General features: G+C 38.8%; 2 protein-coding genes and 1 pseudogene across 3 annotated transcripts; 1 reads left to right on the top strand and 2 right to left on the bottom strand.

Moving 5' to 3' along the window:
* The first annotated feature begins 14,083 nt into the window (after nt 1-14,083).
* On the top strand, nt 14,084-16,405 carry LOC113348467 (pentatricopeptide repeat-containing protein At4g16390, chloroplastic-like). Its single transcript, XM_026592245.1, has one exon. The coding sequence runs from the start codon at nt 14,124-14,126 to the stop codon at nt 16,248-16,250; it is 2,127 nt and encodes a 708-aa protein (XP_026448030.1). The 5' UTR covers nt 14,084-14,123; the 3' UTR covers nt 16,251-16,405.
* A 1,924-nt stretch (nt 16,406-18,329) lies between these two features.
* LOC113351642 lies at nt 18,330-22,023 on the bottom strand (annotated as a pseudogene).
* A 194-nt stretch (nt 22,024-22,217) lies between these two features.
* On the bottom strand, nt 22,218-40,673 carry LOC113348466 (lysine-specific demethylase 5A-like). 2 transcript variants are annotated; one of them, XM_026592243.1, is made up of 33 exons: nt 38,871-40,669; nt 37,815-37,872; nt 37,145-37,267; nt 36,735-36,792; nt 36,514-36,650; nt 36,029-36,187; nt 35,835-35,921; nt 34,484-34,666; nt 32,950-33,102; nt 32,649-32,840; nt 32,490-32,561; nt 32,241-32,336; nt 31,289-31,375; nt 31,070-31,186; nt 30,739-30,946; nt 30,582-30,646; nt 30,293-30,351; nt 30,062-30,193; nt 29,817-29,976; nt 29,410-29,739; nt 28,754-28,924; nt 28,604-28,665; nt 27,367-27,445; nt 26,816-26,965; nt 26,585-26,718; nt 25,553-25,673; nt 25,409-25,482; nt 25,060-25,204; nt 24,793-24,942; nt 24,161-24,256; nt 23,980-24,075; nt 23,691-23,896; nt 22,218-22,560 (listed from the first exon to the last, which is right to left on the bottom strand). In XM_026592243.1, exons 1-33 carry the CDS (start codon nt 40,253-40,255, stop codon nt 22,314-22,316), a joined length of 5,592 nt encoding a protein of 1,863 aa, XP_026448028.1. In that variant the 5' UTR covers nt 40,256-40,669; the 3' UTR covers nt 22,218-22,313. The 2 variants fall into 2 exon arrangements, with proteins under 2 accessions (XP_026448028.1, XP_026448029.1); XM_026592244.1 differs by lacking the exons at nt 22,218-22,560; nt 23,691-23,896; nt 23,980-24,075 and having other exon boundaries at nt 24,161-24,267; nt 38,871-40,673.
* Nucleotides 40,674-72,089: the final 31,416 nt, after the last annotated feature.

The raw sequence follows: 72,089 nt of genomic DNA, 5'->3' as shown, positions 1-72,089 counted from the left end.
AGGCAAAACCCTGATTTGAAAGACTATACAAAGGAGACATCTAATATTGTGCAAAAATAATCCCCACACCTTACTGTGATACTAGTTTGCATACTAGAGTCGATTCTCTTTTAATCTTTGGTTTTCTTCTTCTAAAACCAGGTTAACGACTTAAAGACTTCATTGGGATTGTGAAGCCAGACCGACACTACTTTTATCGTAGTTGTGTGATCTGATCTTGCATCTTCTATCGTACGAGTACAATCAGATTGATTGGCTTGAGATTGATATCTCCGATAGGCAAGATATAAAAAGTAATCACAAACATCTTCGTCTCATTGTTTGTGATTCCGCAACATCTTGTTTCGCTACCATACAATTAAGATTATTGTGAGATGATTGATAACTCTAGGTTGTTCTTCGGGAATATAAGACCGGATTATCAATTGGTTCCTGTTCACCTTGATTATTATCAAAAGACGGAACAAAACCTTTAGGGTTTATCTGTGGGAGACAAATTGATCCTTTGATAGACTTGTCTGTGTGAGACAGATTTGTTTATTGTCAAAGCCTGCGATTTTGGATCGTAGCAACTCTTAGTTGTGGGTGAGATCAGCTAAGGGAATCAAGTGCGCAGTATCCTGCTGGGATCAGAGGCGTAGGAGCATAACTGTACCTTGGATCAGTGGGACATTGATTGGGGTTCAACTACATTCCAGTCCGAAGTTATCTTGGAGTATGATAGTGTCTGTAGCGGCTTAATACAGTGTGTGTTGAATCTGGACTAGGTCCCGGGGTTTTTCTGCATTTGCGGTTTCCTCATTAACAAAATTTCTAGTGCTGTGTTATTTCAATTTTCGGATTATATTGTTTTATCTTTATAAATGAAATAATACATGTTGTGCGTTAGATCATCAACTAGAGTAATCCAACCTTTGGTTGTTGATTGTCACTGATTTATCCTTGGATATTGGTCTTTGGTACCATCCAAGTTATTCCTTGTGTTTGATTAAAGGCTCGCTGATTTCTATTAGATCGAGTAAATCAAAACAAGAGAGAGATATTAACTCCTCGATATACTTTAGTCTAGATTGAGTCTGACTATCTAGTTGATTCTCTAGCAAAGTATATTGGAGTTAGTTTATACAGATTGCTAAGCGAAATATTGGGTGGTGTTGTTAGACCCCCGCCTTTTCAATTGGTACCAGAGCAGGCAAACACGTTCAAGACCTCAAAAATCTGTGTTTGTAGCGATCTGACTATATGGACCATAAAGTCTCAATTGATGCTTCACCAGGTTTGAAAACCAACCGTACAAAAAAGTCTGATAAACTGGTTACTCTTCAAAAATGGTTGGATGAACAAATCCGGATCAACTCTGGTCTTGTTGCAGAAATTGAAATTCTTAAGGATTTGATATCTGGTAATAGTCCCTTGGTGAATCTGAGAAACTCCAGTTGTTCCTCTTTAAAGAATAGTCGTAAATCAGATGGTAATCAACGACAGGTTGTTGTGAAAACTGATATGACTAGGAACCACTCATACAAACTTCAAGGTTTTGGCCCGTATTGTTATTGTGATTCTTCCAATCACCTTCAACAGGTTTGTATGTCGTTTCAAAAGAGTCTGAATGTTGCAAGTAATCTTTTTAAGAAAACTAAACAACTTTTTGATACTCTGAAAGGACATACAAAACTATTAGGAAACTCTAAACAGAGAAGTACTAATAGTATGGGTGCCTTTTCTTTAAGATCTACGTCTCCCTTTCAATGGTTTCTTGATAGTGGTTGTAGTAGACATATGACAGGTGATCTCACATGGTTTGTTTCGTATATTGACTATGAAGGAGGTCCTGCAACGTTTGGAGATGGGAGTTGTTACTACATCAGCAAGAAGGGAACGATCAAGTTGCCCGGTGTTCCAGAAATCCATGATGTAGTATACGTAAAAGGTATGACTGCAAATCTTCTTTCTATTAGTCAAATTTGTGACAAGGGCCATCGATTTGTCTTAAATACAAATGGATGTGACGTTGTAGACAAAACTGGGAAAGTAATATTTCAAGGAACTCGTGGTAAAAACAAATGTTATCTACTTGATACTCAGTTTAGCAACCGTTGCAATTTTACTAAAGTGGAATCTTCACATCTTTGGCATGAGCGTTTTGGTTACATCAATTATCGTCTTCTAACTAAGATCATTAACAAAGAAATTGTTAGAGGCATTCCCAATGCAAAGATTGAAGGTGTATGTGGTGCCTGTCAAAAGGGTATGCAAACGAAAGTTCACCACAAATCATCTCGAGGTATTCTCACTAAAGCTCCACTTGATTTAATTCATATGGATATCTTCGGACCAATTCAACAACCCACTGTTGCTGGTAAGAAGTATGCTTTAGTTTTGGTAGATGATTACACCAGATTCACTTGGGTTTCATTTCTATCTCATAAGAATGAAACTCTTGGTGAATTCAAGATTATTGTTAAAAGGATCCAGAACGAACAAGGTTGCAAACTAAATAAAATTAGAAGCGATCGTGGAACTGAATTCAAAGATACCAAAGTATTTGAATTCTGTGACGAACTAGGGATCATTCAACAATACTCACCACCTACCACTCCTCAAGCTAATGGAGTTGCTGAAAGAAAGAATAGGAATATTCAGGAAATGGCCAGGGTAATGCTCCATAACAAAAACTTACCATTAAGATTTTGGGGAAAAGCTGTTTTTACAACATGTTACTTGATCAACCGTGTGTATTTACGGTCTAAAACCCTTAACACTCCTTATGAGTTGTGGTACGGAAGGAAACCCAACCTACACTATCTCAGGATGTTTGGAAGTAAGTGCTATATTCTGAAAGATCGAGAACATAAAGGGAAATTCGATACCAAAAGTGATGAAGGTATCTTTCTTGGCTATGCTTCTGATAGTCGTGGTTTTCGAGTGTTTAACCTCAGAACACAAGTCATGACGGAATCTGCTAATGTTATCATCGACGACATTAGTAACTTTCGTCATGATAATCCTCCAGCTGAATTGCCTCCAACCGAGACAATTGAGAAAGTCAAAGAAATTCCAGAATCAGTTGAAGTTGTCCCAACGGTTACTGATCCTGACATTTCTAGTGACGAGGAGAAGAGCACTAATCAAGCCATTCCTGACGAATAAGAACGTGTCCCTCCACGACATCTCTGGGTTCAAAGGAATCATGATCCCAAAAGTATTATTGGAGGAAGAGATTCTACAGCCAAAACAAGAGGACAACTTCAAAATATGTGCAATTTTGGTTGTTATCTTTCACAAGTAGAACCAAGGAATATTGATGAAGCTCTGAACGATCCATTTTGGGTGAATGCAATGCATGAAGAGTTAAATCAATTTCAAAGATAAGATGTGTGGGAACTTGTACCTTGTCCCTCCAATATCAATATTGTTGGTACCAAATGGATATTCAAGAATAAGTCTGATAAATTTGGCACGATTGTCAGAAACAAAGCTAGACTTGTCGCTCAAGGATATCCACAGATTGAAGGGATTGACTTTGACGAAACCTTTTCTCCTGTGGCATGCCTTGAGTCCATTCATGTTTTGTTAGCTCATGCTTGTTTTCTTAAGGTTAAGATGTTTCAAATGGATATAAAATCCGCGTTCCTAAATGAAATTTTAAAGGAGGAAGTCTATGTCGCTCAACCTAAGGGGTTTGAAAATCCTGATTTCCCAGATCATGTGCTGAAGCTCAAAAAGGAATTGTATAGGTTGAAACAAGCATCTAGAGCCTGGTTTGAAAAACTTACCACTTCTCTCATTAGAAAAGGTTTTTCAAGAGGCGGAGCTGATAAAACTTTGTTCACCAAATGGAGTGGGAAAGATGTGGTTATTTCTCAAATCTATGTAGATGATATTATCTATGGATCAACTTCTGAAAAATTTGCAAAGGACTTCCAAGTCTCTCTTGCTAAAGAATTTGAAATGAGCAATGTTGGTGAATTAAAATTCTTTTTAGGATTACAAATTCAATAACATAAGGATGGAATTTACTTATCTCAAGAGAAGTATGCTCGAGATCTTGTGACAAGGTTCGGTCTGGATAAGTCTTCCCCAAAATTAACACCTATGCCCACTACTGGTAAACTACATAGAGATGAGAAAGGAGAAAAAGTGGATCAAAAGTTTTATCGATCTATTATTGGTAGCCTTTTGTATCTTACAGCTACTAGACCTGACATTTCTTTCAGTTTTGGTTGGTGTGCCAGGTTTCAGGCAAATCCAAAGGAATCTCATCTTGCAGCTGCAAAAAGGATCATTCGATATATTAATCACACTGCCGGGTATAATTTATCTTACACTTTTGATACTAACACTGATCTATCTGCTTATTCAGATGCTGATTGGGCAGGATGTGTAGAAGGCAGAAAAAGTACATCAGGGGGTTTCTACTATGTAGGACTGAATCTTGTAGCTTGGCATAGCAAGAAGCAAAATTCTCAATCCATGTCTACATGTGAGGCAGAATATATTGCTGTTGGATCATGTTGTACTCAACTCCTATGGATGAAACAAATGCTAGCTGATTATGGAGTTGATACTGGAATAATGAAGATCTTTTGTGATAACTCTAGTGCGACTCGAGTCACTGAGAATCCCGTTGAGCACTCAAGAACAAAGCACATTGACATAAGGTACCATTTTATTCGTGATCTCTATGAAAATGGTATCATAAGTATGGAATTTGTTCCTTCCGAACAACAATTGGTTGATATTCTTACCAAACCATTAGACACTGCTACGTTTCAACACTTGCGGCAGTCTATTTGTGTTGTTTTTGGTTCATTAAAACGTTTCTATAACTCTTGCCCCTATGCTTATCTCTATCTTTTGGTCAATTGAGTTTGAAACTCCAGTAGGTTTACTCTAGTTCAGTTTCTGTATAGTTCTTTTTGTCTTGTTAGTGTCATTTTTATTTCAAAATCCTTTTTTTCTATCGAAATTAAGGTCACTCTTGTTGTTCTTTCGGGAATGACATCAAATAGGGGAGAGTTCTTTTGAACTTGTGCTTCATGGTAATATCTTGAGGGGAGTGTGGTTGTGGAATATTAGAGGGGTTATATTGTATCTTTAAAATCCTTGATGAATGATATTAGCTTCGACTATATGATTGCATCTAAATTAGATGGTATGTATTTTTTTTTAGTCATGAAATGTCTCTTACGGAAATTTCATTGTGATCCAGTTCTTGTACCTTTGCTAATTTTATTGACAAAAGGGGGAGAATTAATATGTAGTTCACACTACAAATACATATGGTTTTCAGATCATTGTGTAAGGGGGAGTGGTTTCCACGTGAGATGGAGTATTGACTAAGGGGGAGTGATACATATCACCGTAGTATTATTGTTGAAGTTGTGATACAATTGGACTTTGACACTGTGTAATAATACTATGGATCTTCAACAACGGTGATGCTAAACTTACAACCTTTGGTATCATTGGCGTACTTGGAAATGACGAAGATTTCGAGGAATATTGAAGATTAGACATGTGGAATAGGAGCTACTAAAGTTTCTTTATCTTTTTTGTATTCCATATGTATTGATAGTTTTGTCACTAAAATTGACAAAGGGGGAGATTGATAGAGCATTGCTCGGTCGAAATCGCATGCGTTGCTATCTCAAACATGTTTGTCAATGTTAGTGATCAAAACTATAAGTCTTAATTTCTAGTCTATTATAGCTAAGTCTCGGACAAGGATAGAAAGTGTAGTTGAGCTCAAGGACTTCATGGCGATTCATCATACAAGCAGAAGAACTACTCAAGGAACCAGTGGAACTTCTCGACAAAAAGGTATGTGAAGACTTGAACTTATGTATCACTCAAAAGTCTATCTACTCTATCTTCTACTCTTTGAGACAAGAATTCGTATGCTATATATATATATATACTTGGATTATACACACTTGGTATTTTGAGCCGAGTATACCTCGCCTATATATATCTCGAAATATGTGTGGTAAGCTTTTCGCTTCGATCAAGTTTATCTTTACCTAGTGACGGTTTCAATCACTTTGAAAATTGCTTTGATGAGAAATGGTGTAACAACTATATAACGTCCTCTAAGAATGTTTCAATGATTGAAATGAGAGTTTAGATTACATAACCAATGATGGACATAAGCATTGTTGTGGAAACACATTTATGTATAAGTCGTATTCCTTGAACCAAAATTTGCGAACTTTGTTGATCAAGAGAAAACGGAAGAATGTCTTTCCCAGGTCCACGAACTCAGTCCGCGAACTGCCGAACTTCTCATCCCGAGAAATTTTGCTGGAGTTGAAAAACTAGTTGCGTCTGCGAACCCAGTCCGTGAACCGGCGGAAGGTCTTTTGCCGAGAATTTCTGCTGGAGTTTGTAAACTCTGCCCGGTTGCTTAAGTCCGCGAACCCAGTCTGCGAACTTAAGGAGGTTATATATCTGAAGATGATTTCTGAACTTAAACTTAAAAAGACTAAGGAATGCAGTTTGCAAACCGTGGCTATAAAAGTTCATGAACCAATTCAAAGTGAATCAAATCATCTTTGCTTCAATTGTGTCTTGTGGAGTACATAAGATTTCCTTGCAATTGAACAACTCTCTAACTAGTTCATTTGAAGTCATTTGAACTAGTTATGGTGAAGAAGAACATGGTTGATATGAAATGCTCATATGGCTAACCTTTTGGTTAACTATTATTAAACCAACAAGTGCATACGTTTGGGTACGGTTAACAAAATTATAAACGTGCATTGTCAAGTGTGTGTCACAAGCTAAGTTTTTGATCTAACGGTTGAGAAACATTAGCTTGTATCTAAATCAGGTTTACATCTAACGGTGTATATTGTTTGCTTTGTGACCAAGGCAAAACTCTGATTTGAAAGACTATATAAAGGAGACATCTAGTATTGTGCAAAACTAATCCCCACACCTTACGTGTGATACTAGTTTGTATACTAGAGTCGATTCTCCTTTAACCTTTGGTTTTCTTCTTCTAAACCAGGTTAACGACTTAAAGACTTTATTGGGATTGTGAAGCCAGACTGATACTACTTTTATCGTAGTTGTGTGATCTGATCTTGCATCTTCTATCGTACGAGTACAATCAGATTGATTGGCTTGAGATTGATATCTCCAATAGGCAAGATATAAAAAGTAATCACAAACATCTTCGTCTCATTATTTGTGATTCTGCAACATCTTGTTTCGCTACCATACGATTAAGATTGTTGTGAGGTGATTGATAACTCTAGGTTGTTCTTCGAGAATATAAGACCGGATTATCAATTGGTTCCTGTTCACCTTGATTATTATCAAAAGACGGAACAAAACCTTTAGGGTTTATCTGTGGGAGACAGATTGATCCTTTGATAGACTTGTCTGTGTGAGACAGATTTGTTTATTGTCAAAGCCTGCGATTTTGGATCGTAGCAACTCTTAGTTGTGGGTGAGATCATCTAAGGGAATCAAGTGCGCAGTATCCTGCTGGGATTAGAGGTGTAGGAGCATAACTGTACCTTGGATCAGTGGGAGATTGATTGGGGTTCAACTACAGTCCAGTCCGAAGTTAGCTTGGAGTAGGCTAGTGTCTGTAGCGGCTTAATACAGTGTGTGTTCAATATGGACTAGGTCCCTGGGTTTTTCTGCATTTGCAGTTTCCTCGTTAACAAAATTTCTGGTGTCTGTGTTATTTCAATTTACGCATTATATTGTTTTATATTTATAATTGAAATAATACAGGTTGTGCGTTAGATCGTCAATTAGAGTAATCCAACCTTTGGTTGTTGATTGTCATTGATTAATCCTTGGGTATTGGTCTTTGGTACCATCCAAGTTATTCCTTGTGTTTGATTAAAGGCTCGCTGATTTCTATTAGCTCGAGTAAATCAAAACAAGAGAGAGATATTAACTCCTCGATATACTTTAATCTAGATTGAGTCTGACTGTCTAGTTGATTCTCTAGCAAAGTATATTGGAGTTAGTCCATACAGATTGCTAAGCGAAATATTGGGTGGTGTTGTTAGACCCCCGATTTTTCAGTAAGTACATCTTGAGTCATTCTCATGTCATGAGTCTTCAAAAGAAGATGGAATCAAACAAGGTATATTTAGATGCGGAAGTAAAAAGGAAATTTAGGTTTGGCGACTAAATTTGCTTCGTAGGTGGCTTAGAGTCCATGGAGACAAAGGCCACGTCTTATGCTAATATAAGGAATCTAGTAAAGTCATAATACCCTAGGAGGCATACTCAAGGCGTCACAACATGCAAAGGATCAAGGAATAAGGGAATCCTCTTACAATAAGGATTTCTGTACACTGCCATGAGAAAACGCGCTAACTTACGAAAATTCGTAAGGAATTTTGAGGTATTGTCTTGAGAAAATATGTTTACAAATATATATGATACAACATATCCAAAGGGTGCCTCAAACGGACAAGCTATCTAAGAGATGTGGTCCCAACATCGAAGTAAGCGCAATCTGAAACACTTATGAAATTCTATACGGGATTCTTGATGACAAAAGTATGTGACTGGTTGACTGACCTAAAAAACTCGGAATTGGGTCATTCTTTTTGTGTTGAATAGATAATTATTTTATCTTTTCAAATTGGGGTTGGGATATCGAATTACATCCATTCTACACAAGTCTCTGAAAACTGAAGTTTTCTGACGAACTGCCAAACGAAGAGTCCTGATACAAACAGAACGAGTATAAGAAAGGAAGAACGACCTCCATAACTAGGTCACGCCCAAAAGAGATGGAAAAGAGTTTTATTTTCAAGCCTAGTTCAAAAGGGAGGCCATCAATAAAAAGGAAAAAGGAGTTGGAGCTAAAAGAGGAAATTAGAGGAATTTAAATCAAATAAGGAAATTGAGGGGTTTCTTTCTCCTTTCAAATTTCCTCCAAGACGTGTCCAAGCCTTTCCTATGTGTGGAAGTAGTCTTTTAAGAAAATAAGACGTCACCTATTCTCTCGGAATTTTCGGAGGAATCAAAAGTTAAAGAAAATTTGGGTTTTGAGGAAAATAGCCTTAATTTGGCTCTAATAAGGAAACCAATGCCTTTTCTATTTCCAAAACTCTTCCAAGTCATGTTCAATACCTTTTTCATGCGTGAGGATGCTCTCCTAGGCCAATGGGACGTGATATATTCTCTCAGAATTATTTTCAGAGGGATCGAAAGTCGAAGAGAATTAGGGTTTTGTCGAAAAGGCCTAATTTTCAAGAATTTTGTGAAAAGGGTTTATTCTAAAAAGAGAGGGGACCGAGCCTCTCCCATTACCTTGGACGGTTCTCTAAGCCTCTCTCAATCCCTTTTAGATCATTGCTCTTCAAAAAAAACGAGCTCATAATGGATTTTGACCAAAATACCCTTATATTGCAATTTTGAGTATTTTCGAAGAAGAAAGCCTAGATACGGCTAGAGACCGACCAAGATCTCATCTACTCCTTCCAAATGCCTCATGCACGTGAATATTGAGTTCTCTAAGTTTTCAAAGAAGAATGGGGTTGAAACGAAATCCAGAAAAGCAGAATGTCAGAGAAAATAAAGGGAATTTAATTAGCTAAAACAAGGAAGTTGGAGTTCACAATTTTCAAAACCAATACCAGACATGCGCCTCTCTCCCTATATCAAGTCGTGAACATGCCTAAAGATTCTCACAACGTCTTTCATGTCAGAAAAATCATGCTCATATTAGCTTTTGATGAAAATACCCTTGGGTTTCAAAGATAGGCATTTTCTCTCAGAAAAGGGGTGTTTGATTGGTACAAGGAAGTGATCAAGTTCTCAACGTGCAAGGTGCTGAACCCGCAAGAAATATGCACGCCTACCAAGCCTCTTCGAGCATCTCCAGAGTGTCTTAAGGATTTAGACGCGAACAAAAGAGAAATTAGGGTTTAGGTGAAGCACAAGCCTGAATTCAAAATTTGCCTGAGATAGGGATTCCGAAATATCAGAAGGTAAGTGCATGTCTTTGATCATGGCTCTTCACCAACATCAAGGCCATCCAAGAAACCATTTAGAAACTCTGTCTTCCATACATACCCGCCTGTACATATTCAGAAACTCAGGGATGCACAAAGAGAGAAAATTAGGATTTTGGCCGAGTAAACCCTAATTAACGAATTCTATTCTTCCAAGACGGAAATTTTGCCCAATCAAGACTTCATTATCATTTCATTGACGTTCAACACAAAGTCCCAAGGAATTCAAAGGTCCAGAATCGATTTCAAGATCAAAATCGTAATGATCGAAGGTTAAACATCAATTCGGGGATTCTTCAAGTCTAAAAGGATGAATGAATTGTAATTGCGTACGAATGATATGTTACCATCTATATACTCATCATTGAACAATCAAGGTTCTACTCTGAGTGGGGGACTTAATATAGATGGTGAAATTTGGATAAAGGGTAAAAGTGTCATTTCAACCCTATAGACATAATTCAACTCTCACGGGAGAGATTAAGCCCTTGTCCCTCAAGGAATCTTTAGCCACGATTTCTAGTATATGTCCCCGCGAGACACTGCTGGTCATGATGTCGTGGCTCCTAGCGTACATCCTCAACGAGATACTGCTGATCACGTAGGTTCTGTAGAGCGTAAAACCTCCCCGAAAGACTTATGAACCAGAACAACCACAATTCCAACATGTTTTCGCGAGACGCAGCTGATTGTGATACCATGATTCCTAGTATACGTCCTCAACGAGATGCTGCTGGTCATGTAGGCTCTGTAGATGCGTAAATACGTCCTCGATGGACTTATGACCCAGAGCGGAGATTCGCATATCTCCTGTAAGAACGACTCACCCTATTTGAGATCACATATTGATTACTAGTACATCATCGCGAGATACACTGGTCATATCTGCTCTAGGCTCTGACTCGACTTACTGAGGTTTTCGGATAACTCCTAGGACATCCCCGCGAGATACGCTGGTTATTCTACCTCTGAGCCTTTCGACAGACTCCTATGACATCCTTTCGAGATACACTGGTCATGTTGGCTCATCATATGAACACACAGTTAATTCCTAGAACATCTCTGCAAGATACGCTGGTCAAAGGCAAGTGAGCCAAAGTCTCGCAGAGACATTAATCAGGCGTACAAAGCTTTTTATTTCTCTCCAGGCCGAGTCCCAGCTGACCGCATGGAGATACGGATCCGTTAAGAAAATATTCGAAGAGATTTTGATCCGTCCGCAAAAATCTCGAAGAGATTCAAATCTCTGTGCAAAAATCACAGAGGGATTATTGAGCCGTCCGCAAAAATCTCTGAGAGCTTCAAATCTCTCTGCAAAAATCACAGAGGGATTTTTGAGCCGTCCGCAAAAATCTCTGAGAGATTCAAATATCTCTACAAAAATCACAGAGGGATTTTTGAGTCGTCCGCAAAAATCTCTGAGAGATTCAAATCTCTCTGCAAAAATCACAGAAGGATTTTTGAGCCGTCCGCAAAAATCTCGGAGAGATTCAAATCTCTCCTCAAAATCTCGGATATATTCGCATGATAGGCACATGCCTTACCTAGTACTCAAGCCCATTTTTAAGCCTCTCAAATACACTCACGCTAGTAAATTGAGCCTGAATTATACATGGCTATCCAAAAACGTGGATAAGCTCTCTTGAGCACCGCATGCTCAACAAAGGGACCTACAAACAATAATACGGTTTGCACATGACATGTGTGACCGGCCATGGAGAGAGGGAGATCAGCCTCAGCTCCTCTCACACTAGGCACACGATTCCTAAGGAATTACATGTCTTTTCACGTGACTCATCCTAGTCATTCTCACAAATCAGAGAATATCTCTCTATCTTGGCCAACTCGGCTAAAGAAAATATTTTTCTCTCAAACACTTCATTACAAAGGCTGACTCAGCTTCACACAAATGGGGGGGGGGGGGGGGGATATCAATTAGGGTTTTGGTCTGGCGGTCTACGGCACGTGTGAGAAATATCCGACTTATTTCTCACCACAGAAGAGAATAAAGACGGTGGAATAATGAGATAAACTCAACCTAGTTTATCCTTATTCCTGAAGAGACGGGAGAATTGTTACGCACGGCATGGAAATCAATCCTTACCTTCAACGACTTGAGATTAGAGAATCCAGCTATAAATAGGTTATCTATTTTCCAAGCTACGATCATCTTTCTGATAACCTCTCAGAGCAATAACTTGTTCTCTGATCTCTCTCTTCATATGCTTCCCTCCCTAAGACCAGCCCTAATCCTTCTTCCCTGTGACTGAGCAGCTTTTGAACGGCCACTGTGCGTGGTTTAGGCGAAGACTGTTCGTTCTCAACCTCCCGTAACTCACTTTCAGAAACCCTAGAGTCTCACTTCTAACCTTTCTCAAAAACGTGGATAAGCTCTCTTGAGCACCGCATGCTCAACAAGGGGACCTACAAACAATAATACGGTTTTCACATGACATGTGTGACCAGCCATGGAGAGAGGGAGATCAGCCTCAGCTCCTCTCACACTCTGCACACGATTCCTAAGGAATTCCATTCCATTTCACGTGACTCATCCTAGTCATTCCCACAAATCAGAGAATATCTATCTATCTTGGCCAACTCGGCTAAAGAGAATATTTCTCTCTCAAACACTTCATCACAAAGGCTGACTCAGCTTCACACAAATGGGGGGATATCAATTAGGGTTTTGGTCTGGCGGTCTACGGCATGTGTGAGAAATATCTGGCTTATTTCTCACCGCAGAAGAGAATAAAGGCGGTGGAATAATGAGATAAACTCAACCTAGTTTATCCTTATTCCTGAAGAGACAGGAGAAATGTTCCGCATGGCACGGAAATCAATCCTTATCTTCACCGACTTGAGATTAAAGAATCCAGCTATAAATAGGTCATCTATTTTCCAAGCTACGATCATCTTTCTGATAACCTATCAGAGCAATAACTTGTTCTCTGATCTCTGTCTTCATCTGCTTCCCTCCCTAAGACCAGCCCTAATCCTTCTTCCCTGTGACTGAAGCAGCCTTTGAACGGCCACTGTGCGTGGTTTAGGCGAAGACTGTTCTTTCTCAACCTCCCGTAACTCACTTTCAGAAACCCTAGTATCCCACTTCTAACCTTTCTCAGATTTTAGATAACTACAACTCTAAACATTAGCAATGACAAGCCAAATGAGCTCAGAAGCATTCGTCACATAAACCCAATCATCTCTTTCCTATAAGTATTTGTCACATGAAATCAAAATTCTGAAAATCACACATCACTTATGTCATTATTACAAGAGCTGAAACTAACAAGGCAACTCCTATTTTGACTCCACCTTGACAATGCATATGTCCAATTTGCTCATATTTTTGTTGTTTCTTCAGCAATGTAGCTAAAACTCTCATAAAGCTCTTTATGGAATTCTTTAAAGACTGATCTTGTGTACAGATCAACAGCTTGTTGTTCCATTTGAACATTTAACTTCAAAACATGTCATGTTTCAAGAGATTGAAAGTCTTCCTATATTTCCTCATCCCTCTATAATCAAGCGCCTTCTAGTACTGCTTGAGGAACTCATGGAGAGGCAATGGCTCATTCAAGAATCCTTCGAAGTAAGATTTTATATTCTCGATTCATTGAATCATCGTCATTGTAAATAGTCTCCAAAGTACAAACATTATTTGGATTTTTATGCTTTAGGTGACCGAGGATATCAATAGGTTTCATACGTTTTGGGACATAGGGCTTTCGATCACCATTTCTTCGGGAGCCATACTGCATAAGGATATGTTAACAAACTATCTAGTAGTAGGTGATTATGACGAAACATACAAATTTTTTCAAAAGTCATTTTTTTTTCGATGTTTAGAAATTGGTCTACACAGGCCTTGCACTATCCCTTCTCAAGTTAAAACCCCAAAAAAAAAAATCAACATTTTTGCTTTGAGAAATCATTTTTAAATTTTATGGCAATCTAACTTCAGAAATATCCACACACCTTATTAGTGTAAACCAAGTGTAATAATAATAAAGTGAGTCTAAAAATTAACCGAGTCGTCCTAAATATCTCTTAAGCCGGGTCAAACAAGATATATGTCTCCTCAAAACACTCGCTCACTCTACTGTGATAAGGTGCTTCTTCTGAAAAATGGGGTTCAGTCTCACTTCTTCGCCTTCTCACCTCTGCAGTGACCACCAATCTCTCTGCAACTCTCTATCTCCATCTCACAATCTTCAATTCACTTCCTCTCTATCTTCATGGAGACCCAGAAACTTCAACTCTCCTCTCAAACTGATAACTACCCAGAAATCTCAACCAAGAACTTCTTCTTTATCTTCTCTACAAGTTTCTGTACAAGACCCTCAAGACTTACCCAAAGAAACATCTTCATCCATAGAGTCTCAGAAAACCCCAAATGGACAAGCAAAACATCATATTTGGGTAAACCCCAAAAGTCCAAGAGCATCACAACTTCGACAGTTATCTTATGATTCCAGGTATGCTTCACTAGTAAAAGTTGCAGTAGCTTTGAATTCATGTGATTCGACTGAGGAAGATGTTATTAAGGTTTTGAATAGTTTAGGTGAAAACCCATCTGAACAAGATGCTGTTATTGTTCTTAATAATATGGAAAGCCCTGAAACAGCTCTAATTGCTTTGAAATACTTCCAAGAGAAATCGAAACCTAAGAAAAGAGTTATTCTTTATAATGTTACTTTGAAAGTGTTTAGAAAAAGTAGGAATTTGGATGGAGCAGAATTGTTGTTTGATGAAATGCTTAACAAAGGTGTTCTACCAGATAATATTACATTTTCTACTATAATTAGTTGTGCAAGGATGTGTTCTTTGCCTAATAAAGCTGTGGAATGGTTTGAGAAAATGCCGTCTTTTGGATTGAATCCTGATGATGTTACGTATTCAGCCATGATTGATGCTTATGGAAAAGCAGGAAATGTTGATTTGGCTTTGAGTTTGTATGACCGAGCGAGAACTGAGAAGTGGCGCATTGACTTGGTTACGTTCTCGACTTTGATTAAGATTTATGGTGTATCGGGAAATTTTGATGGGGCTTTGAATGTTTATGAAGAGATGAAGGCTTTAGGTGTCAAACCAAACTTAGTTATCTATAACACGTTATTAGATGCTATGGGGAGAGCCAAGAGGCCCTGGCAGGCGAAGATTGTTTATAGAGAGTTGATTAAAAATGGGTTTTCTCCTAATTTTGGAACTTATGCTGCTCTTTTGCGGGCTTATGGTAGAGCTCGTTATGGTCAAGATGCATTGAGCGTATATAGAGAAATGAAGAAGAAGGGTTTAGAGTTGAATGTGGTTCTCTACAATACTATCTTAGCAATGTGTGCTGATATTGGTTTCACTGATGAAGCTATTGAGATTTTTGAGGACTTGAAGAAGTCTGAAACTTGTGAGCCTGATAGTTGGACTTTTTCTTCTTTGATTACCATATATTCGTGCAGTGGAAAAGTTTCAGAAGCTGAGGAAATGTTGAATCAGATGCTTGAAGCTGGTTTCGAGCCAAATATTTATGTGTTAACGTCACTTATACAGTGTTACGGAAAAGCAAATCGAACGGATGATGTCGTGAGAACGTTTGATCGACTAATAAATCTGGGCATAACTCCGGACGCTAGATTTTGTGGTTGTCTTCTAAATGTGATGACGCAAACTTCTAATGAAGAACTGGGAAAGCTGATTGGATGCATTGACAGGGCAAACCCTCAACTAGCTTCTGTTGTGAAGTTGTTGGTAGAGGGAGAAACAGTTGATGGAGCGTTCAAACAAGAAGCTACGGAGCTATTTAGTTCTATAGGTAGAGAAGTAAGGAAACCTTACTGTAATTGCTTGATTGATCTTTGTGTTAATCTTGACCTATTGGAAAAGGCTTGTGAATTATTAGAAATAGGGCTTTCGCTTGAGGTATACACAGCTATTCAGACTAAATCGCCAACACAATGGTCTTTACATTTGAAGAGCCTCTCTCTTGGAGCTGCGCTGACAGCATTGCACGTGTGGATGAATGATTTAACCATAGCAATAGAGAATGGGGAGGAATTGCCTCCGTGCCTTGGAATTAATACTGGTCATGGTAAGCACAAGTACTCTGAAAATGGATTAGCAACTGTTTTTGAATCCCACTTGAATGAATTGAATGCGCCATTTCATGAAGCCCCAGAGAAGGCTGGTTGGTTCTTGACAACTAAAGTTGCAGCACTATCATGGTTGGAATCAAGAAAAATACCTGAACCTGTTGCTTAGATTGTACATGGAATCTTATTTGATATTGTTGCATACAGTCACTGCAACTTGTCTCAATATTTTTGTTTCCCTTTCTTGGTTTTGTTGCTTCTCTTAGATATTTTTTGTAAGTTTTAGATGAGTTCTAGCTAATCCAAATTATTTCTTTGTTATTACATGGCTTCATCCTTTTTATCAGTTTATCATTTTGGTGTTGGACTCTGGTCTTATTCTAGCGTTTCACCTTGTGTCCTAGAATATTCGCAGGTCTAATGTTGTTTGAATTGCGCCTTAAAACTCCGAAATATGAAACTTCACCATGCATTAACCAGAATTACAATATGAAGATATTCCACAGGTAAAAGATCACAATTTCCAGTTCTGGTAACTTCTTATTACTACAGGCTTGAACCTGAATGACTTGATAATAAAGGAAAAGACGAGGTGAAACTACACTGACCACAGCTTCAAGGCTGTAAATCCAGTCTGACACCTACAATGTCATTATCCTTCCCCAATCAAAGTGGTCAGCGATGGGAGGAGTTGGAAGCATTAAGGGTACGAGTTCCTTTGTCTTTCGATTATAGTAGGAGATAAGACCATCATGTGATTGTATGAAAATGAAATCTGTCCCTGAAAGAGCTTCAATGTAAGAACCTGGACATACATAAGCCTAAGGTATCGAGACCTTCTTTTCCGTCCATTCAATACTGCCAACACTGCCAGTGGCTTCGTCAATTTCAGATAGAAATTCACACATCCATAAAGAAGAAGTTTTCTGATCATCTGACATACTCTTTAAGATGGCTACTTTCGCATCGACTTCCATCAGCATGGACCGTATGCGTGGTAAAGATTCCATGAACTCATCCTCGAGAGATGGTTTTAGTGGAGTGCAATTGACCTCTTCCTTTCCAACATCAAACCCAAGTATATTTCCAAATGTCGACACAGTACGATTCTGTATCTCGCCGTCCAAATATAGAGGACCGTCCACAAAGGCAAACCTGTCTCTAACAACGAGGTCGATTGGTTCCGATCTTCTCCATTTATGTTCACCCGTGGGCCATGTACGATCTCGAACCGTTAACACCTCCACAAACAGACGCTTATCATCACCGTCTTCTTTTTCAGGAGGAGCAGGCACATTACTTGAAATGCATATGACTTTATGTTTACTGCTTTTTGGATCAAATCCTAAAGCGATGGACTCCACTTGGCGCTTTCCTCCTGCACTTGTCCAATCCAAGGTGATGTATCCCCAGTGATAGGATTATACAAGAGAAATGCATCCTTAGCGGCAATACATACCACGCCATTCACTGCTTGTCTTGGTAATCCTTGAGGACGCTGTAATGCTAATCTCCTGACAACATAATTTAACCCTTGAGGTGAAGCAGCAGCAGTTGTTAATGTAACAATTCCTTCTCCTTCTCCTCCTCCTCCTCCTGACACACGGTGGTGCTGGATGGATAATAGTGATCTTCTAATGTTTGTCAACCGCTCCTCCGCCTCTTGTAGCTGTAGGAGTCTCTGCAGCGGCAACTCAACATCTGTTCTGATTAAACAGGATGGAAATAAATGTTCTGCAGCAGGCCTTCTATCTGTTCCACTGGCTGCAGAAAAAAGAGCCGACATTTTTAGCAATGCAGGCCTTCCATATTCAAGACCACGAATCATCGAAAATGCTTCTGGACTCGAAAAAATCTTTCTCACCATTGCTGTTCTCGCCATCTTTTCTCTCTCAATCAGCAGTTAACAGAAGAACCCTGAACCCCAAAATCTCTCTTTCTCTCCAAATCAGCAGCTACCACCCTAACCCTAACCCTAAAATCTCTGACAATCCTTTTTTAAAAACGGGAATTTGGTTGTGCACACGTACGTTTTGCAAATGGGCTTACATTTTGCAATGACTGTATACTGTCCGATTATTAACCGTTTGCAGCGTGTCTTTGCCTGGACAAATGAAATGGTAGCCATTTGCAGTCTCAAAATTGATCCAAGTGTTCATGTATTCCTTTTCAACTTTAATGTGATTGATACACTAACCTACAACTTATTTTTTCTATTTTCCGTATGTGTTGTACTTTCTTTACAAATCTATGGCATGCTTGGAAGATGACATGAAAATCTCAGTTTTGGATGGGAAGCAAGTGCATGTTGCAGAGCCACGTCCACTCTTGCACCTTCCTGGAACAAGGCATCATATAACAAACAAATGAACCGAGATAACTCTTCTTCATCATCCACCAACTCTTGTGCTTTATCTGGGTCGCCGTCTTCCCAGTCACTGCCTGGACTTGGGGGTTTCTGTTGCATATCATCCGCTTCTGTTTCTTCGTCTCCTATCTCAAATCTCCCATTATCTAGGGTGTTGAACTCACCTGACCGATGAATTGCTGCCAACTGTGTCTCTGGTCCGAATGCCCCGCTGCAAATTATTATTCTGTCTCTCCATGTTCCAGTCATCCAACGAACATCATCTGGTGATAAATGAATTGATGGCACTGTCCTCATATACGCCCCGATTTCCTGGTCATCCTCCATGACTTGTGTCTGTCGCCCAGTATACCTATGGACGACGCACCCAATCGGGAAATTCGGCTTGTATGCAATCAGATCAGCTACAGTCATAACTTTTGATAGGGCAGTTGTTTCTTTCCTGCTGCGACCCTTGACCAGTGACATAAAACTCAATTTAACACTTTGTAAAAACCTATCCGCCAGTTCCCCAGGTTCAGCAACCACAAACACATCATTGTGCCAACTCATTATCGAGCCAACTGCATCATTTTGAAGTGCCAAATGTATAATGCCAACTTGCGGTGAACTTTGAAGTTTTTCCTGCAATGATTGGAGAGGAGCTGAGAGCTCTCTAGGCCGCATAAGAGATTTTGGTGGTGAACCAGGTGAATTTCCAGTTTGACACCCGTCCAAGCTTGGTGGAGCAAATGGACTAGACGGGAAGCTTCCAGTAAACGAAGGTGATGCAAATGGTGTAGCAAATGTTGTCGCAGGTGCAGGCTTTGAGAACCCCAACATCCTATTTACAGATGATATCGTTATGCCAGTTCGTGCACGAAATGTCTCCAGGGACCGGGCATGATAAACTGCTCTCCCTGAATCCGGACCATGAGAAGCTTCCACAAGTAGTACCTGACGCCTCCGACCCAAAGAAGGGCTTCTCTCATCAATCACTGTGTTTGAAAGGTTTGTTTTACGACCACATGGGGAAATCAACTTGTCTAAATCGTCAGTAAGAAGCAATCTATCACATACATTCTTGAAGGCCTCGGAATTTTCCTCGATGTATTCCTGTCTGGCACTTTCCAACTTGAGCCATATAGTAGGATCTGTCTCATCCAGCTCCATGTCACATCTTTCGTCAACTGGTTCAAACCGAAAATATTGTATTTCAGGAAGTAATGGTAACAACGTATTCAATTCTTCGTCTACTCGATTTGTTGAGCATGCACTCTCAATCAAAACCTGCCCAGTATCCAGATGACGCCACCTACCTTTTCGAACCTTTGTCGGGACAGAACCACATCCAACAGAGACTAAACAGTCAATTTTTGCATCTGGCCATAGCAGTTGTGCCTCTCTTAAAAATAGTTGGATTATTAGCCACAATTGCACCATCTTGCCAGCGGTTCCCATCATCCGAGAAATCATCAAGATAATATGGAGCAGCTGATGATGCTCTAATAGCCTGCCATATATGATGCTTACAGCTTCCAAGAAAAGCACAATGCTTAGTACCAGTACCAGCACCATCTGCCGCAACAGCCTGGATGCCTGCAGGATACTGATAATTGCGGAACAAAAAAGGCTGTGCTGGTGATACACTGACGAGTGCCGATACTGCAAAAACTTTGGGAATGCTTTTCGCAGCCGACTCTATTAAAAGGTCACCTTCCTCATCAGCGCACATCTCTTTCAGCATTTGCTCAAATTGATCAGCACTGTGTTTAGACCCGTGTACAACAACTCTAAAGCTCCGAGATGAGCTTTTGCGAATTTGATCCAGCTTCGTTGACAGGTTCAGCAAACACACGTTTCCCCAGATTCTTGTATATCTCCTCGCACTCATCCAAGGTCATTTGTTTGATTCCAAGAGCAACAGCAAGCATACCACCAGTGGATGTGCCACATATGAGGTCAAACATCTCATGTATACGCTTCCCTGTTCCTTGCTCAATCTGTTTAAGCATCTGGACAGTTGCCAGACCTCTCATTCCACCACCATCCATTGCAAGTATGCGCAAACCTTGCTTTGCAATTGGCCTTGCTCTCGATGCTCGCCTCAGATTCTCATTCTCCCCGAGGATCGCCAAAGCACGAGCAGCAGCTTTATAGACGCGTAGATCGGATGTCCCCATAAGCCGTAGTAAAAGTTCACGCAAACTTTCAGAGGCAACTAGAGTGTGACGGTTCTCTAAACAGAAGGCCAAGTTACCAACAGCAAAAAGAGCTAATCTTTGCACCTCAGTGTCTCTGTGGGCACATAAAACTTCCAGAGACCTCAAAACATCTTTGGTTAATATCTTTCGAGCGACATCATCAGAAGTAAAAGCCAAGTTAACCACTACTTGCAACACCAATTTTAATTCTTCTTGCCCCATAGTAGATCTCATTAATAATGACTCAATGGGCTGCATGATGTCCGACTTCATCAACTGCATGGCAACAGAAACATCTGCTGCTAGTACTGAAAGAGCATAGCTTGCTTGTTCAATCACATGTGGGTTATCACTGCTCATCATACTTATGAGTTGCTGCACGACATTCTCATCTTTACCAACGACGACACGATCCCCATCATCTTGCATGATTTTGGCCATGGCAGATGCTAGTAAAGGATGATGACAAGAAGAAGATCGGAAAATAAGAGACAAGAAAGCACTCAATCTGTGTCTAGATGCATTGAAGTAGCTAGAACTGTTCTCCGTCTTAATTTCTACATCTACAGATTTCAAACTGCTGTCATTTCCTTTGATCCTTATATTTGCAAAAGACAAGTGGCGGAGCTTGTGTAAGGGCAATATTTCTGGCAAAAACTCGATGGGATTGCCGAATAGCTTGAGAGTACATAACTCTGACATAGCTCTGAAATCAAGAAGAGGACGGACGAGTCTGTTATGTTCCAGGGACAATTCCACTAATCCAACGCACTGCCTGAGCTCGGCAGGGACAGATGCCAGCATATTGTGATCAACCGTCAGTACTTTCAAGGTTGTCAGTTCGCCGAGCTCTGAGGGAAGCTGCGTTAACTTATTATTATCAAGATATAGATTCTCAAGAAGTGGCAAACGGGTTAACTCCACTGGAAATACCGATAAGCTGCAACCGGAGATTGTCAGACAAGCAACGGATTTCCAATGCTCGGACAAACTCATCAATCTGTGGTGATGCTTCTAAATTAGATCGAATCAAACGAGTTAAAACCCTGTTGTCCTGAACCAATAGCCTTGGACAAAGTAATCGACCGTAATGGCTCTCTTGTTCTTCTGAAAACATTCATATCAACACCAACATTGTCTTTTTCATCATCGTTGTTATCCTTTCCTGCAAGTTGAGATTGTAACTTAAGTGCAATTTGATTTTCATCGTCATCGGCAGACAAATCTAGTTCAACACGTAAACCTGGATCATCTTGGAAAGAACCGGCATCAGATACTGATGGTGATGAAACTGAAGATTCATCTACATTAATATTAGTATCATTATCACCATAAACTAATGTTAGACGGAATATTTCTGAAGATCGCTTCCATCCTAAACCCCACGACATTTTCTCTCTAAAGCGACAATTTCATCAATAATGTCCAATTTGGGAGATTGGACTCCTATTTATAGGTTATTTACCAGAGTCTGCCTCCGGACAGAAGTCCTGAGAACAAATAGGATTCCTAAAATCTAGCCAGCATGGTAGAAACATAATATTGATACCCTTTTATGCTACAGGTCGTAGCCTACAGAAATAACTAATGCAACTCGAACTTTTTCATTGAAAACGGGACAGAATAATAACTAATCGAATGAATAAATTGAACTAATAACTATCCAAATGTTCAGTTAATGTTACAAATTATAAAACGGGGAGAGGCTTTCTAACTCCGCACGTTTTTTAGATGTTCTCCTCAAAGGCTTCCTATTTCTCCACCATAATTGATCAATGCCATCAGAGTGCCTTAACATCATTCCAAGATCCGCAACCAACATCCGCTTTTGCCGCCTTCTATTAGAACTTAACTTTCTATGCCTTCTCCTCGATTCGTTGCCCTGAGGAAGAGGTGTCTGAGGACCCACATCATGAGACCCAGATAATCTGTTCAAGGAATCAAATCAGCATTAATTAACAATTCATGTGACCTTGATGTTAACAGGGAATATCAAACTTGACGAACTATATGTACATCCAAAAACTAAAGAACTGAATCTAACCAACACCCTTGTCAATAAAAAATGTAAATCCTGCGGTAAGATTCAGGTGCTTGATTTCTAAACGTGAGTGAACCACAATTAAGAAATCATCCTGATTCCAATATTTACTCAGCAGCAGACATAACCGGCAAAGTTAGGAAAAATACAACTTGAACACTATCACAATTGTCTTTGCAGTATTCTGCAAACTAAAGGAAGTGCTTGACTGATGTTTCGTATATTTCATCTCCATCCTCTTACCAGTAGAGTGATGCTTGGACGCAATGAATAATAAGCTACCATCGCAAAAATAACACATGATTTGCAATTACTGGATCAACTGCTATATACTTTCGTAACCTACTGTTAAAACATTTGGTCATTAACATTGCAGATATTCCCAAACATTTAAACCAAGCTTTTGTGGGGGCTACTGCAAATTAGTCTGATTGCCGGTGGCGCCAGATGAGCATAATACTAAAAAATATCACATGTGTATTATCCTTTAAACATTTTGTCTCACCAAGCACTTCCATGGATATCACTAAGTCAAAGAAGTGGCGTGGGCCTAAATCTAAAGTGCAAGTGAAAATGTATCCTTAAAAATCCGAAGGAGCAAGACTGCACACATGTATTTGGATATTCGGAGAGACTTAGCTTGACATCCTGATGGTGAAATTCAACATTTTCCCCTGAGTCCCTTATTGGCTATCACAAAACCTCGGAAAAACAAGCCCACTACTTTTGATTTTAATAAGACGCAGCTGCACATGCCAAGTCTACTGGATTTACTGCAGCCCTCCTAACCTAACTTTTAAATCTTTCTTGCGTCTAGACTATAACCATGCCAAAGTTCAGTTATCATATTATAATTATATCCTAATCATGAGGCTTTTTGCTAGTTACTAAATGCCAAAGTTCTCTTATAGGCACACAAGAAGTTGGAAATGATTCATGGATATAACCACAATCTAAACTATCAAGATTAGCACCAAACAGTTTATATCAGTGTTACATATCTAGCACTAGTCTTACCTCTCTCCCTTCAGTAGTGACAACAAAGGCTCTTTCTCCTCCAGGGGCTTACAAGCAGGACAGAGATAGTTGTTTGGTGCTGGTTCACATATTTTAACACAATCGAAATGATACCACTCTTCACACAAGTCACAGGCAATCATTGGTGCTTTGTTATTGTAAGGCTTCCGGCAAATGCAATAAAGTACAGTACGATCTCTTAATAACTGCAAAAGAAGCAAAAAGAGAGAACTTTTAAATATCACATATGATTTATGTCGACAATTTAAAAGAGATGAAAAGTTATTACTTTGATCTCTTTGTCCAGATGCACTGGCAAGTCTTCACCCTCGCTAATTAGTTTAAATACTTCATCCAACTCGAGATGCCCAGAATCCGAGGCAACCTGAAAAGAAGGGAGAAAAATTACATGAATTTCCTAATCGTAAAACAAGAATGCTACAAGGGATTACAGTAGAGAAATCACAGACCTTTCTAGCAAGTTCTGCCCAATGTAAACCTACACACTTCATCTTTGTAAGTTCATGGATGAAATAATCACCAGATGGCACATTCAATTGTGACCCCTGCATCATGTCTACCGGTTAATGTTCAAACACATGTTAACTATGAACAAGGAGTGTATCTTAAAAGATTATTTAAAGATCAAGCAATTCTATTACAATAGACAAACAACGCATCATCCTGAATAAGATGACAGGTGCCTATTGCATGACCAAATATAGCTGTTTCTCAAACTTATTCACCACAATGAAGTGAGAATATAATTCTAAAAATTTGATGGCAAGGATGCTTAGCATATGACCATGTGTTAACCGACAGATACATAGTCTCAAGATGTAACATTGCACTGTTATGGATGAACAAGGCTGAAACTGTAATAAATTCCAAGTTAGTCTTTCTTTTGTTTTTTCCTTTCCTCTCTTCCTCATTTTGCTCTGTCTTGATTATTATCACCTTTTTTCACCGTACTATTATTTATTTTATCAGAACATTTTAGCAGTGTAGTCATGTGATTCGTGTACTTAAAAGACTACCATGATTTCCAGAAAAAAGAAACAGAATTTTGCTTGAGCAGCTTTGGAACCCTGATTGGAAATACCTCTTTCAGCATGCGCTGAATGTTTTGGATATGCGGCTTCTCTGAATTCTCAAACAGCATCTTGACTCTGATTTTCCACGAGTGTATCACTACTGCCAACTCCAAGTTGCGAGTACCATCATGATCAAACACACCCGCAACTCCTACTGCCTGCACAGCAAATTGCAAATTACATAAAGACTACCTTAGTTTGATATTATACCAAGTCATTCTAATAAGAATATCCACAACTCCAAAGTAGACTGCAAATGAGAAGAGAATAAACACCTTCAAGGGAACCAAAAGTCCTCGAGATATTGGGACAATATCTTTATCAAGATAACCAAGGACGAAATCCACAGTTTCTGCCATTAGGGATTGGCAGGCAAGAGTTTGTTCCACGAGCTTTTCTAGAATATCTATTTCTTTAATCCTATAAATAAACAACAACATCAATTAATTATTGAGCTCATACTGGTTCATTCGGAGAGATAACCATTGTGAAGCTACAAGTTTATGTCAGATCGAGTATTTGAGCACACATTAAGATTACAATATTCAAGCATCCTTGACCTGACACGCATTTACTATAACTGCACATGTGTATGGTTCACCGGAGACTGGGAAGTGCTCTTACCGCATGCAGAAATCGTTGGCAACAGAGAGTAGTTCATTGAGCATCTTCAGTTCAGGGCGTGCTCCCCTGGATATCTACAATAAACAAGGTAGGTTGGAAAAAGAGAGCAACTTAATTATGCAAGAAAAACTCACAGATACATACCAAACTACGGCATTCATTTCGAGATACAGCTCCACTTTCCAAAAGAAGGCAATACGGGCATGTATTTTCTCTTGCAAGACTTGTTATAGGAAACATTGACCCCAGGCATGAAAGGTGGTACCTGTTCATGAGAAGCGAACGAAAACCAAGTTAAGCACATTGTCCATATCAATCCAAATAAGTTGTCCACAAAAGGTGGCATACTTATTGTTTTATTAAACACCAAAAGAAATGTTTCTAAGAGCATAAAAATAAAATGGTATTAAAAAAAGTATTTATATTTTTGCAGTAATTGAGGATTGTAGGAGCCATTACATAGAGCATGAATTTCATCATGAGGACGTGTGAAAGAGCATAATTGCCCGCGACAAAGGGCGACTAACTCCACCCATGCAGGGGCGACCAACGGCACCCATGCTAAGGAGTAGATTATAGAGTAGGGACTTGAACCTCTGACCTAGTAGTCGAAGCCAGATCCCTGGCCAAATATCTACGGATAGTTGGCTAGAGTGGACACTTTCCTGATGGAGAAAGAGATGGTGTACCAGAAGTAGTTTTTTGTTTAGCAATTTGGAAGCCATCTATATACATCTTTCCATGCTATGTTCCCACTCGTTAGACGCACGGATACTTGCTCCCACTCGTTAGACGCACGGATACTTGCTACAAATACAGTTAGTCCTCGAGGAAACAGTTTGAGCCCCTTTAAAGTGATATAATTAAACAAGTCATCAGGGCATAGCCCTAAGGGCCCTAAAGGTTGGCTTCAAGAATCGATGGCATCAAAGTTCAGAAATTCAGTGATTAACAGTTATCACCTCTTTTACTGTGTCAGCCAAATGGAAACCACAGCACAAGACGGACTTTAACTAAGGACCACTACCAGTAGCTGAAAAACGTGAAATAGAAACAAGGTTCCAGACTTCTGTTTGACGCTTCAGAAACAGTCGTTCATGGCTTCATACACCAAAACCAAGAATATCTGGTCATTACACTCGGAACAGGAACTATTCAGAGAACAAATGGTATTACCTGTCATTACACTTTAAGCAAACAAATACTTCTTGATTTCCAGAAGCACTGAAGCAGCACACATGCAAACTTCTGGCACTGCAACAGCTCGCGTCTTGATATAACTGGATGGATCTATCCATGGAATGCTTTATCTGCCATAGAATGGGTTATTTGATCGATCAGTGAAAGAAGTATACAGGGAAAGCAGAGTAGAAGGACCTGAAGAGGTATATGGTTCAGAGAACTCACTGAGACTAAAGCAGCTCCCAAGGAGTTCATGTCACTAACAGAAGGACCAATGATCTCTTTGCAAGAAAGAATCCACTTTTCAACTTTTACAATTTCAGAGTTAACTCTGTCCAACTCTGGACTATCGAAGGCATCTGAATCCCCGAAATCCTAAATAGTGCAGTAAAACATAAGAAAGCACGATAAGAATTTCAGTTGAATATATAAGTTTCCTTTCAAGATGTTATGCATGGCCCGGTTTTGATATAGATCATTTTTCACACGAAATGACAAATAACCACATACAACATTAGATAAAAAATGGCTTGCTGCACTTTCGAAAAGCTAAGAAACTGCCATTTCTCTAACCCTAACATAACAGGCCATGTGAGATATGCAAATCTTAAAATCTGTGATGGAAGATACTGAAACAGACCATATAATAGAAAACATTTTTACTATGCATTTTCATTGGAACTGATGAGAAGAACATTTATTAATATTTATGAGTTAAAACACCAAATATTTGTGATCCATAAAAACGCATTTACAAGCAGCGCAAGCTTCGTTACCTTGAGCTGTAACAACGCAGACCAGGACTTCTCTGCTGAGTTTGAACTAAAGAACACATGCACCTTCTCCAGCCAGGATCTGCATTTAGAATAATAGCATATAAAAAAAAAATCTGAATCAACAGGAAAGCACAAAGCAATTTATGATCAGCCAAGTTGCTTGCGGGTAGTACGTAATTCGGCATTCTTGCCTTGTGCTTCTTAATACTTCACCAGGTACAGCTCTAGCCGAGTGACCCGGCAAGTCAGCACCAGCCACCAGTATTTACCAATTCCGTGTCAACTCGAGAACCGATTGACACGGTTTAGGGTAAAAAGCGTTTCTTAAAGCTCACTCCAGCTCCTTGATAAAGAGAGAGAGAGAGGAACGGATCTGGAATTGTTTAAGTAGTTTGGTTGAGGAGAATTTTTCAGCGGCTACTGCTGTTCTTCTTTCACCTGCTGCTACTGCTTATTTTTCACTTCTTCTACTACGTTTTCTTATTAATTTTATTATTATAACACAAAAAGACCTCACATAAATATAAGAAAGCCAACAAGTCAATCAAACTCGCCGAGTTGGTCACTGCACCTTGATCTGAAACTGGACCTCAGCTAAACCTGAGTCCAACCCCAAGGCAGCTAGTCAAGTGTACAAGACATTAGAAAGACTTCAATCAATAGACAAGATAAAATATGAGGGATATTCATGCCTTATAACACAAAGCCATATGCAATTTTGTAAGGGTGAACCGCGCATACGTTATATTTTTGTTTGAGAATTTTATCTGATGTGACACATCAATGCTATAGAGTAGAGTCTAAAGATCCTTGGGTGCGCTTCGGTATGTTTTGTACATCATCGATGTGATTCCACATTATTAGTGTCAGGGCTGTTGCAAGACTAAGAAGATAGGAATCCTAATCTATAAAATTAAAGCAAGTCTTAAATATTAAAAATCCCCCACGATAATCAGAATACCTTAAACTAGTAAGCATATGCTTTTTGTATTGATTGGTTTTTATTAGGCATATTCTACTAATCTAGTTGCACTAAAAAGATGCATGATTGTCCTACATATACTACTTCACACAGTAGTTAAAGAATTTTATTTACTTTAACAGAACTTATAAGAAAATTTTTGGACGAAATTAAATTGGACTAATAAATATCACGAGTCAAGTCAAAGTACCAGATATTGCAAAAGAAAAATGGAAAACGTGGAAAAATGTTGCAAGGCAGAATTAGAATGCTTACTTATGTTTTTCGATACTAATAACAAGCTGGTCAACCATCAATGGAAAAGGGACTTTAATCATCTGCAGTTAGAAGGAATGGCATTAGAATTTGTCAATATCCGCAAAACAAAGGCATGTGAGAATATGTTGAAAACTTTCAACTGCTTACTTGAGCTTCATCAACAATTTCTTCAACATCACTCAACTTGCATCTTTTACGGCGCGAAGAAACTATTTCCAGTGCCTTCTTGAGCCAGATAACACCATCAATCAACGAATTTACCAAATCATCACGCTCACGTGGGACAGACTTTGCACTTTCTATTAAGCTATCAACTGCCTATAACGTCCAAATATATACATATTAGACAGATAAACCTAAGTTAACTATGTGACATGTGAATGAAAATATTCAAAAAGAGCTACAAAACAAAAAGCGCACACAGATACTCACAGAGAAGAAAAAAAAATAGATATATAAGACTATTCATAATTAAAATATGTCCTAAAACATGCCCATGAATGCTACTATCTACTAATGTGCTTCTACCGTTTATCCGGTATTTCTATGCTGGAACATCGAGTGAAGGAGTCTCAGATGACTCAAATCAAGTTAATAAAAGAATATGGCAACTTTCATGAGCATCTACTGATCATAAATAGACACTGTTATGTGCCTAAGAATAAGTGGAAACTTCAAAGCATACAACAGTTTGCAGATCTTATAACATATTGCATCCCTGTGTGACATCTTAAACTTACTAATTATTTTTTTTCAAAGAATTCACTACAGTATAATGCATGTCAGATAACAGAATTGATCACCTTAAGTGAAGGAGTTGTGAGGAGGGATGTAATAGCCCTTAAGCACCACTCTAGTTTGGAGGAAACTTTTTGAAGTTTTGGAATCTCGTCAAAGTCAACACCTAAAAGCTGTCCTTTCATCGTGACAGACTGAATCAACTGAAGTAGCTCTACGATCCTAGTGTGACACCCATTATCTACACTAACATTGTGCAGCATCAGGAAAGAATCTGCTTGTTCTAATAAAGCGCGAGCATCCTCCAGCCAGGACTCACAGTCCTTCAACGTTTCCTGAAGCATCCTTGGTTCTTCCAAGCACACCTTCAAAAGTTTTGACTGAGAAACTAGCTCCTGCATAATCAGGGACATATATTTATAAAATATTTATGAAGTTTCAGAACGTAAGTGTGTAAGTAGATGATAAAAACCTTAAGGGAATCAAATTTCACAGGAGAACTTGAAGGATCACTGGATAGAAGAGACAACGTCAGAAATGGTTGAGAATCTCTAATCCATGATCTAGAAAATGATAAAACATCTTTGAGGTCAACTAGCGAAGGTAGAACCGCAAAAATTTTGTCCGACGTCCTGAAAAATTTAAATGCAGCGATCATAAACTAGTCCTACGCATGAGGTATAAAAATGAAGGCCCTAAACATAATCATCAGTAAACCTCATAAGATCCTCAAGGTCTGACATCTGAGCCAAATTTCTGAGAGCTTGTTTTGCTCGTTCTTCCCAAGACTGTGCGTCAGCAAGTACTCCAGAGATGTTTTTGAACCATTTCTCATCCTCAATTTGAAGTCTGTAAGAGGAACTGTTAAGAAACTCACAGCAACAAAAATATATTTGCATTTGCACTCACACCAATTTATGCAAAGGTTCGATAAGAAGGAATACGTACATAACAGCCTCGGAAATCAGTTCTTCTATGTAGGTAAGAGGCATTTGAGTTCGACTTGCCTGCACCGATATGATCAACTATAAAGCATTTATATGGTACATGGAAATGCTACATTTGAAACATAGTTCCCGTAGTCACAACTTCCAATCAAAAAGGTATTAAGGGAACGTTCAAATACTTTGATTCATGGAGACCATATGCTCAGTTACCATGTCAAATTCAGACATAATATAAACCTTGACTAACATAGACAGGAACTTACAAACAAATGTTTTTTTCTTAACGTTACCTTCTGAGCTTTTTCCCTGCAAAATGCCTTCTTTAATTCTACCTCAACAAGAGGCAATTCATCAACTGTGTTAGGAAAAAGAAAAAAAAAACTCAGACTATGCAGAAAAATGAAACAAAGCGAAACAACTGGGCATCTAAAATGCAAAGGAACGAACCCTGTACTCTCAATAATGCTCCATCCGCAGAAATGCAAGTTAGTTCTTCTACAACTTTATCTTGATCCTCCCGTTTGTTTACATTTACTAAAACATGATGGAAGCGGGAAATCCATGAAATAGCATCAAGGTGATATTGCTTTAAAAGCTTCAACTCAGGAATGGCAAAAAAAAAATTATCTGCATCTTGGAGAAGAATTTCAAGGTCCTGCACAAGTTACAAGTAGCAATTTATTTCCAATCACTACCAAGAACATCATAAGCTGGTTAAAGACACGTAATAACTTGTTAGGGAAAAAAAAAACAGTTCAGTTTTCACGAATGTCACAACCTTCAAAGTGATAGGAGCTTCCAGCATTGCGTGGCACTTAACTTGCCACGATTCGACTTGCCTTAAAATGTCCAAAAGCACCTCCATTTCCGGGAACTGAACATGAAGCTCCAACATCTGTAAGCAGTTAAGTTTATATGGTTCAGATGGAAGCAATTTCCAAATAGTTCAAGAACGACATCAGTTATCTTATTATACAGCTCACGGAACATATCATACCTCTGACTTTAACTTGTGAAGAACATCAACCTCAACTTTAACAGATCTATCCACCGAGATACACTGCCTTGTGCTATCTATCCAAGCCTAATGATGCAAAATAATACAAACATATAACCAGCGAGGCAAGGACGGAATGAAAGATACAAAAAAAAAAAAAAAAAAAAAAAAGAATAGTCATAATCATAGTTGTCTAAGATCTATCGAGTTACCCAAGTTACTAGCGAGTAAATCAGGACTAGGCGTTCAACTGCGCGAGGCGATAACTCAAAGCATCGCCAGATGTACATGCTCGTTGTCAGTCTGAGTTTGGCATAACTCAACGCCTAGTTGATATATCCGCAGTAAATCGAGAATGGTCAAGAGAGAAAAAAATTTAGGGTGAAACTTAACAGGTAATGAATTTAGAAACATAACACCCTAAAAGGATTGTTGGAGACGGCTAAAACTGTAAATCTTAGACTCTTTTTTCTGCCTACATTCGAGAGAATGAAGAGAGTGTTTAGAACATATTCTTTTGTTACATTTTCTGTTTTCTCTCTCCTCTTTTTCTCTTTCTTCTTTTATTTATTTTTCAAATTACGTACTAATATACCAATAGAAGGCTTTAAGATGGCATTTGATCAAAAACTTCTAATATCTTCTGCAGATGGCCAATATCTTAACTAAGGCAGAGCACTCGGCCAAACACACCAAGTTATTCGCTGGAAGATGTGTGGGATCTGGGGCTGGGCGATCCAACCCCAAGGCTGACTAAATTTATAAGAATTGCATACACAATTAAAACAAAAACAAAAACAAAAACAAAAAATTATTGACAGTCAAACAGATAGTAATACTAGCCGAGAGTTGATGCAAAGCAAAAAAGTAATATATTATTGACAATCAAATAAAATGGTTGGAATGCTACGAGCCAGATTACGCTACTACAGCCTCTACCAGTAATATGTACCTTTGCCAAAGAGATTTCTTTTGCTAAGTTTCCCATTTCTTCTATATGAATTGGACATTCACTTGCTCTAAAGTATAATAATTCCAAATCAGCTATCTGAAGATCCATAAACAAAAAAAATTTTAAAAAAGATTAAGGACCTAGCTCCAATAAAGCATACAAAATACATGACAAATCTTCAACCCAACATTTTATCCCATTATCTGAAACCAAACAAGCAAATCCACATGGACATAGGAAGTTACTTACTGAGGCACCCGAAGATGGTGAAAGTGCAGATTTTATCTCTAGAACCAACAACTTAGCTTCTTCTGTATAGACCTGCAAAGAGTAAACTGCAAAAGCATGATTTTGCAGAACAAGCATGAAGTTAAATGTAAAACTAAGAGTACTATTAAAATTATTAACCTTCAATTTGAGATGCCCAGGCTCATTACAAGGAACCGGATTAAAACTCAACAAATTTTCTATGTATCCCAAAGTCACTTTCTGCGTATTATTTACTCGATGTTGCAGCCATGACTTGACTTTGCAAAGGCAACTCTTTACCTCCAGAGCCCATTTCTTGGCTTCAACCAAACTTTTTGCCAGGCCTCGCACCTACATGCCAAGCTTGCAAATACCACATGTTACTATTTACAAAAGCTAGTGCACATAACCAGAAATGAATATTCTGTTTGTGTCCAGTAAATCAACAGGAAGCACATACCGGATCCATTTCAGGACCAGCCCATAGAAACTGTTGAGCTCCACTTAGTGCACTGACATATGCAGACTCAGAAAATGAGCTCTCAAGGATTTTAATAGTGCTCAAAATCCACTCTTCTGCGAGTTGAACATGAGTAACCCGACAACCTTTTACCTGCACAAGGTTACACCAAACTTAGTACACCTTAATAAAAGAAAAAAAAAACAGATGGCAAATAATTGGACCACGAATTGCAAATGGTGGAGGAAGGACATATTAACTTCCTAACACGTAAAATGGTGCGACTTGAATCAACCATTCTGCCAAACAGTTTGCAATAAACTCCTACTGCTACAGATGAGGCAAGACTTACATCAGTCTAGGACTCTGTGCTAGTATTCTGAATCAATGGACCATAGCTTTGTCGATAAGTTCTGAAAACCTAATTTGAATTACTACCTTACCAGCTACAACTTACCAAATCTGTCTCCGGTTTATTTCTTACAAATTTGGCCAAAGATGACAACCGGCATTAACAGTAAAACCACTCTAAAACTTCATATGGGTTGTTCCATCTAAACAGAACTTACATATTTTTGACTAGTAAAACTAAAGTTATCTTTTGCTTTGACAGCAAAGATCTACACACTTTGTATCCAATAGGAATGAGTAAATCATGTCTTCAAAATATACGAGAGTCACAAAAGAGATACCCAGTTCAAAAAGTCTTTCATGTTGGTAGATTTAAGACTATCTAGGAAATTCTAGATAGAAAACAGCTTTTCTAGGATGAGGAGGTGTGTGTGCGCATGTGTGTGTGGTTGAAGTGTTGAGTCAGATACTAGACTATAGGCGGTCTTCTTTGCTTAATTCTTTGATCTTCCCTTTTCTATCCTATTTTTGTTTATTCTTTTTCTGCAATGAAACAATCTGACAATTCAGGAAGCTTCCAACTCACCAGAAGCGCCATGGTTATAAAGATTCTACCCAAGTCTACCAGCAGCGCCATGGTTATGAAACATTAAATAAGAAGATGAAACATGTAAAGAAGAGAGCAATCTGGTCCGCCGGACGTTAAAATTGTATTTAGATTGGTGGGATCCGCAGGACCTCCATGAAATTCATCTTAAGGGACGCATTGTAATGAAGCTACAGATTGCTCATACTCACTTTACTTTGGAGAAGCCAAGAGGGAGTAAGTCATTAACCTTCAACGCCTATATGCTGTTTAATAATGACTTTTTATCTTTAGAGGGAGAAACGGGATTCTAACTGTTGTCCTTAAATTTAATACTCCATGATAGATTTACCTAGGTGCTCTATGAGCAGAACAAAAATAAAGTCTGAAGGCATTTTACAAGAGGTGTCATTTTTACACTAAAGAAGAAACTTTAAAAGGCCCGTCATTATGAAGAGTGTCTTAGATTCATGTGCCTGATGTATGGCCAGTATTTAGTACTATTTAAAAAGATCCTTTTCATGAGAGAAGAACAGCGGTTAAAGAACGAAATCATGTTAATTCTAGTATTGAGTTAGCAATTATGTATGAGCTAACCTCTTTTGCCAAAATAGGTACATCATTAGAGCTTGAAAGTTGTCGCCGGCAGCTTCTAGTTTTGCATGCCTCATCTAAGTCACCGTTGTCAGCTAAAAGTGCCAAGTCTTCCAATTCGGCAAGTGTGTGACGGTAGAGAAGACGTTGCTTGGCAGGGTTGCACTCACAGAGGTGTTCATAGTGCTGCATAAGAGAAGTATCGTTATTTGAATGTAACCAAAACTTTGCAAAGTTTCTATAATAATAGAGAATAGGAAAGACTTTAGTGATAGTTCGGCTATGTCTGGAAGGAGAACTAACTAAATGACATTCAATAACAAATATAAAAACAACATATGAATGGAAGCCAAACAAAAGCCATGTGAAATCTATATTGTCCGCCTAAGAGAAGTAACTTAGTAAGGAAGACGAAACGAATTATTCCCTTGTTGAATAAAGAATAATTGATGAAAGGATAATATTCTATGTTTAAAGAAAAAAATAAAAATAAGAAGATAGTAGTAATAGAAGAAGACTAAAAAGCAGAGGCTGAGGCTAAGTCTGGATTTTATTCAATGGCCACTAAGACTTTGCAGTAGCACTCGCAAATGTTAGATATACATATGTACCTGCATAAGACGGTCAAGGGATCCATGTACACGAAAGATACAAATCATCGATGGAAATTCAAGACACTAGACTGCACACCCACATTACTTTGGGTTGTTCCATACATGTGGTAGAAATTTCTATATTTGAAAAGCTTATTTTCAACAAACAGCAAGCATTAATCCACTTCATATTGGGAATATAAATTTTAGTCTTCACTCAGTTATTAGAGTTGTCTAATTGTCTTTACCAGAAAGATGACTCATGAAACCTTGTCTGACTACGATTCTTTAGGAATCATATTTCCTTGTTATATGAAACCGTTATACTAAGTTCAACTTGCCACGGCACTCATGTATTGATACATATAGGTGTCAACATGTGCACAGGGCAGGTTCATTATGGCAATTAAACAACTGAATGAAGATTTCTCATCAGCACCCAAAGGAAACCGCGAAAGTAAAACTACCATTAAAAAAATACTAAACATTGTAATTGAGTATCTCTAATTGACAACCATGTGGTTTCCATTGTAACAAAGAAAATAAAGAGGACGGGTATGATAGAAGACATGATTAGAGAAAAAGCAACGGCAACGCAGTACTTTTCAACTTCTCGATTTGAATAATGCATGTCCTTCTGTGTATAAGGTTTATCACCGTTCACTTGACAAATTAAATTTTTTTTTTTTGGCAATGAAGTTCTTACTTTCCTTAAGATTAGAAACAAAGCTAAAAACTGTATGATTGCTGAGTTCCCATACCTCCAGGCAGACGAAGGTGGATTTTCTGCATCCACATCCAACAGCAGAAAGATACAAATATTGCTGGCATATAATGCAAGTGGGGTCCTACAAAGTCATCGGGATTTGACATAAATTACCAGCACGGAGGAACGTGTCGATCAGTATCTTTGCAATGATAGTTAGTCTCGAGGGACAGTTGAACATGGGTTTACCTCTTCAGTTCCAACATAATCAGGATGCTTACGTGCATACATTGGGGAAGTCTTCACGATGCCATTTTTCCATAAACGCTCCCTCCAAGTTTTCTCTTTAGTAAATACTCTGTGCAATTCTTTCTTCAAGTAAGATGACACCTTTGCATCACAGCCACTCTGGCAATTCAGCACAGAAAAAATAAATAATAAGACAGATGGATCACACTTAAAAAGAAGAAACCACAATTCCCTATCCAGTAAACCAGATGTTTAAGCAACACAACTGTTTGATACTAGTACTACAAAACAGCAAAATGAATATTATTTCACTTGAAGAACCATTGAGCAAAAGAACAACCAAAAGGATGTCGTATTCAAGTATCCAGTCAACCTCGTGACCTCATATAAGCAAACGGTGGGTGTCACCGAATAAGATAGAAAGCTTGGTGATTGGATGAAAACCAGAATAGGTTGAAACTTGTAAAGGTCTACAATCTTCTAACCTTGGCTACCACGCAGAGGAGCTCCTCGTGAGATAACACTGCGGCCTTGTGATACAACCTATACAGCTCAGCACCATAACCACCGTGGGGCAACCAGTCAGCAGGTGCAAAATTAACAGCCTCAGCACAATTCAAGCCTGAAAAAGCAAGCACATATTTATCAATAACAACAAGTAATGTGGCCCATTAAAAACTGCTTTATATAGTGGTAGGTGGCTTACCAAAGTTAAAACCTCCGTGATAAGACCTGGGAAAAGTTATGACAATATTCCCAGGCTCCTGACACAACATAAAAGAAACTTAAATATAAGGATTAACTTAGATAAAAGGTATGATATCAAAATTATAGATATCTTAAACTACAGCTTAACTAACAAAAAGTATATGATGGATATTTTTAGACAGTAGATACTATGAGAGATGGGGTGGAGATTAAGATATCAATATCCGAAAGTAAATGAATCCGGTATACTATATACAGAGTGCTGGTGCAGCATAGCAATGATAACACCCAAGATCCGAAAGTAGAGATAATATTAATAAATGCATGTGAAGGCTCAAGGGAGATGCATAACAGCATGATGGAAACTTCCAGTACAAATGTATATCTTCAAGCACCATAAAGTCAAACCTGGAGTACAGTATATACTGGGACACCATTATCTTGCAAAACAGAAGGATTCAACATAGTGACAAGCTGGAACAACAGATCTGGTTGTGTTTCGAATAGATCGGGAAGACTGCTCCGCATAACCTGCAAAAACACGAATTCTAGATGAGAGGCGCGCTTTAGAATAGATACGTACATTCTTAATTATTTCTCTAACGAATTGCAAACACAGGAAGACAATTATTGGAAAGTAAGAACCAAAACACTTTGATGCACTTTGAGTTCATGCATCAAAGTAAGTAGGGTTTTCAGTTGAGCATTGATTAAAAGACATCTACCAAGAAGCAAGAATTCATGAACTATTCAGAATACAACAACACATTGATGTATATGGCTACAACAGCAAGTACAGAAAACAAGTTAAATAACTAAAGGCCTAAAGCTGTATTTTTTACTGAAGTAACTATATTCAAGAGCAACAGCCCCTGCCCTTTTATCATTGCGATTAGTAACTTAATTGTGACAACTTCAGTGCTATTGTAACTTAATAGTGACACAACTTCAGTTTAGACAGGTCGTGTGCATGTGGCTATTCTGATTAAAAGATTTAGTAGCATTTGCAATATCAAAAGACAGTGATAAAGCTAATCGCAAACAGAGGGGCCTAGAGACAACTACTTAGCCAAATTACCTGTTCAAATGCATGGGCTTCACTACCAGGAACACTATACCAGCATTTTGGCTCCCCCCTGAAATGAAAAGTTGTAATCAATAGCATAACATTGATGGTTGCTCACAGCTAATAAAAGTTATGTAACATGCGTTTCGCAATCAAAAATGCCAACAGAAAAGTAGAGTAATTTCTTAACTTCTAGTAACTTCAGAATTTGGGGTAGCCAAGACAATTATGGTCCTGATGGGGAACTGTGATATCCTACCTTAACTAGAAAAGCAAGATAAAACAAATCTGGCAAATTGAAGGTGACTTTGATGTAGTTTCAATAATATAAATAATATTCGTTCCAGTGGATAACATGTTTTTTTGACCTTGAGACAAACAATCAAGCCCGCATAGTAAAACTGTAGTATCAAAGAATACAAGGTGAAGGTACTAACAAATGATACAGGGGGTCAATTTTATAAATGATATTACGATAGCAGTATAATAAGAAAGAATCTCACTGAAAAAAGTCTACATGGGAAACCGAATATCAACATCAAGAATCCTAGCAACCTAATGATCAGTGGAAAGTCAAGAGAGGTACGGAATCCTACTCCAAGCTGAGTCACTTCTCTCCCTATATAATGTCTTATCATCTGCACAGCATTATTAGTTCTTTCTTTTCTTACTTCTTTTGAGCAATAATGGGGTCCATCCCCAATACACACCAACTCAAGATTTGGCTGTTTGTAACATATCAGCACAGCCCAGCATTTTCTTGGGACTATGTTATTGGATTACTTCCACTAATCTGACTTGATGGTATTGTTACAGACTTATAGTAACCATTAAAATGGTACCACTGTCGCACAAGTGGTTCAATAGTCATGCTACCTATTAAAGAATGACCCGAGTGGATAAGGAAGAAAGGAAACATGTTATTTAATCGTTGATGGCATGAAATGCCATCAACTGTATGCTAAACTTTCAGTCCAGATTTCAACCAAAATACACATAAAGATTATCCAACTATGACTGCATTTCTGTAGAGAACCAAATACATGTCAAATAAAAGAAAGTACGTACCAGTGTAAATAATTCATTGAATAAAAGCAGTGATCCTCAAAATGCCAACAAAACGATGAAAACAACATCCCAATATACAACCAGGGCACCATCACACCAGCAATATTTTCATGAACTGCTTGAAGCATCGATCCTTGCAATTTGGGCAAATTATTGAGATTCCATGGACTAGATATATACTTGTCCCAAACCTCAACCTCAACTTCTGGCGGCCGTGAGTCCTCAGCACGAGGAAATCCACTTCCATATTTAGAAGTATCCAAATCACTGCCATACATAACTTCAACTTCACCAACTGAACCCTCCACAATTTCCCAAAACTTTTTCTCTATCTCCACTCTAGATGGAGTTGTTGAACCAAACCACTTCTTCTTAGCCCTATCAGCTAGACGCCTAAATGTTTCTAAAGAGAAGCGTTTACCAGGTACAAACCCAAAACTATCTTTCTCAGAATTCACACATTCCAAGCAATACCAGTTTCCAGTAGGCACCTGCTTTAGAGGCGGTGAAAGACAATAAATATGCCAACCCTTATTACACCTATCACACAAAAGCATAACTTCTCCATGCAACCCACTATTGCACTGTTCACAAATCTGATCAAACTCATTTAATTCTTCTTTCTTCTTCTCTAACTTGTCATCTTTGCTAACGTCTCCTTGTGAGTTCTTTTTTCTCCTCTTGAAGGAACTACTAGTCGAAGCAGCATCTGAATGCTGGTCCTCAACTTTCTTAACCTTATCACACCTCATACCTCTCTTGCACTTTTTCAAAGTCAAGGGCTTCTTCTTCTTGTTAATCATTTCATAATCATACAAATGTTCTCGGTACAACTGAGACAAAACATGCTTCGAACACTCTGAAATCTTTCCCACACCAGCTGAACCCACAATAAACCTATAAACTTCACCCCATTTTTTCTCCTTAACAACCTTATCATAACCTCCATAACGCTTAACAGCATTATAACACTTGCAAAAATCCAAATCTTCACCTTCAAAAACCACTTTCTTCCTATTTCTCTTTCCAAATTGAGTTTCCAAAAACCGATTATATTCCAATTCAAATGTTTGAGGATCACAAGATGCTGACCTAGCTTGCAATTGATGTATAGCTTGTGTTTTAGTAGGAAAAGTAAATGATTCTAAATCTAAAGCAAAAGGGGGTTTCCAGTTGTTAGGAGGAATAATCCTACATATTCCATATGGTTCTGCTTCTGGCCTAATCTTGTATATGTATTCTAATGGATCTTTAAACTCTTCATCAGTTGGATAATATACTGGACCTTGTGGTATTACCTTCTTCACTTTTTCGTCTTCTAATAAACAATCATTGTTATTCCCTAACACACCTTTCTCCACTGATCTAGGTCTTCCTTTCCCCATTTTTTTACACTAAACTAGAAATCATACTAAAGATAATCGAATAGAAAAAACAAACCAGAGATTAATATTTTTCAAGGAAATGATTTTAACATCCTCAACAATTCTACCATTAATAAACCAAATTCCCTTCTTCTTCTGTCAAAATGGAGTTCGAAAAACAGTAAAAGCAAGAGAGAAAAAACCTGAAAGTGATTGATGGGTATACGAGGAGAGTGTAGAAGGGAAAGAACGAGAACCCTAGCGATCAAAGCTTAAAGAATCAGTAGGTCAGTAGATAGTGAGTTGAGTGATCTTGAGTTCTCTGATTCGATGATGGAAGATCAGTATGGGTTAGGTTAAGTTTTGGGGGATTTTTGTTTTCCAATGTTTTTTTGCCCTAATTTTTTTTCAGTTCCAATTTTTTATTTTCTTATAGTCATGTGTGTGGTTTCGCAAAAAAATCGTGAGGGGTCATGCGAATGTGGTACTAGGTCGTTTATTTACGAGTGTGACCACAATATGGTCCAAGGAAACCCGTCTTCTTAGGGCAAGTCCAGTGGACTTCGCTAGTTTGGAGTTACTTGCCAAAACCATCGTACCCATATGGCAAACTAGCAACCTTACTAGTTTGCAAAGCAGACATTATCAAGCTGCTAAGGCCCCTTCCTAAGGATGTGGCAAACATGATTGTTTGCCATTTAAGCACCCACTAGGGAGGGGGAAAATTGGTCTGGCTAAGTGGCAAATTAGCCACTTAGCCAGGCCAGGTCAAGGTTCCACCGAGCGGTCGAGTCTCGATCGCTCGGTCATGTCTATACCGCTAGGTCTTAACTCCACCGATACCGGCTTTTGTAAGACCGGTCGGTCTAGTTTACAACGCTGATTAGAATCTGATCCAACGGTCATAAATCTTTCCCCCTATAAATACCACATTCCTCTACCATTTTAACTCACACCTTCTTCCTATTTTCTTAGATTTTCCAATGGATCAAAACATGTCTATGGCTCAATTCATAGAAGAGGAACATGCGGACGAAAATCAAAGAGTTGCACTTCGATCTAGTGGGGAAATGAATTAAGAAGAGCAAATAGTTGGAGAGTTGCACAACAACTCAATTTTAACACGTTCGAAGATGAATGCATCTGCAGGAATTATGTTTTCTACACTAATCATCCAATCGTTGATGGCGCATTACGGCTAATTTCGTTTTGGGAACGCGTTTTAATGAAATTTGAAGAAGAAACAACGAACCTCTACAATCGGAATTCGTTGGGGTTGGATGCTCGGTTCTCCATAATTTCCAAGAATGTTAACAAGTATATTGGTATGATAAGGGAAGAGGCTAAAAACATGAGAAGTCTGAAACCCTTCTGGAGATTGATCAAAGATGTCGTGAAAAGTGGCTCCTTGACAATGGAGAGAAGTTCCGATATGCAAGTTGTTATGAAATCTTAAAAGTGTTGCCCCAATTTAATCTAGCTTATCAATTCTAAGTTCTTAATTTTAACTTATGTAGAAAACTTTCAACGAAGATAATTATTTATCAAACAAAAGTGCAATTACATTAACGATTTAAACAAACCACGAAATAACAACTAACAAAAACAACTAACAAAACTCTCAAACTAACGATTACTACCAAATACATAATCCCCTAAGCCTGTTGGATCTTGTGAAAACTCATTATTTGGACTCTGAGATGGTGGTTGTGTAGCATCAGGTGAGTCATAACCTTGAAATGGTACCGGAGCCATTGGAGGAGGTGCTTGAAATCGGTGAAACGTTGAACTTGTTGGGGTATTGTTTGAGGGTGAAAACAGTTTCTTCTGGTTTCGGTAATTTCGCGTGATGTGGGTGAGAAACAAATCTAAACCCTGAACAATGTACTGCAAGGGAGTATTTTAGATTCGAGAGATCAATCTGTACAAGTCCGGCCTAAACCAAGAAATGGGCATTCCAGACTTGCTTCGGTCACAAAATGGAGGAGAAGGATTGGTTTTGGGGAGGGAAGCAAAGAGAGTGTTGGGACCAGAATAGTTGATTCTGGAAGAGTAGTTGTTTTGTGACTTGTATCAGAAAGTGGGAAGCTAACAGATGGGAAAGCTAGCAAACGTTTTCTGAGTGTTGTATGCTCCTGACTAGAACTTGTTGTTCGGTGGAAATAGGTAATGCCTATTTATACAAGTCGAAGTGAAACGTACTCTGCTCTCATTAAGAAATGGAAAACGGGTGAGTAAATGGGAGGAGGTGGTAACCGGTAATGCTTGGAATTGATGTTCCATAAAAGAAAGCGTTTCACCATTACTCCCTGTATTTACTAACCGCCTCATCCTTATGACACTTTCTTATAACGAGCGTAGTGTACGCCGCACGCTGTAAACCGCGACCCAATGAGCATCCCCCAGTTTGTGACATGTGTTGATGTCTCGAGTGTTTTCGTGGAAAACATGTAGCATATTGTTGTTGTCTGGCAAGTTGAGCTTGGGAGACTTGTCGGCTCGGTGGTGACTTTCAACGGTCGAGATTTTGCATTTTAAGACGAAGGTAGCCGTTGATTATTCTAACCTTTCGTTTGGTAGCCAGTGGCATGAAAGTATGATCAGTATGGCTTTAATATGGCCCAGTTTAGGCGTGGCCAAAAGTTAGGGTTTTGGCTTTGTTTAGGCGTGACCAAACTAGGGTCAAAGGTTGCCATGTGTTAGCTGGTAACCTTGGACGGCTAAGATTTGCATCTTAGATGAAAAAGTGGTCGTTGATTGTTGCAGGCCTTCGTTTTGGTAGCCGCATAGGGAAGGCCGGCATGGTATGGCGTGGCAAGGTGGTTGGCATGCCATTGGCATATGTGGCATGGCATGCCTTGGCGCGGTTTGGCGTGGCCAAAACTAGGGTTTTGGGCCAAAGGTTACCGTACGTTGTTTGGCGACCTTGAACGGATAGGATTTACATCTAGGATGGAAGGGTGGTCATTGATCGTCGCACGCCTTCGTTTTGGTAGTCGCATGGGGAAGGCCGGCATGGTATGGCGCAGCAAGGTGGTTGGCATGCCACTGGCACATGTGGCATGGCTTGCCTTGGCGCGGTTTGGCGCGGACAAAACTAGGGTTTTGGGCCAAAGGTTACCATGCGTTGTTTGGCGACCTTGGACGGCTAGGATTTGCATCCAGGATGGAAGGGTGGTCGTTGATCGTCGCACGCCTTCATTTTGGTAGCCGCATGCGGAAGGCCGGCATGGTATGGCGCGGCAAAGTGTTTGGCATGCCATTGGCACATGTGTCATGGCATGCCTTGGCGCGGTTTGGCGTGGCCAAAACTAGGGTTTTGGGCCAAAGGTTACCATGCATTGTTTGGCGACCTTGGACGGCTAGGATTTACATCTAGGATGGAAGGGTGGTTGTTGATCGTCGCACGCCTTCGTTTTGGCAGCCGCATGGGGAAGGTCGGCATGGTATGGCGCGGCAAGGTGGTTGGCATGACATTGGCACATGTGGCATGGCATGCTTTGGCGCGGTTTGGCGTGGCCAAAACTAGGGTTTTGGGCCAAAGGTTACCATGCTTTGTTTGGCGACCTTGGACGGCTAGGATTTGCATCCATGATGGAAGGGTGGTTGTTGATCGTCGCACGCCTTCGTTTTGGTAGCCGCATGGGGAAGGCCGACATGGTATGGCGCGGCAAGGTGGTTGGCATGCCATTGTCACAAGTGGCATGGCATGCCTTGGCTTGGCCAAAACTAGGGTTTTGTGCCAAAGTTTACCATGCGTTTTTTGGCGACCTTGGACGGCTAGGATTTGCATCTAGGATGGAAGGATGGTCGTTGATCGTCGCATGCCTTCGTTTTGGTAGCCGCATGGGGAAGGCCGACATGGTATGGCGCGGCAAGGTGGTTGGCATGCCATTGGCACATGTAGCATGGCATGCCTTGACGCAGTTTGGCGTGGCCAAAACTAGGGTTTTGGGCCAAAGGTTACCATGCGTTGTTTGGCGACCTTGGACGGCTAGGATTTGCATATAGGATGGAAGGGTGGCCGTTGACGTCGCACGCCTTCGTTTTGGTAGTCGCATAGGGAAGGCCGGCATGGTGGGGCCAAGGGTTTGGCATGCCATTGGCGCACAGTGCGGCTAGCATGGTTGGGTCCAAGGCAAGGCGTGGTTGGCTTGGCATGGTGGGGCCAAGGGTTTGGCATGCCATTGGCGCATGGTGCATCTAGCATGGTTGGGGTCAAGGCAAGGTGTGGTTGGCTTGGCATGGTGGGGCCAATGGTTTGGCATGGTGGGGCCAATGGTTTGGCATGCCATTGGCGCATGGTGCGGCTAGCATTGTTGGCATCCCTTGGCGCGGTAGACGTGGCTGGCATGGTTTGTCATTGGCACAGTGGTGCGGCTGGCATGGTTGGCATGCCTTGGCGCAGAGATGTGGCAGGCATGGTTTTCCATTGGCACCGTGGTGTGGCTGGCATGGTTGGCATGCCTTGGCGCGGAGATGTGGCAGGCATGGTTTTCCATTGGCACAGTGGTGCGGCTGGCATGGTTGGCATGCCTTGGCGCGGAGATGTGGCTGGCATGGTTTGCCATTGGCACAGTGGTGCGGCTGGCATGGTTGGCATGCCTTGGCGCGGATATGTGGTTGGCATGGTTTGTCATTGGAACAGTGGTGCGGATGGCATGGTTGGCATGCCTTGGCGCGGTAGCATGAGAATTAGGGTTTGGCGTAGATGATGTCGGTCAATGTTAAGGGTTCTGCCGTGGAACATGACACATAAAAAAAAGGTACCCTGGTAATTCTTACGTAGGCATGCTGATCGATTCAATAAATGTGCTAATGGTCAAAGTGACGTCGTGTCAGTTGTACGGTTTTAAGATTTTAACCCTAAGCTAAAAACCACCATCAACAGGTATAAATTACAGATTTCCTACATGCATCCAAATTGACGTGTCCACCATCAGGAGTAAGTACAGGACCTTGGGAAATGAAACCAATAGGATACTGGAAATCCATCCCCAAGTTTGTTGTTGTTGGTTGTATCTGAGTTTCCTCCACCATATTCTCTTCCATCATAGCTGGAGTGCGTTGCCGACTTCTACGACCTCCACGACCCCCACTTCCATGACTCCCACTTCCACAACTTCCACCAGGCATTTGAGAACTTGATGCTACCGGAGTCTCGAGAAATTCATAACTCAAACTCTCCCTCAAAGATTGCATCTGGCTCAAGTGAAAATTCTGGAATTGATTGATAAAAAGATCATAATTGTTACACCGATCCTGAAACTCTTCTGGTGATGCCATCACACCATAGTATGGATAGCTTTGCTGCAAACCTTCACTAGTAAGTGGAACTGTAACAACATCTCCAGTTTGTGATAAAGTCCTGACTTCCCGAGGTATTGGAGGCATACTTGACGACCCCATTTGCGTACTAGGGTACGTAAATGGTTCGCCCGTCGGTGGTGGGGGTTGGGATGGAAGATCTGCAAGTGGAAAATTGCCTAGTGCTGGAAAGTCAACACTACCTAAGTTTTGTGATTGAGTAGCAATATTCAGCTTACATACCTTCTGAAACCAACTGAAATAATCATATTCATTTTCTGGTTGTTGGATCAAATCATCGGCTTCTTCCCAAGGTTGTCCATTGTTTATCAACTTTATCCAATCATCATGTGAAATTAGTGAAGTTGGAAACAGGTTGATAGATTTTATCTTTCTTCCTTGTAGCTGAAACAAATGTCTTTCTCTGTAGTATCAAATACCCTGACCAATAACTGGATTGTAAAACAAAAGTCGCTTAAGGCTCATTTGTAACATATTTTGTGTCGTTGGTTCATGGAACTCATTACTTACTGAATATGGCATTGACGTAATGTTGAGACTAGTTCTGCACAGTTGTTGCATCCTTTGCATAGCAGCGACATTTTAACCATCATTAATCTGACCGACCCAATTCTCAGCTTTGTACTTGTACACGACTGGAAAAATTAATCGTTTATTATGAAGATCAGGTTCGGCGACAGTAAAGTAAGTATACCACCAATACTGAAAAATAACATTGACGAAAATTAATGTGTTAGTACATTCACCACTAGTTTGACAACTCGGTAATAAATCTAATAAATAGTTCTCACCTCCATTACGACCCAAAATCCATTTATGCTATCTGTCTTCTTACCTGGGCAATCATTGAGACACATGTATAACTCAGCTAAAATTGCAGAACCACAATCATAATTTGGTTCTTTAGTCAAATCTTCTAAAGATTCCAGAAAACCAATTAATGACACTGAGCTACCATTGGGGGGAAAACTTGACCTAACATCCATAATACAAAAATACGTTCAAGCTCGGGATAATCTTCAGTTTTTTTATCCCCTTGCCATGGTAACGTGTCAAAAAAACCTTCAACCCAGACACTCTTAATCCAAATGAGTGTATCTGTCTTGAATCTAGTTTTCCTTCAGTATCATTTGCGTACAAGGGGAGTAATTCTTTCCATCTTCCTTGTGATATCCACCTTAATTGGTTAAATTGTACTGTGTCACCCTCACTTTTTATTCCAATCAACATATACAAATCTAACGGTGTGAACCCTAAAAACAACATGGCCATAAAATTAGATTTTGTATGTGGTACTAAAATTTGTATCAAACTAAAAAATTGAATCTCTAAAAACTAAAATGAGTGTTTCTGAACTAAAAATTAAATTATTGAATGGAATAAATAGAACTTACCACACTAGAAATCCTTGAAAAAAACGTATTTGAAGTGTTCCACAAACGTTCACAAAGAAATCGCACAATTTGAGTCCGGTGGTTTTTCCCTTTCATGAAATATAAACGCTGCCAAGGATATCTTCTCAAGGATTCTTGAACAGGTTGGGGGAGTAACTCAAAAATTTTGGTTAGCTCAGACCACCCACCTCTTACTTTGGGTAAAAGAACTTGCTCCGGATGGTTAGATAAATGCGTAGATGTTACACCATCTCTAACCAGTTGCCTAACATTAGCGAACTCTTGCTCTTTATAGTGAATCCATACAACATCACTATCTGCAACAACTTTTCCTGTTTCTTTCATGTTTCTTTTCCTTTGTCTATTTGTTTTGGTACTACTCATTTTTAAGAAATCGCGCTGGTATACTCTCTAGGGGAGAAAGAAGAAAAATAATTTGTGAATGAAAAACTGAATGAAAGGGTGGTATTTATAGAAGGTGGAGCACCGACCGTGAATGGTGGAGACTAAACCGCTAACGGTGTAAACAACACCGAGCGGTGGAGACTCCATCGCTTAACCTATTTCCCATAGTGGCTCGGACAGTTTACCAGGCCAGTTGGCATGGGAAATGGAGGGTTTAGCCAGTTACCGTAGGAACCGGCCTAACAGCTAGTTGATCCAACGGTTTTTGTTTAAACTCCTGACTTCCCAAAACATATCCTTTTTGTGAAACTTTTTTTTTTTTGCTTCTGAAAAAATATCTCTTGGTGAACCTCATGTTTATCGTGGTCTTCTATCAAACTTTTTAAAAGTTATTCTTTGTCAGTGTTTGTTGCAATCAAAGTCTTAACGTCATTATAATCAATTGGGTCTTCTAAGAAATTAAATTGGGTCTTCCACGAAATTAATCAAATTGGTTTCGCTCTCATTCACCATCTTTTCAACACTCTCGTCATCTGAATCGGGCCATTCTGCAAGAAATTTTTCTTCGGCGCAGATTCTAAAATTTTCGTTTATGTAAGTTACACCATTTATGAAAATAGATATGTCGTCTCAATCTTCTCCTATAGAATAGACGAATGATCGTTATTATGATCCAAAGTTAGAATGACTTCATCTTTGCTACAATGAATTTTGAAAGGTTGTTCATCTTCATAATTATTATCGATCAAATTACTATCCACGGGAATTTCAAAATAGTTTTGGGTTTTTCTTCTTTAATTTGATCAAGGTCTTTTCTTAAGTTTTGGAAATTTTATTGAAGTCCTTGGAGTGATTTATCAACATTCTATGTATATTGGTTCAATCCTTGTTGATGTTGTGCCATTGCTTGGAATATTAGTTGGTCAAGACGTTATTCAAAAACCTACACTTTCGCTCACCACAACATTTCCGGACCACGTCTCCTCCTTTTGGATTGGTGAATTATCATAAAAACGATCAGGAGTTTGGTTAGATATATTGTAGTAAGATTCGGTTAACGTATTGTTCTCCATGCTTTGTGGCTTCATTAAGTGGTTCTGGAGTGGATATATGGGCCTTTAACTGAAGAATTAATTGATCCAACTTCTTCTCACCTTTAGAAGATAAAAGATTAGAAGTATGACTATTATTCCATCACTGTGGTTTCTCACTTATATACCCGTTATAAGGTTGTTGATATGTATAAGAATAACAATGAGGTTTCATAGGATACTGATCATATCCAAAAGATTTGTTTTGATTGTACCTCTGGTATGGTTGGTAGTTGTCATAACTTTGCGATTGAATACCATATTGATTACCACTATTATATGATAGATTTTGTGCATTGTACATGTTATTTTCGCAAGAAAACATGATGACTCGCAAGAAAGATAAAATCTAAACAAATATTTAAAGAAAATAAATAAGATAATTCATATTCACATTTTATAATGTTGGGTAATTGATTCAAAAAACAAACGTGGCAGCCAAATTGCCAAAGTTAGCTTTGGATGTTGTAATTTAAGATTCTTATAGTTATAGATTTCGAACTTGAAAGAAATACTAGACATCGACAACTCACACATCCATCTAACCCATCAAAATTATTTGTAAGAAAATTTCTCATATGATCATTGATAAGATGGTTTTCCATACTTTTTTATGCCATCTTTTCCATATAGCTACTACCTTATCAGAATCGTGTTACATTGATTTCGTTTTAACCAGTGTCATTACGGCACGGGTTATTTCTAGTTAACCACAAAATAAAATGATCAATTCAATTGGTCATGCTCGACATAAGAAAACTTATGGAGCAACACAGTATATACACAAATATGTGGATCGGGATGGACCAATACTGCGGAATAAACAAAGATTCATTCTATTTTCCATCATTGTTTGCACAATAACATGTAATAGACTTAATCTCTGCAAACAAAAGTTCATCCTATCTCCCATCAATATTTGCATAATGACATAATAGGCTTAACTTTTGTTGTCAAAAGTTCATTCTATCTTTTATGAATACTTTCATTCCAACATATAATAGAGATAACTTTTGAGCACATATGGGACAGTCAAGGTTCACGGACGTAAACAACATATCCCATAACAATTTGCAATATATGAAACCATAAAGATTAATACTGCAAAAATCATCTTCCAAATAACTTAGAATTTAAATAAATAACTCTAAAAACATTGCAAGATGAAAAACGTTGGCAATAGCTATGTGTACTCACAATAATTTCTATTCCAAACCCTAGTTAACCTTCTTAAAAACACAAGAATAAATTCTCATAAGAAGTTTCTAAGACAAGATCAAAAACAACTCTAAAAACCAATAAAAACCGATAAAGTATGAAAGTCTAATCATCATCTTCATCATCGGAGACCATAAATGTGGTACAAATCTTATCCATGTCCTCCTTGATTTCAGGAAACTTAGTAGCAATCACAAGTAATTGTTCTTGCACACACCTTACCTTGGCATCAATTTTACAAACACCATTGTGAATTTGATCAACAAGCTTCACGGAGGAAAAATCATATGATCCAACAAGAGTGTCACATCTTTGTCTCTTGCAAGCATTTTCCTTCATACGTTTGAAAGTACAAGGGTGAACAAGCTTGGGAGTTCCAATGGAGTTGCCAATGGGAGCAATGGAGAAGGTGCGACAAATTAGCTCAATCAAGTAAGGATAGCCTAACTTCTTGTTGGAAGACGTCATCGACAACATTTGATAAATGATAAACCCACAAATGTCGAGACTTGGAGTTCTCAATTCAAGGAAATAGACCAACTCTGCAAACTCACGACTCCAACGAGAATTATCAATCGTGGAGGGACAAAGATTTGATATACCAAGTTTTCCAAACAACATCAAGGCAAGACTAAGATAATTAGTAGGAAATTTTCCTTTATTCCAATCAACACTCTTACCACAAAGACCATTAGAAATGGTTTCATAAGATGGTCGTTCATGACTAGGTCTTGGAAGGCGAAAACTCCCTAAGGGAATTTTAGTAATCCTTGAAATCAACTCTCTATTGACAAGAATCCGTTGTCTATTTATCATGGTCTTGAATTCCATGTCTTCGTAATTAACATCATAGATGTTAGCATAGAAGATTCTTGTAAGAGTGTCAAAACCTTCACCAAGATCATCAAAGATATTTCCAAGATTAAACTTTTCAAAACAAATTAAATCTTTCTTATGCCCACTAACAAAATCCAATTTCTTTTCTAGAATAAACCCATTAGAAGAAATCCTTTAAAAAGCCTTGCCACAAGAATCATTGACAAATATAATCCTAATAGAACTTTGATCTATAGGTAAGTTCATGCTAGAAGAATATGAAGAACCCAAGTTTTTTGAAACCATGAAATTCCTCATGAGATCTAGAAATTGAGAGAGATTAGAGAAAAAGAAGACTTACTTGATACGACCCTTTTCACTTTTTGATCTCCAAAGATGATTAATGGAGAAAATACATGAACCCTAGAAAAGTTCACGTACGCTGACAAGAAGGGAGGTAGAAGAAGGGTACGCGTACCACTACTTTTATAAACCTAAAGATGGGATTTGACCCGTTTCTGAACCGCGACCCACAAAAGAAATGTAGGATTTTAAAATTTCAGTACCAAGGGATCGCAACCTGTGAGGACACAATAGAGTGCGAGTAGGAAAACTACATACTCTTATCCTTAGAAGAACAAAATGAAAAAAAAATATCAGTCAAGGAGTTTTTCTAAAGAAAAAAAAAGAGAAATTAACCCAAGTCCAAAAAAAATCACATCGATACTTGCCCATCTTAAGTTATATACAAATGGGGTAGAGCCAATCTTGTTACCAAGAGGCAGGATGTGCAGAGTCAACCTCATGCACAGTTTCCGGTCGATATTTGTGAACTATACCAGTGATATGATCATAATAATGATGATAATCAGGGTTAGTAAAGCTTTTAAACTCATTTTTCTGATTAGGAAAAAACGTTTTCTGATATTTAAAACCTGCACCAAACCCACAAGAATCCCATTTGTTGAATTCACATGGGTTGACAGCATGTTTAGTTTGTACATCATGTTTACATGATTTGACAGATAGAAAACTTTTATCATAACAATTTTTTTCCTTAATCAAATTGAGTTTTTCTAAGAATTTGAAAACACCTTCAAAAGCTTTAAATAGGTCCTTGTCAATAGATCCATCATGATAGTATTTGTAACACCCTGTGTTTTTAGCATGGCGCATGCTAAAAGATGCGCCATGGCCTGAGATGAAGCTTCATCTAAAGCTTCTGTTGCGTGGTACGCGGTAGATTGGCTTAAGGCCAATGTCGCGCCAAAATGACGCATTATGTTTGGTATTTGGCCAAGGGTCAATGTTGCATCATCATGATGCATTAGGCCAGTTGGGTAGGTGGCCTTGATCTTGCAGCGTAATCATTGCACATTACGAAAGTTATTGGCCTATAGCCAATATCGCACAATCATTGTGCATCAGGCCAGAGAGGGCTGGCTGAACGAGTGTTGCGCAATCATTGTATACAATCATTGTGAAATAACGCAATGATTACGAAGTAACACAATCATTGTGAATGAACACAATCATTGCGATGAACAGTGAAGCAAGCATGTCAATTTGATCCCATAAACATACTTGTATAAATTCCATTAAGACATATATAGGGAGGGGTACTTGGTTGAAGGTGCATATGCGGTCTATGTACCAAGTAAGATTCATAGCTTAGCCGGAAGAGTATAAATGATGCCTAAGGCTCATTTATAGCTGTGTAGCCTTGCGAAGAGGGCATTTTATGCTTAGGCATCACTATGCCATGTCGCGGACCCGATGATGCATTGTGCATCTTGACGGAATGGCCTACGGACCAGGATATTACCATTTTTGCTAGGCTACGGCCTTGCAAACGAGTTGGTTAAGCTTCTGTCCCTTCGTGGATGAACTACGGTCTGTGCTTGATCCTTTTAGAGTAGGGAAGGGTACGTAGGCATCCGTAATAAGTTGCAACATTGCCGGTCCAGCACTTTGTCGCTCATATCATCTAATTGTGAGATGATTGCGACATTCTAGCCTCTCATATCATCTGGATCGGTAGCTCGACGCAAGAGATGATTGCGGCCATACCTGATGAGGCTTAGTTGCATGCCAGCAAGTGGATGCTCATACTTCCTATCAAGCTACGTAGAGTTGGTAAACGAGATAAGGTAGGGAATGGCAAGGGCTTGGTGCGGCCTATGCCAAAGTCTAAGGCTCACACCTGGACAAGACTCGGCGGTACGACGATTGCTCAGATAGATAGGAAATTCAGTGATGAATTCCCTACGTAGAGGCAAGCCAGTGATGCATGCAATGTGCATTGGCCTTGGCCTTATGGCCTTACACCCTTTTGCGGACAAGGGTAAGTTTGGAACGGTGTGGAAGCTAATTTAGCTGCATCATGCTCCACAAGCATGCTTGCAAGGGCAGATAGACGTGCATTTGCCTAGCTTTGAGGCCCGGATCGTAGCTTCATCATGGCGCACCGGGGGAGTTACGGCCTGCGGGGCAACGTGCCAAAGGCATAATTTTCCAGTCCGTCACAGTATTCCTCAAAAAAGATTAAGAAGCAATCTAGTGAGATTTCATACCTTTGAGCTTTGACTTCGTTTTCTCGAGCGATTTTTCTTAGAAGAATTTTTAATTTTTCCTTTAGAATGTTTTCCATTATCTAAGATTTCCAATGTCTTAGATGTGGAGAGATTATCTAGGGGGGCCAAAGGTCTAGTAGATAATAAGCTCTGAACAGTCTTTAAGGACTTCTGGCGTGCGTTACAGATTCCCAGAACAAGTTTTACGAAGAGATTTCCCGTAAGGACAAACTTTAAGGATCAGTCAAACACAAACTTATTAGGTTTATATTGTTTGCCTGCTCTGATACCAATTGAAAAAGCGGGGGTCTAACAACCATACCCAATATTTCGTTCGGCAATCTGAGTAGGACAAACTCCAATATACTTTCAACAGAATCAACTAGACACTTAGACCCAATCTATAAAAAAGTATATCAGGGAGCGATATCTCTGTTTCTCAATTCAATCCGCAATCAAACAAATAGAATTTGCGAGCCCGATTGAATAAGATAAATAACTTGAACGGTACCAAAGACCAATGTTCAAGTATCAATCAATTTATATCAACAATCAAAGGTTGGATTATCTAATTGATTGATTTTAACACACAGCCTGTGATATTTCTATTATATAAAAAAATATAATGCGGAAAAGAAATAACACCGACACCGGAAATTTTGTTAACGAGGAAATTGCAAATGCAGAAAAACCCCAGGACCTAGTCCAGCTTTGAACACCACACTGTATTAAGCCTCTACAGACACTAGCCTACTACCAATGAACTTCAGACTGGAATGTATTTGAGCCCTAATCAATCTCAAACTGATTAAGGTACGGTTGCGCTCCTTACATCTCTGAACCCCAGCAGGATTATACGCACTTGATTCTCTTAGCTGATCTCACCCACAACCAAGAGTTACTACGACCCAAAGTCAGAGGCTTTATAAATAAAAACAGTCTCACACAGAAAAGTTTTTTTTTCTTTTGATAGGCTAAAGCCGACTCAGGCCACACAGAAAAATCTATTGGAATAGATAAATCTGTCTCCCAAAGAAATACCTACGAGTTTTGTTCCGTCTTTTGATAAATCAAGGTACACAGGAACCAATTGATAAACTGAATTTATATTGACGAAGAACAGCCTAGTATTATCAATAACCTCACAATAACCTTAATCGTATGGAAGCGAAACAAGATATCGTGGAATCACAAACAACGAGACGAAGATGTTTGTGACTTCTTTTAATCTTACCTATCGGAGATAAATCTCAAGCAAATCTTAGCAAAGATAATACTAAATCACGATAGTATAAGTAAGATCAGAACATGCAACTATAGAGAAAATAGTTGGGTCTGGCTTCACAATCCCAATGAAGTCTTTAAGTCGTTAACCTACAGGGTTTCGTGAAAAACCTAAGGTTAAAGGAGAATCTACTCTAGTCGTAACTAATATCACACAGAAGGTGCGAGGATTAGGTTGCTAGAGTTCTCCTTTATATAGTTTTCAAATCAGGGTTTTTAAGTTACCTTGGTAACAAAGCATTCAATATTCACCGTTAGATAAAAACCTGATTAGACTCAAGCTAATATCTTTCAACCATTAGATCGAACTTAACTTGTTATACACAAATGAAATGTACCTTCATTTAGGTTTGAGTAACCGTACCTAAAGGTGTACACTATTTTGGATCAACAGTAGTTAACCGAAGTTATCCATATGAACACTCTCATATCAACCTTATTCATTTTAACCATAACTAGTTCAAATGACTCAAATGAAACTAGTTAAAGAGTTGTTCAATTGTTATATTCTCATAGAAGTATACAAGAACACAACTGAAGCAAAATCGGTTTGATTCACTTGAATCAATTCATGAATTTATAGCCACGGTTTGCAAAGATTGCATTCCTTATTATCTAAATGTATTATTTCATGTCACAATCGATTTTAGAACTTTAACAACTCAAGTATGCAAACGGGTACGCATACTTAAGTAGCCGGACCAAGTTTGGTTTTTGCCGATATGCGAATGGGTACGCATACCTCCAAACCTCGCAAAAATTCTCGGACATAAACCTTTCGCCAGTACGCGTACGGGTACGTGTACTTAGGTTCCTGGAATTCACAAACCAACAGGTACGCATACGGGTATGCACACCATGGTTCCCGCACTTATATTCAAGAGTGCATAACATGTTCATAATCCAATATTGGTTAAATGTTCTAAACTCTTATTTCAATCATTGAAACTTTCTTAAAGGATGACAATAGCCATTTTGACACACTATTAGCATCAAAGCAATTTTCAAGTTATTGAAATAATCATAACGAAACATTGCAAGTCTACACCAAATGATTGTATCACACAAACCATGTAAGATGTTACTCGAAAAGTAGACTGACTAGAAATCAAGACTTATAGTTTTGATCACTAACATTGACAAACAAGTTTGAGATAGCAACGCTTGCGAGTTTGACCAAGCAGTGCTCTAACAATGGTATATTCCAATGAACAGTGCAGACTATGGGGTCAAAATAACTCCAAATCTCTGCTCCGAAACTTGCTTTAGTCATCATATTCGGTTCCTATGAGCAATACTGATTCTAGGGGCCAAAAATACGACTTCTCTTCCCAGAACAATGTTACATTCGACATAGCTAATAGCAATGCCGATTCTTGTGATGTAGATCGTTGTTTTTCGTCTCGACTGTTTTCTCGTGACTTCTTCGTCCGAATTCGGAATAACATCATTCTTATTACGTTCACTTCATATTTTCCTCATCTTCAAGATTTTATTAAGAACTCCTGAATATTAATGAGTTGAAATTGGTGGTTGGTTCTCCTTTCATTGGTAATACTTCACTTCCTTGTTAATTCAATTACTTTGTAGCTCCTTTTGGATGATTCACCTAATACGATACACAAGATAAAAAAAAACAAGCGTAATATCAAGTAATATGAAGAATTATATCTAGAGCACGTATGGATTTGACAATCTAAACATGTAAATTTGGCACTTATCAAACTTCTAAATTATTGCTGATACATATATTTTAGATCCTTAATGCCTCATAATGTAGAATGGTCTCTTAGATTTCTAAGTAGCTGGATTTTGAGGCGCTACATGTATGTTCGATGTATAGGAAATACAATTACATCTGGTGATCGAGGGGGTCTTGATCAAGTTTGGGGAAGCATTGTAGGTTAAACTGATACCTTTTTTTGTCTGTTAGTCGGTAATGTTTTGTTTCTTTGAAAAAAGTGCTCATCCTTACAAGTTTGTTTTCATATAGCATTACTTTTTTTTGGTAAATAATGAGGTGTTTTTCAAATGTATACTTATACTTTTTTTCCCTACTTAGTGAAGCACTTTCCATATATATATATATATATATTAATACCTTTTTTTTTGGCTAGTTGGTAACCTAGCTACTAGCTGGATAACGAATATCACATGAAACTAGTTGGAAGCCTAACAAGCTAAGCTCCAACGACGTATTACTACATTAGTTGAAAATGTTGCCGTGCTAACCTACCAGCGAGCCGCATGAGGAACCGGCCAAGGGAGACGAAGCGGATAGGAGGCACTTATTATATCGCAAGGGGGACAAGCTAATTCTACCTTCCATGTCAAATACTACAATATTGCGCCATCGGGGACTCGAACTTGGGACCTCCTGGACCGCATCAACCTTTATGGAACGGGGATGAACAGCTGAGATAGTTACCCATTATTATTGTAATTATTATTGGATAAATAGTATTATTACAAGAAACTAGTTTAAAGCCTAACAACCTAAGCTTCAAACAACGTACTACTACATAAGTTGAACAGGTTGTCGTGCTAGCCTACCAGCGAGCCTCATGAGGAACCAGCCAAGGGAGCTGAAGCGGATAGGGAAATGATTATGTAGCAAAGGGGGAAGCTAACTTTACCTTCCATGTCAAATTCTACAATATTGCGCTACTTGGGACTCTAACCTGGGACCTCATGGGGTGCATGAAACCTTTGTGGAACGGGGATGAACATGTAATCGCACTTTTGAAAAAGCGGGGGTTCTAAAAAGCACACTCAATATTTTGATTAGACAGTCAGACTCAATCTAGAGAAAAGTATATCGGGGAGTTAATATCTCTCTCACTTGATTTGATCTTTACTCAAGCAAATAGAAATTTGCGAGTCTTTATCAAATACAAGGATAATAACTTGGATGGTACCAAAGACCAATATCCAAGTGTCAATCAATTTAAATCAACAACCAAAGGTTGGATATTCTAATTGATTGATCTTAATGCACAACCTGTGACATTTCAATTATATAACAAAATATAATGCGAAATAGAAATAACACAGACACCAGATATTTTGTTAACGAGGAAACCGCAAATGCATAAAAATGCCGGGACCTAGTCCAGATTGAACACCACACTGTATTAAGCCGCTACAGACACTAGCCTACTACAAACTAACTTCGGTCTGGACTGTAGTTGAACCCTAATCAATCTCACTCTGATTCAAGGTACAGTTGCGCTCCTTACGTCTCTAATCCCAGCAGGATACTACGCACTTGATTCCCTTAGCTGATCTCACCCACAACCAAGATTTTCTACGACCCAAAGTTGAAGACTTCAATAAACAAATTTGTATCACACAGAAAAGTCTATGATAGGTAAATCTGTCTCCCACAGATAGACCTAAGAGTTTTTGTTATGTCTTTTGATAAATCAAGGTGAACATGAACTAATTGATAATACAGACTTTTATTTCCGAAGAACAGCCTAGTATTATCAATCACCTCACAACAATCTTAATCGTATGGTAGCGAAACAAGATGTTGCAGGAATCACAAACGATGAGACGAATATGTTTGTGATTTCTCTTTATCTTGCCCTATCGGAGATATAATCTCAATCCAATTATTCAATTGAACTCGTACGATAGAAAATGGCAAGATCAGATCGCTCAACTACAAGAGAAGTATTTTCTTCTGGCTTCGCAATCCCAATGAAGTCTTTCAGTCGTTAGTGTCTCGGGAAGAAACCTAAGGTTAAAGGAGAAATGACTCTAGCAAACTAACTAGTATCACACAAGAGGCGTGGGGATTAGTTTTTCCAGTTTCTAGATGTCTCCTTTATATAGTTTTCAAATCAGAGTTTGCAATCTAAGTTACCTTGGTAACAAAGCATTCAATATTCACCGTTAGATGAAAAACCTGATTTCTCCGAGCTAATATCTTTCAATCGTTAGATCAAAACTTAGCTTTTCATACACAAATGAAATGTGTTTCATTTAGGTTTAAGTAACCGTACCTATTCATCTTTCTCATAACTAGTTCAAATGACTCGTAAGAACTAGTTGATAGAGTTGTTCAATTGCTTAGGTCTTTATTCATAGACACAATTGAAACAAAATCAGTTTGATCCACTTGAATCAATTCATGAACAATATAGCCATGGTTTGCAAAGATTGCATTCCTTATTGATTTATTGTTTTAAGTTCATGAACTTCCGATTTGAGAAATAACCAGCTTGGGTACGCTTACGGGTACGTGTACCTTAGCTAACGGATTTGAGTTTGGAAACTCAGCAGAAATTTTTGGTTTGAAAACTTCCGTGAGTACGCGTACGGGTAAGCGTACCTAAGGTGATTGGTTTTCCAGTTTGTAAACTACAAACTCCAGCAGAAATTTTCGGTTAGAAAACTTCCGCCAGTACGTGTACCCAACCTGTCTCCTTTACCAATGTCGCATGCACAAGTGCACACAATTGGTTTCTGATGAGTGCCAAATATTGTATATATTTATCCCTTTTTGTTGGCATTTTAACTCATCTTTTGCGCATTAATTCTACATTTTATCCCATATTCTGTATTTTCATTGTTTTCAAGAATAAATATTTTTATTAATTAATTTTGCATTTTTAGGTAATAAATAAAGTTCGGATGAGTCGCGGAGCGAAAAGAGCAGAAAAGTAGTGAAAAGCCGGAAGAAATTACGCAAGGAAGCCGCGAAGAATGGTGCGCACAACCTCATTTTCTACACACAAAAGCGCCTCCGTTCTCAGCCATCAGATCATTTCTCAGAAGCATCCGACGGTCGCTCCTTCATAGAGCATCAAAATCTGAAGTCTCTGCCGAGCACCACAGCGCTGAAATTCCAAGCCTTCAGATTAGATGGTAGTTGAATCCAACGGTCGCTCCCTTGCTGTGCATCAAAGTTTGATATCTCCGCCTAACACTACAGTACCTAACTCCATCAAGTACCGTTCATTTTGTTGTATCATATAATCCAACGGTCGCTCATCGCTTACCTTCGCATCACCGTCCGATCTACCTACCATCTCCGAATCTCGCAGCTCAGAGTCACAGAACATCAAGACTCGATGCATTCGCCTTACACCCTAGTACCCGAGCCCATCCACCTAACCCAAACACACCCCCTACCCCAAACACAGTCGAGCCATACCCTCTCCACCATCTTCTCCACAGAACCACCGTACACCACCACCTTCTCCACCTGCTCTGACTCCATCACCAACTCCTCTACCACCACCACACCTCCACCCTCATCACCCCTACCTTCCTACAACTATTACCCATCTTTATAGCCCCCTAATTCGTCAATTTCTCCCCTGCCGAAACCCTAGGTGAATGGTTGACGAATTAGTGAAGCTAGAAAGAGAAATTGAAGGCATGGGAAGGAGCAGAGAAGGGAGAAGAAGCATGGGTTGAAGACGGACTCGTCTTATCACGTTTGGTAAGCTCGAAAATCAAAACCCTAGTCTACTGTCAATTTGGGGATTTTTTTGTGTAGAACCCTAATTGTGCTTGTAACTATAAATTGGGACTGTGGGTGTGATGTAAAAACTCATGTTGGGATTAGCCCACATCCAGGACTCTCATGTCCTGTTAAATTTCAGTTACAACTTAATTTCAATTTCATGTTCAGTTCAATTTCCATGTTCTGTTAATGTTGATTTTTTTTAGTTCAATTTGTTGCTTAGTTTCATGTTCATGTTAGACTTGTCATATCCTGTTTGTTTCCTGATTAATGTTAATGTGTGATGTTCCTGTTGTTAGTTAGACTCATTGTTTTGTCATGTTAGTTCATAGTTTAAATGCTCACTGTTAGTATCAATGTTCCTGTCATGTTTGTTTTACTGTCATTTGAAGGAATGCTAGGCTAGGTATCTGTGAAGAAATGTGCTGATTGTGCAATGGCAAGAAATCAGTGCTCATAGCAAGCTGATGTTCTTGCCATTCTCCTTGTATGCTTAGGTTGTAGTGTTGATTGTGCATTGGGAGAAGCTAGTGCTTATAGCAAGCTAGTTTTCAACCCATTCTATAGGAATGCCTGTATTCTTGCCTTAGTATTGCTTCTTGTCAGTTTCTTTATCACCCCTGCCCTTGGCTTAGGCCTTGGTTCATTTTTGTTCTTTGCTTTTGCCATGTGTTGCCCTGTTTGTGTTTCCTTTTGTTTTCTGTTGCTTTTGCATTGTTTTGTCCACTGTAATTTTCATTTGCTTCTGTTCACTTTTATTTTGCTGTTGCTTTGTTCCTTGCTTGTACATTCTATTTGCTGTCCCCTGCTGTGTGCTCTCTTGGCCTTGCTGTGCAGCTCTTGCAGCTGCTGCTGCTGCCTTCCTGCAGTTCCTGCTGCATCACTATCTGCCCTGAAGCTGCTGCTGCTGCTGATGCTGATTTGCTGCTGCCCTGCCACTTCTTCTGCTGCCAAGCCTAGTCCATTTCCTCCCCAAAGGCCTAGCCAAAGACTGCTGCTTCAGCTGAGCCCAATTCAGTTCATTGCTGTGCACTCAAGCCCAAAGCTCAATTCAAACTGAAGCCCAATTCAGTCAACTGTGGGCTTAACCAAAGCCCAGTTGTTTAAGACCAAAGCCCAAATTCATTAAGGCCCAATCCAATTCAGGCTTAATCAAAAGCCTAAGTTTAAGGCCTAAGCCCATTTGCACTTCAAAGACCAAACTGAGCCCATGCTCAGTTCCTTTTATTGTGAACAAACCCATTAGCACTCAAAGCCCAATTTAAGCCAAAAGGCTTCAAAACCCAACAACAATTTAGGAACCCAATTAGCTAAAACACTTCCAAAACACACCCGATCTCTGTGGATCGACCCGTACTTGCACGAGCTATAACTGACGACCGTGCACTTGCGGTTATAATTTGTAGGACCTTTTAGAAGCCTACCAAGTTTTTGGCGCCGTTGCCGGGGAATGTTTTGCATTAAAATATACCTATCTTCGGGGCCCACCAAGTTTTTGGCGCCGTTGCCGGGGATTGGTGCTGTGTTTTTCTTGTTGTTTTATTAGCTATTTTTGCATTTCACTGCATAGCATTTGCATCTGCATCTGCTTCACTTCATTTGCTGTTGGACCTGCTGTTCTGAACCTGTTTTTCCTCTGCTGGGACGCCACCAAGGAAAAGAACCAAAACCCAACTGGGTTTTTGCAACAATATCAGAGCAGCTGGGCTGTGCTAAAAAGGTAAGCCTAAACCCATTCATTGAGAGAACCCAACCTGTGGGCTTCCAATTTTTTAATTGTGGGCTTGTAATAATTAACCCAATTTTTTGGGCTTTTTATTTTTCTATTTTGGGTTTGTAATAATTTATTTGTGGGCTTGTATTTATTTTGTGTGGGCTTGTTTAAATTTTTCATTGGACTTGTATTTTGGACTCTGGGTTTAAACCCAGCTGAGCTTATAACTGATTGTGGACTTGCTTCCACTCAAAGTGGACCTCGAAACCAAAGTTTTAAAACAAACGTCGGGCCTTAACCAACTGGGCCAAATTAAACTTTCAAAATTAAAACTTGGATTTTCGTAGGCCGCAGCCTTCATTCCATTAGAGGACACAGTGGGCGTGCTCCCAATTCAAAAACCAAATTTCATTTTCTTTTTCAAAAAAAAAAAAAAAAAAAAAAAAAAAAAAATTCTTTTGCTCCCTATTTTAAAACCAAATTTCTACTTTGCTCCCATTTTTTAAAACCAAATTTTCTTGTAGATAATGTGTTAGTTAAATTTCCTTTTGTATATATTTTGCTAATCCAATATGATCTCGGCTGAAATATGTTGGATTTTTGCCTTGAATAACGGAGTTTTAATTCTGCTTTCGCCGAAATCGGGTATTCTCTCTCCTTTTACTCTACTCAGCATGTCCCTTTCCATATGTTGCATTTTAATTCTTTCCATATTTTGAAACATTGAGGACAATGTTTAGTTTAGGTTTGGGGGTATAGAGTAGATACCACGATAATATGCTATAATTGAAAACGAACTCCTTCTTCTTTTGAAAAAATTGAAAAATTCCAAAAAAAAAAAAATTGAAAAATCAAATTCAAAAAAAAAAAAAAATTAAAAAAAAATCATAAAAATGGAGCTCATTTACCTTGAAATGTTGACTCTTGTGCAAATATGTATTTTTATTAGGAGTCTTAGTCTAGATATTTAGGCACCCTGATTCTAGCACAATTCACATAGTGATAAGAAATTTGCACGCGCACGATCTACCAATACATGTATGGCCTCGATCTTCAAGGTGTTGATAGGAAGTTACGATTGCCAATCACTTTAGAATACTGAACGAAACTTGACTAGCTTGTTCTTTGGTTGGTTGGGATAGAAGGTGGAGGTTACATTAAGAAAGACAACCATCGAATTTAACTGGGTGCATCAAAAAGGGCTACCTCTTGCAAAGTGTCATGTAATCTTTTGTTTCCTTTTGTATATGTATCAAAAGTGTTTCCTCAAAAAAAAAAAAAAAAAAAAAAAAACGATGTATATATTCAGAAAAAAAATATCAGAAAAATTCAAAAATTCAAAAAAAAAAAAAAAAAAATCAAGTATTTATCAATTCCATCATCTCTTGTTCCAAAAATAAAAAGAATAGTAAATGTAAATAAGAGTCATGTAATTTGTCATCTTTTGTTGTTTCTTTGTAATAAGCAAGGAGGGTGTATGCCATTGATGTACAACGCGAGAAATTGTGAAATACCTCCAACTCATTCACAATTCTCGTAAAGTCCGGACAGCTAGCTAGATTTCGACCTCAGTTCTTAGCCTGAGAAACTATCTCTTGGTGATTAGTAGTCATGACTTCAGATCTTTCTTTACACATGTGTAGATACACTTTACACTCTTATCACATGTCTTTTTTTGTTATCAGTGCTAGGATTGTGCCTTCGATAGCTAGATTGACATCTCCATTTTGCTGTGAGCTTAAACTGTTTTGCACATGTCACGTTTGATGGAATCTGAGCTTATATTTTGTCCTTAGGTTTTGTAGGCACACCTCTGGTAAACCTTCACGAGACTTCAACTCGTCCACTAGGGACACTTAGTGGTTTAAAAGGCTTAGTGCATACGCTAAATGCATTCGAGAGACCAGCGACAGTGGTATAGTTAGGATTTCCTTAGTTTTGTTTTACTTGAGGACAAGTAAAATTCAGGTTTGGGGGTATTTGATGAGTGCCAAATATTGTATATATTTATCCCTTTTTGTTGGCATTTTAACTCATCTTTTGCGCATTAATTCTACATTTTATCCCATATTCTGTATTTTCATTGTTTTCAAGAATAAATATTTTATTAATTAATTTTTCATTTTTAGGTAATAAATAAAGTTCGGATGAGTCGCGGAGCGAAAAGAGCAGAAAAGTAGTGAAAAGCCGGAAGAAATTACGCAAGGAAGCCGCGAAGAATGGTGCGCACAACCTCATTTTCTACACACAAAAGCGCCTCCGTTCTCAGCCATCAGATCATTTCTCAGAAGCATCCGACGGTCGCTCCTTCATAGAGCATCAAAATCTGAAGTCTCTGCCGAGCACCACAGCGCTGAAATTCCAAGCCTTCAGATTAGATGGTAGTTGAATCCAACGGTCGCTCCCTTGCTGTGCATCAAAGTTTGATATCTCCGCCTAACACTACAGTACCTAACTCCATCAAGTACCGTTCATTTTGTTGTATCATATATCCAACGGTCGCTCATCGCTTACCTTCGCATCACCGTCCGATCTACCTACCATCTCCGAATCTCGCAGCTCAGAGTCACAGAACATCAAGACTCGATGCATTCGCCTTACACCCTAGTACCCGAGCCCATCCACCTAACCCAAACACACCCCCTACCCCAAACACAGTCGAGCCATACCCTCTCCACCATCTTCTCCACAGAACCACCGTACACCACCACCTTCTCCACCTGCTCTGACTCCATCACCAACTCCTCTACCACCACCACACCTCCACCATCATCACCCTACCTTCCTACAACTATTACCCATCTTTATAGCCCCCTAATTCGTCAATTTCTCCCCTGCCGAAACCCTAGGTGAATGGTTGACGAATTAGTGAAGCTAGAAAGAGAAATTGAAGGCATGGGAAGGAGCAGAGAAGGGAGAAGAAGCATGGGTTGAAGACGGACTCGTCTTATCACGTTTGGTAAGCTCGAAAATCAAAACCCTAGTCTACTGTCAATTTGGGGATTTTTTTGTGTAGAACCCTAATTGTGCTTGTAACTATAAATTGGGACTGTGGGTGTGATGTAAAGACTCATGTTGGGATTAGCCCACATCCAGGACTCTCATGTCCTGTTAAATTTCAGTTACAACTTAATTTCAATTTCATGTTCAGTTCAATTTCCATGTTCTGTTAATGTTGATTTTTTTTTAGTTCAATTTGTTGCTTAGTTTCATGTTCATGTTAGACTTGTCATATCCTGTTTGTTTCCTGATTAATGTTAATGTGTGGTGTTCCTGTTGTTAGTTAGACTCATTGTTTTGTCATGTTAGTTCATAGTTTAAATGCTCACTGTTAGTATCAATGTTCCTGTCATGTTTGTTTTACTGTCATTTGAAGGAATGCTAGGCTAGGTATCTGTGAAGCAATGTGCTGATTGTGCAATGGCAAGAAATCAGTGCTCATAGCAAGCTGATGTTCTTGCCATTCTCCTTGTATGCTTAGGTTGTAGTGTTGATTGTGCATTGGGAGAAGCTAGTGCTTATAGCAAGCTAGTTTTCAACCCATTCTATAGGAATGCCTGTATTCTTGCCTTAGTATTGCTTCTTGTCAGTTTCTTTATCACCCCTGCCCTTGGCCTTAGGCCTTGGTCCATTCTTGTTTTGTTCTTTGCTTTTGCTGTTGCCCTGTTGTATCTTTCATTTTATTTTCTGTTGCTTTTGCATTGTTTTGTCCACTGTAATTTTCATTTGCTTCTGTTCACTTTTATTTTGCTGTTGCTTTGTTCCTTGCTTGTACATTCTATTTGCTGTCCCCTGCTGTGTGCTCTCTTGGCCTTGCTGTGCAGCTCTTGCAGCTGCTGCTGCTGCCTTCCTGCAGTTCCTGCTGCATCACTATCTGCCCTGAAGCTGCTGCTGCTGCTGATGCTGATTTGCTGCTGCCCTGCCACTTCTTCTGCTGCCAAGCCTAGTCCATTTCCTCCCCAAAGGCCTAGCCAAAGACTGCTGCTTCAGCTGAGCCCAATTCAGTTCATTGCTGTGCACTCAAGCCCAAAGCTCAATTCAAACTGAAGCCCAATTCAGTCAACTGTGGGCTTAACCAAAGCCCAGTTGTTTAAGACCAAAGCCCAAATTCATTAAGGCCCAATCCAATTCAGGCTTAATCAAAAGCCTAAGTTTAAGGCCTAAGCCCATTTGCACTTCAAAGACCAAACTGAGCCCATGCTCAGTTCCTTTTATTGTGAACAAACCCATTAGCACTCAAAGCCCAATTTAAGCCAAAAGGCTTCAAAACCCAACAACAATTTAGGAACCCAATTAGCTAAAACACTTCCAAAACACACCCGATCTCTGTGGATCGACCCGTACTTGCACGAGCTATAACTGACGACCGTGCACTTGCGGTTATAATTTGTAGGACCTTTTAGAAGCCTACCAGTTTCCGGCACATGGATTTATACACTAGTGTGCGAACACATTATATATGCTTATATCCATAGTTGGTTACATAATCTCAACTCTACATTTCAACCATTGAAACATTCTTCTATAATGTTATAACAATCGTTATTCACGACTATCGTCATCAAAGTTATTTTCAAGATTGAAACGTCATCATGACTTTCGTCACGGATAAAGATGAAAAGTGGTTAAAGCGAAAGCTTACCAACACGTATTTCGAGAAAAAGATAGGCGAGTAAACTCGGCTCGAAATAGCAAATGTGTATGTATGAAAATTATCATACTTATACGACTTTGTCTCAAGAGTAGGAGATAGAGAGATAGACTTTTGAGTGATAGATAAGTTCAAGTCTCCAGATACCTTTTAGTCGGATGAAGTTCCACTGGTTCCTCGAGTAGTTTTTCGTCTTCGTAAGATGATCGCCATGGAGTCTGGAGCTCAACTACACTAATCTGTCATAAACCGAGACTTAGCTATAAGTAGTCTAGAAATCAAGACATATAATTTTGACAACTAAACTTGACAAACATGCTTGAGATAGCAACGCATGCGAGTTCGACCGAGCAGTGCTCTAACAACTTTTATTATTATTATTATTATTATGAAAGGGAGCCATAGAATGCATTTATTATACAGCGAAATAAAAAAACAAATGTTGAGTTGGTTGGTAGCCTAGTGACAAGATGGTTATTATTATTATACCACTATTATTATTATTATCATCAATTATTATTATTATTATTATAAATAGTGCCACAGGGGGCTTTTATTATTATTATTATTATTATTATTATTATAAATAGTGCCAAAGGCTATTAATAACAAAAGAATCAATACACGTCGGTAGAAGGTAGCCAAGCGACAAGCTGCGCACCCACACCTTTTTGAATAGTAATGCCTATTATATGAAACAAAGAGCCACCAACTTTATGGTTAGCATCATGACGAATAAAGCAGTTTCTCATTCTCTTCATGAATATGATAGCATCTTCGCCAAGCTCGCCAAAGGTAGTAAAAGCCAAAACATTGAACCCATAGCCATGTGAAAAACACTTATCCAAGTATTGGTACACTTACGTGAAACTGCGAAGGAGATAGCATGGCCCGGTGTGTAGTTGCGAGTTTTGGCACTCGTAAAAGGGGATACAACCGTGACATCAAAAAAAACGTCCTTCCCATTCTCCCAGTTGTATACTAGAACATAGGCAGGCTTCGCTTCCTTACCATTAATATCATCTGATAAGAACCCTAAAGAGAATTCTTTTCTAGAGAATACACCCGCCTTGTAGCATATATCTGAGACAACATCTCTGAGCAAATCATGGCGAAACTTGGGACCGATATCTCTGTCACAATGCAAGGCATGGTCACTAAATATGTTCATAGCTTTGCCACAACATGAACACTTGATACCTTCAACAAAAAGGGGTACTCCGAAGCGATACTGCAAGACTGAACTGAATTGCCTATGCCCTACTGCCTGTTTCAAACCACTTATAGGAATGGCTTTAAAAAAATCCATTGTGTGCTCATTCCTATTACACTGCCACAGGTGGGACTCCTGATATGTAAGAGAAAAGTTGGTCGGAATAGCTTCCTTAACAGCACCAAAGTATAAAGCTGCCAGGGACTTCATATAAAGGGGGGCAACATCGTTCATTATTAACGTTTTTTTTATTTTTATTATTATTGACGTTTTTTTTCTTTAAGAAGGTAAAACCTATTACTACAAACTCTCACCTCATCTATATAATATAACTTCATTTAGATTGTCTATAATGTAGCTACTATACCTATTGAAATATAAAAATCCAACATGTATATCTTTCCTACCATGACGGAAGATGTACATAAAACAGAGAGATAATGAATTACTCCAGTAAACAAGGGGAGAGAAATAACAACACAATACAAAAAACATTGCACAACAACACTTGCAACAAATTAAAAAAAAAAAGACATAACATAAAACAAACAACAACAACATCAAATTAAAACAAACAAATCTACTAGCACACAACACTTTTAAAGTACTACATTCACAGGAAAATTAATCGGTGGAGGTGGATCAAAATGATCAACCTCAACAATGGTACCTCCCGTGTTCTTTCCCGAATGGTGATCTTCATTTTACGGAATCTGAGACTTGTCAACTCTTCCATGCAGATCCCTCTCACGAGGACCCTTTCTAAAGGTAGAACCATGGATTAAACTTTGTTGTTGACCACTAGTTTACTTCTTTTTTTTTGGAAGCATTTTGTTTTTATCTTCTTCTTTTAAAATTATCTTTTTCTTTTTCTTCCCATGAACTCTTAGGCTGTGTTTGGAGGCGATTAATTCCACATAATTAACTCCTATTCCACGGAATTGGGTCTTATTCCGTCGTTTGGTATAATAACTGATTCTCGGAATCAATTCCTCACGTGACCACTCCCACCTCCCGCCATCTTTTCCCTCCATAGTATCCCCTCTTGGTTGTAAAAATTATGATTTACTCATCTCTAACTCAGTATTATGCCGTTATGAGGCTTGAGGGCAAACAACAAAAAAAAGGAGGACCTTTAGCAGGTATGTATTTTAATCCCCATGATTCATTATATGATCAGATTATATTAGTTTGACTGTATTAGTTTCATGTGTACCACTCAAGTTTTATGCATTCTTTTTTTTTGTCCATACACATGCTTGTTTAGTGTTTGTAAAAAAGTGCCAATGAAATTGTTTATATTAGTATTGAGCTGTAAGCACTTTGCAGTTACTTTTTTTTGGGACGTGACTTATTATCAGTTTGTGCTTTTAGTGCTTGCAGAAAAGCCTCATTAACTATTGATTTAACTGAATTACTTTTCATTCTTACTAGTATGTCTAGGTACGATCCAGGATAGACACATTTATTTGCCTATTTTCATCTCGATTTTATATATTGTTACGATCCTATGATAGACACATTTATTTGCCTATTTTCATCTCGATTTTATATATTGTTAGTACCCATTTTTGTACTTATTTTGATATTTTATGTTTTTGTAGGTATTTTTGGAGAAATACACTTGTGTGGAGAATTTGGCTAAGAAAAGTGGTATTTGCACCCCAGGAGGAACTACTAAAGACACACCATAAATGCGCTAAAGGCACTCCAGAAAATTACCATTTATGCCCCCACAAATTACTATTGGCACCACAGGAGCATGTGCTAAAGGGACTTCAGGAACGGATAGTGGAAGGTCATATTCCCAAATTCAAATTCAGAAAAAAAAAAGGCGAGAAATTGTTGCAGCACAATTCCAATTAGGGTTCGAAATTTGGAAAGGATTCGACGAGATTCAATCATTGGATTTAACTCGGATGGGCCTGTTAAGCAAGACCAAGGATGATATAGTTGTTGGATTGGATCCAGTTGGGCTGCATAAGCCGTTTGAAGCGAAACAGGGAAAGGAGTTTAACCCGAAACTTTTGAGTTTTATAAAAATAAATTACGGGAGGTTTTAACGTGAATATGGATTGACACGGAGTTATGATGATAAACCAGGCAAGGTAGTTGTCGTGCAATCAAAGAAAAAGAATATTTCCTTGCTTATCTCGAAGATGCAGGGAAGGGAGTATCTTGGGATATTTCCGTGTTGATTTAGGAAACTAGGGTCGAATATATTCTCTGTTTGATTCGACACTATCAAATAAAAAAGATTTGGAGGATAACAGGAATACGCGAGAGATAAAAAGGGGAAGAAATATCCCGCGACTTGGGAGGAAAAACAGAGAAAGATTTGGAAGATATTATCCGGATTTGTTTGCCCTAACAAGTATAGATATAGGTGGTAGCTGTCACATAGGAGGTATCGAGAGTTTGGGGTAAAAACAGAAGGTCTCTGGTTCGAATAAAGAGAGTTGCAGACGAGTTTTGCACTTTCAGGGAAGAAGACGGAGGTGAAGAACATTGGACAGACGAAGTTAGTCGCAGAAAAGGTGGTTTCTTCAACTGCAGAATAGAAGTATCGTTGTTCATCAGCGCCCGATAAAGACCTATAGCGGCTGTTAATCATCATTCCCAACTATTTCTTCATGACAATCAGTTCTGTAACACCTATAAACGTTGCAGATTGGCTGTTTTATTCCTTTCTTTTCTCCATTGTAAACACTTTTTGAGCCATGAATAAATATTTTGAGTGTATTTTCATCATGTGGATCTAGTCCCCATCACTGGGATGACGGAGGAAACCAATTCTCATCACTGTGGTAACTTTATCTAATTCTTTTTATGACTTTTGCATTAATATAAATTGAATTATGATTTTAAATTAATAAGTTGTCATTTAGTTTGATGGGTTATGCTTAGCTTTAGTGTTTTGATAACCCATGCTTATCATTTACAATTAGTATTTTTATAAAATTTACCTTGGCAAAGATTAAGAGTCAATTGTAATTTTTGGAGTTATATTTGTCTAAGAATTAATATTGAACTATAGTGATTGAGTTTGGTGGAATCCTAATTCCCAGTAATCTCTCAATATTGTCATTCTCTTTTATTTTATTTTCTAAATTAATTTTATTATTTAAGTCTAAAATCAACTCAACAAGTCCGAGAATCAAACCCTTTCTTACCACTGTAAAAACAACATTAGTTTTTGGCACCGCCGACGCGGACTTGTTTTTAGTTTAGGTTTTAGAATTCTTTTAGTTTTATTTATTTATATTATTTTTTTTTTAGATTTTACTTTGGGTATTTTTGTTTTTGGTGTGCAGGTTTGCTGGAAACTAAAAGTGGAAAGTTGGACTTGCCTAAAAAAGTACAGAAAATCCAAGATTTTTATTTATTTTGTTAGTTTTATTTTCTTTATTTTTGGACTTGTGTATATTGTTTGTTTATTTTTTTAGTATTTTATTTATAAAAAAAACATGTTGCACACACTAATTGCATCGTCAAAATTACCGAATTTAGGAAACCTGTGGAAAAATACGTTGAACCCGTGCCTTGGGCCTTGTGGGAGTTACCAGCCAAAATTCCACAAGCCTCAGCCTCGTACCTGTAGGTATATTTTGCTGAGTAGCCCAAGCTTACCTAATTTAGTGAACCCTGCATTTGCATGTGCACGATTTCTTGCTGAAGAATAGTATTCTGGAAATGTATAGGAAAAGGACCTTTTTAATTTGACTCCAACCCGTTACACAGATTTAGGTGATACTTGCATTTTTGTCGAAATGGTTAAAGAAAATGATGATGAGGTCCCGGTGAAAACCCTTATGGATCGTTTGAACCCGTTTAAAGTAGTGCGTGAGCCAGGTGTAATTCTACCAGCTTCTATGGTCCAATTCGATATTAGACCTGAGACTATTGGCATGCTTCGTACCTTTAGGGGGTTAGATAATGAGAACCCGTATACCCATATAAGATACTTTGAAATTATTTGTGACACAATGAATTATCTGAATGTCTCCAAAGATGTGTTTAGGTTACGTTTGTTTCACTTCTCTCTCCATGAGAAAGCCAAAGAGTCCTTCTAAAATAATTACCACCTGCGATGGTCTTGTAGAGGTATTCGTTAAGAAATTCTACCCACACCATAAGACTGTTGCTGTTCGGCAGTTTATCCAAACCTTTAAGCAGAAATTAGGTGAAAAACTTCATGATTATGTAGAAAGGTTTAGTGAATTGTTATACCAGTGTCCACATCACGGCTTTGAAAAAGCCACTTGGCCCAAATTTTATATGAGGGCCTTGATAGTGAAACCCATATGCAGGTAGAAACAATTAGTGGTGGAGAATTTACCCATCAAGACCCAGATGAATGTTTTGACGAGTTCATCGAGTTAGTTGAGAAAACTAGGCAATGGTCTTCAATGAGAGAACCAGAAATACCTAGAAATCCTATCCATAGGGTCGATAGAGTTGATTATGGGTCAAATATTCTTAGGCATCTAGAGGCCTTAGAAATGAATCAAGGGTCACACCATGCCAGATACGAAGAGCAATCCCATGCTTTCTATAAAAACTCTAGGTTTGAAAACCGTCAGAGATTTGATCCATATTCTGAGACTTATAACCCTGGTTGGAGAGACCATCCTAATTTTTTATGGTCTAAGGGCCAGAATCAAGGCCAATCTAATAATTCTCAGGCTC

The sequence above is a fragment of the Papaver somniferum genome, chromosome 2, assembly GCF_003573695.1.
Source record: "Papaver somniferum cultivar HN1 chromosome 2, ASM357369v1, whole genome shotgun sequence".
Classification (NCBI taxonomy): Eukaryota; Viridiplantae; Streptophyta; class Magnoliopsida; order Ranunculales; family Papaveraceae; genus Papaver; species Papaver somniferum.
Note: the sequence above shows the minus strand (reverse complement) of the source record. Positions and strands in the feature narration are given on the sequence as shown.

Excerpts from the sequence above, each read along its gene's own strand:
- LOC113348467 (XM_026592245.1), top strand. The coding sequence starts at position 14,124 with ATGGGGTTCAGTCTCACTTCTTCGCCTTCTCACCTCTGCAGTGACCAC.
- LOC113348466 (XM_026592243.1), bottom strand. The coding sequence starts at position 40,255 with ATGGGGAAAGGAAGACCTAGATCAGTGGAGAAAGGTGTGTTAGGGAAT. Across the intron at positions 36,793-37,144 it reads CAGTATATACTGTACTCCAG|GAGCCTGGGAATATTGTCAT; the intron begins GTTTGACTTTAT and ends ATGTTGTGTCAG. Across the intron at positions 24,257-24,792 it reads TTCAGCGCATGCTGAAAGAG|GGGTCACAATTGAATGTGCC; the intron begins GTATTTCCAATC and ends GACATGATGCAG.